At 42.6% G+C, this 72,089-nt stretch overlaps 1 protein-coding gene and 1 long non-coding RNA gene across 2 annotated transcripts; both read left to right on the top strand.

The window, feature by feature from the left end:
- The first annotated feature begins 28,209 nt into the window (after nt 1-28,209).
- Nucleotides 28,210-46,932, top strand: MSL3 (MSL complex subunit 3). The gene is made up of 13 exons (XM_081222764.1): nt 28,210-28,349; nt 29,656-29,738; nt 30,137-30,232; nt 30,567-30,667; nt 31,761-31,846; nt 32,392-32,514; nt 33,091-33,251; nt 34,030-34,188; nt 35,885-36,147; nt 36,814-36,923; nt 40,720-40,819; nt 41,178-41,262; nt 44,320-46,932. The coding sequence occupies exons 1-13, from the start codon at nt 28,248-28,250 to the stop codon at nt 44,417-44,419; spliced, it is 1,569 nt and encodes a 522-aa protein (XP_081078890.1). The 5' UTR covers nt 28,210-28,247; the 3' UTR covers nt 44,420-46,932.
- A 122-nt stretch (nt 46,933-47,054) lies between these two features.
- Nucleotides 47,055-50,023, top strand: LOC308609063. Its single transcript, XR_014014267.1, has 3 exons — nt 47,055-48,280; nt 49,127-49,186; nt 49,892-50,023. It is a non-coding gene; the product is annotated as an uncharacterized lncRNA (long non-coding RNA).
- The last annotated feature ends 22,066 nt before the right edge of the window (nt 50,024-72,089 follow it).

The raw sequence follows: 72,089 nt of genomic DNA, 5'->3' as shown, positions 1-72,089 counted from the left end.
AGGGAAGTATACCTGGCCCTACTTGATATCAAATACAGACCTTTAAATTCACCAATACCTTAATAAAATGTAAAATAGAATATGAACAAAGGGATGAAAATAATGTTCAAATTCATCTGTTAGGGTATATAGTGTGTGTGTGTGTGTGTGTGTGTGTGTGTGTGTTCGCATGCATACACGCATCTCACAAACCAACTCAAAAACTAAATTGATTAATTTACAGGGTTCTATCTATTAATCTTTGTAGATAATACAACCAAGAAAGATGACAATGATGCTGATTCCATCTGTATGAATATCTGTGCATATTAATGGGCTTAGTTATAGAGTTCTCCTCAAGTTGCTTCAAGTGTCCTTAGCTCTGGCATGACATTACTCAACATAATTCACCCCTTTCCTGATGAATCCTTTTATTTTAGGATACCAGATCGAGTTCCTGGGCTGTATATTATAATCTCCTAAGAAGAATTAGCCAGAGGTCAATAAGCACCATTTTGATAGCCAAGTACCTGACACAGGTATGTTTTGCTTTCCACTGAATTAAATAAGAGGGAATTTTGAATAATTCAGGGCCCTTCCTTCTTACAAATAAGTCTGAATTTTGAGGAAAATGCAAATTAAGGCAGTTTTTTCTGCTATCTATTTTCAGCCAGATTTCTTTTCTCCCACTTCTCTTCAACTCCCGAGCTGCGTTCCATTCTATTCTGGTTCATCTTCCATGTTAACTAATAGAGTTAGCTGAATAAGTTACTTAAGGAGGAACCTTGAATAGAATGTTTGTGTCATAATAGGAGGCAAAACTTCTGAAGAAGGTGGCCATTATGGTGAAATGACAAGAGTTAGGGTGGACAACAGGGCCTGGAGTCCCCCCAGGACCCCTGAAACCACACCATGTACACCACCTGGTAGTTGCCTCTTCCACTGGTCCTAGAATATGGTTATCGAAAGCTGGACTGTTTTTATTTTTAGTGTACCTCTAGGAACATCCAGTTAGAAGAATTACTTTCTTCTCTGACTTACATTTTTAAAAATAAAGGAAAATGGGCAGTTTTATACATTTTTAAAAACTTTCAGAATTCTTTCTTTGTGCCAACTACCTTCCTCATTCCCTCATTGGACCTACATTTTTCTCTAAAAGAGAATGATGTCTGTAAGACAGACTGGTTGCCATATATAGACTCAAACATCTGGATGCCAGAATGGAACAGACTTTTCTTATGGATCCTGTTCTGTAGCAAACTCCAGACCAATTCATTTGAAGTAAATTGAGCAGAAGACCCAAGAGGAACACCAGTTGAGGGGCACATGAAAGTTCACAGCAGAGGTTAAATGTCTTCGTTTGCTGTTCTCGCCTATTCTCTCCTTCTCCTTATATTTCTGTTGTTCTTCTGTCTCTCCTCCTTCTCCTGTTCTAGTTTTAGATCACCTTTATTATAGTGATAATGAAATACTTTATTCTACAAATGATTTTTTCAGACAAATGCTTTGTACAGAACATTCTTCTCTTATGAATTTTTCCCTCTTGTGCACTTCAGAGTACGATTTAGAACAGGGTTTCTCACCCTGGCACTGTTGACATTTGGGCTGCAAAACTGTGTTAGGAAGCTATGCTGTGAACTGTAGGTTGTTTAGTGGCATCCCTGGCCTTGTCCCATTAGATTCCAGCTGCACCTCCTCCCCAGATGTGACGAACAAGAATGTCCAGATATCTCCAAATGGCCCCTGGGGGTTGGGAAGGAGCAAAATTGCCCCCAGTTGAGAACCACTGATTTTAAGGAATAAGTTTTTATTTCTCCAGGGTTAAAATAATTAAAAATATAAAATTTCTACTAAAGGTCTTGTGCTGTAGCTGGCTATTTTTATTCTTAATCAGAAGGGGTTTCATATCATTTCAAGTGTCCTTAACAGTCTTTCTAGTTTAATATGTAGGCCTTATAATGTTAAGAGATTGTCATATAAAGTTCACGTCACCATCAAGCTTGATGCTCTTGTACAGTGAAGCCATAGTCTTAATCACTGTTTCTCCTGTAGCTCGTACTTGCACACCAATCTATGTCACAGTCACAATGGCAACATCTGGACTTCTTCCCCTGCTCTTTGAATGTAACCCCATCTTCTATCTATTTTCCATTCTGTCTTATTCTAAACTTTTTGTTTTGTTCTCTAGCCAGTTTTTCCTTTTCCCATGGTTCTATCAAGAATCCCTGCTGTCTTGGGTTTAAGCAGCCCATTAGATGGAACGTTATCAAAGGCTTTCTGAAAATTGAGATTATCCATGTTGCATGCATTACCGTTCTCCGATGTGTCTGTAAGCTGCTCCAAAGTATACAAAAGAGCCAGTGAAGTTAGATAGATAACATCTTTCTACATAAAATCCCCTCGCTCTGTCTTCTTGAGGCCAAAACACCCATCTGAAAGGGAGAAAAATGCTTGTCGAATATGTTTTGAATGCAGTCCAAATATTTGGATGCTTGGCGTCATATCGACAGCCATCTGGCAGCCTGATAAAATTTTTCTTCTAGATACTTTGGTGGTGTGTAGCCAGAACTTCTGAGTCTTCTTGGAATACTAGCGATTGTAGCTGGTTCAGAGTTAACTAACATTTATTGAGCCCTTACTATAAATATCACACATAAAAAACTATTTGATCCTCATGAGCATTGCATAAAGTACGTGTTTCTGTTCCTATATGACAAATAAGAAAAATTGGCCTTAAAGACTGAGGTCACAAAATAAGTGGCAGACTCAAACTTGAATTTGGGTGTCCTGATTCCTACTCTAGTCTCTCTCCTCTACAACATAGAGGAAGAGCACAGAGTCCTGTGCCCAACAGACGAGTTTTGATTCTCATTAAGTAACTTTCCATTATCATTGCTCAAAATGCAATCCTTGGATCTGCAATGTCAGCAACATCTATGAGCTTGCTAGAAATGCAGAATCAGGGGGTCTAGTGCAGACCTACAGAATCAGAATCTGCATTTGAACAAGATCTCTAGCTGATTCCTTTGTACATTAAATTTTGAGAAGTGATGCTCTTCGGCTCTGTGAATATGGTAAGGCAATCACCTAGTTGGATACTATGCTGTGTCCCTTTGCAATACCAGGATGACCAGCTACTCAGCCTCTTCCTGTTGCCCCTGCCTACGTTCCTTGGATATGGTACCCTTACATCCTCCTGGACATGGCAGGCGGCTTCAAGTCCTTTGTCAACACCAATGAATATGCAGTGGTTTCCTAGAACTTTGCGTTGAGAAGGATTCTGAGGCTCTATCAGGCTTAAACTGGTAAGAGTCTGATGTTGGCCATAGGTGTGGGAAGTGAAAGAGGAGAACACACATGACTTAGATTTGTCATTCTTATTCTACACATTCCTTTCCTTGTTCTCACTATCGATACTTATGCATTTATTACCTCATTGTTGCAACACAATTCTAAGTAACTGCATAGAAAATCTGATGAGACAATTACAGCTAAAAGTTGATCAGTGATAATGAATTATTTATAATTCTCAAGTAACTGTGCATTTTCATAGGGCCCTTTAATTATTTGAAACAAAAGCATAATGAATGGCAGGGTTAGGACTCATTAGGCCTTTGATCATTTTTCAGTTCAATAAACTTAGGATCACAATATGCTGGTGGGCACCTCAGCTTCCCCATCTTCTTGTAAATTGGCAGCATTGATGAGGAAGGACACATTGTAAGAGACTATAAAGGACCAGTTCACGTCCATCTACACCACCAAGGAGAAAGAAGTAGGACCTGCTTAAGGGGAACAGAATGAAAGGCTGTGTGGGACAACTGACCCAGCTTCAGAAACTGGACCCACCACGAGCAGTTCAGGACCTCACACTCAGCCACGAAGTACACTAGCAAGTCACATGAGACTGAATACCATAATTACAGATCACATTTGCACAAAGGGCTACCGTGTCCAAAATACTTTCCCATTTTCTCTACTGATTGATCCTCTCAGTTCTTTTTTTAAACCTTACTTTGTAATCGATATTTTTTTTCATAAGTGTGTTATTAGGGTTAGAGTCGGTATAACTGAATGTGATTCTTTTAAGGTGTGTTTTTATGAAATAAATAAAAGGATTCATTGAGAACCTGATTCAATTCTAAGAAGTGAATGAATAAATGGTATGGGAATAGTTAATAGACACACAGGGGACACAACAACTATAAAAGCACAAGTACTATTTATACATCCCTTCTGTATTGGTCAGGGTTTTCCTGAGAAACAGAACCAATAGGGGAAATGGATATGGAGATATATATGTAAAATTTATAATAAATCTCATTTGAGAGAGAGAAACAGCGATCTAGAATGAGATTTATTATAAGGCTCACGTGATTATGGAGACTGAGAAGTCCCATGATTTGCTGTTTGCAAGCTGGAGACCCAGAAATCTAATGGTGTAAATTCCAATCTGAGTCCGAAAACCTGGGAAACAAGAGTACCTATGGTGTAAGTCCCAGTCCATGGGCAGGAGAAGACTGATGTCTCAGCTCAAGCAGTTGGGCAGAGAGAGAGAATTCAACCTTCCTGTACCTTTTTGTTCTCTTCAGACTCTCAACTGGTTGGATGATGCCCACCCACATCAGAGAGGGCAATCTGCTTTACTCAGTCCACCAATTCAAATACTAATCTCTTCCAGAAACACTCTGACATACACACTCAGAAATAATGTTTAACCAGATATCTAGGTATCCTGTGTCCCGGTCAAGTTGACGTATGAGATTGCCCATCACAAGTCCATGTCTTGTCAGCTTGACACTGATATGCATCTCCTTAAACCACATTTAATCTCCAAATACAATAACAAAGTCATAATTCCACCTAACATGATACATCTATCCTGTGTACAACCAAAAACATACTAACTCCTTCCCCAGAAGAGGAGGTAAGCCCTTAAGTGATGTTTACTCTTTCCCTTGAGATCCCATAGCTTAAATACTATGATGCAGAGTCACTATATCATAGGTTACATGATAACAGAATAAGAGAGAAAACAGATCTACTGTGTGTGTGTACATGAGGGCATGCACAATTACAAGGAACTGTTCTAGGACCAGAGCCCTGACTCTGCTCCAGATTCTTCTTCTTTCATCATCTTAATGTCTAATGTTTCTCTTCCCCTTGATAATCCGTATCCAGGCTGATATGCAGGTCCATGTAAAGACATTTGCTTCCTTTTATCTGGGTTGATTTGAGCGCTCAGTTTTGTTGTTGTTGTTATTGAGTTGTTTTGGTCTTTAGTTCCTCAAAATTCAGCTTCTCAAGTACAGACATTTTCTTTACAATTTTATTTTTAATTATGTGATGACTACATGAACACATTTTCACTTGTAAGGTGATCAACCATACAGCTCCAATCAAAGTCACCTTTGGTATTCTCAAATATGCTTTCCTTGACTACAGTTAGAGAATGATACAACTCTCTGGCTTAAAGGACCAAGGGACTGGGGGTAAGGGGAGATATCTTCAGAAGCAAGTGTTGCCTGAAGGTTCTCCTTTCCTATAGCCTTTGGAGGAGATGGGGCTAAGCTATACCAGGTGCCCAGTCTCAAGAGCTGGGAGGTATCTTAATCTGTTCAGGCTATTATAACAAAATACCACAGACCAGGCATCTTATAAACAACAGAAATTTACTTCTCACTGTTCTGGGGGACTGCGAGCTCAAGATCAGGGTGCCAGCATGGTCAGGTTCTGGAGAGAGCCCTCTCCTGGACTGCAGACTACCAACTTCTCCCTGTGTCCTTACATGGTGGAAGGTATGATGGAGCTCTCTGGAGCCTCTTTTATAATGGCACTAACCCCACTCATGTGGGCTCTGCCTTCATTACCTAGTCACCTCCCAAAGTCCTCACCTCCTAATAACATCACTTTGGGCATTAGGCTTGTAAAACATGAATTTTGAGGGGGCACAAACATTCAGACCATAGCACATGCTAGATTCAAACCTGCCTTGGCCAATGTTTCTCCCCCTTTTTTCCTCCAGCCCCAAGTTAAACTCAGTTCCAGTTCCCTAATGCCCAATGTTTCCTTACCTTTGGGCATGCCTCGCTGCCATTTTCCCTTTTGCCTGAGAACCTTTGCTTACATTTTTTCCCTATTTGAGAAACAGGACATAACAAGAAATTTCACAGAAGGACGTTTTATACCAAAAGATACTGAGAATCTAAAAGACAAAGAAGGTAAGAGCGCTAGATGGGAACAAAGAGTCAAGGTTGTACTGGCAGGCTTGTTCCTTCCATCTCTTTCAGTAATGCCCCAGTCGTTTTCAATTTTAAGGTAATAGGAGAGGGCTGGTCTGCAAGTACATTGTGTTTTTCTTTCTTTTTACTCTAAAAAACTTTATATAAATGTATCCTATTAAGATGGGCTTGGATATTATATCATTTTTTTCTTTTTTTTCATTTAACTTTATAAAACTTTATATAAATGTATCCTATTAGGTTGGGCTTGGATACTATATCATCTGGGCCCATGATAGCAGCAGTTATGAGACTAGCAAATCTGTTAAATTCCTGGAGCTACTTTATTGCTGCCTTCCCAATGGTATACCATATATTAGCTTCCTATTGCTACTATAACAAATTACCAAAAACTTAGTGGCTTAAAATAAGACAAACAGTTCTGGAGGTCAAAGTCCTACATGAGTCTTAAGGAGCTAAAATCAAAGTTCCTTTCGCAAGGCTGATTCCTTCTGTATGCTCCAGGGGAGAATCCACTTCCTTGCTTTTTCTAGCTTCTAGAGGCCATCTGTATTCCTTGGCTCCTGGCCCCTTCCTCCATCTTCAAAGTGCATCATTCCAACTTCTACTTCTGTCATTCCATCTCGTTCTTCTTTGACCTTCTTGTCTCTCTTATAAGGACCCCAATGATTACACTGGGCCCTATCCACTTTGGTACGCCCATGTCTGTAGGTAAAGAGAAGGATCTGACTAGACACTTGGGAGTAATGAAGATACAGAAAGTAACTGAAACCATATCGGGTGATGGGACATTGCATAGAGCAATGGTTCTTAATCTTTTTTTTAGAATCTAAAGGACCCTACAGATCTTTGTTTCAGAAAAATGAAAAATCATACACAACTCTACATGCAATTTCAGGGCTTTAAGTGCTCTCTACACATGCATGAACGCCAGGTTAAGAACTCTTGATGTATAGTCATCTATACTAAATATCCAGTTGGGTCCTTACTTCATACTTCACACCAAAATACATTCTGATAGATCAAAGATTTGATTCTCACAAAAGAAAACGTGGGGGGGAGGAATAAATTGGGAGATTGGGATTGACATATACACACTACTATATATAAAATAGATAACTAGTGGGCCTCCCTGGTGGCGCAGTGGTTGAGAGTCCGCCTGCCGATGCAGGGGATACGGGTTCGTGCCCCGGTCCGGGAGGATCCCATATGCCGCGGAGCGGCTGGGCCCGTGAGCCATAGCCGCTGAGCCTGCGCATCCGGAGCCTGTGCTCCGCAACGGGAGAGGCCACAACAGTGAGAGGCCCGCATACCGCAAAAAAAAAAAAAAAAAAAAAAAGATAACTAGTAAGAACCCACTGTATAGCACAGGAAACTCTACTCAATATTCTGTAGTGACCTATATGGGAAAAGAATATTAAAAGGAGTGGATATAGGTATATGTATAACTGATCCACTTTGCTGTACACCTGAAACTAACACAACACTGTAAATCAACTATACCCCAATAAAAATTAATTTGAAAAAAGAAAACATGAGTTTTTAAAATAACCTCAAGGTGATAAAAGCTTTTCTAAAAATAAGACAATAATCTCCAACCCATGACACAAAAGATTAACAAAATCAGCCAGATAAAACTACGTGTGTGCGTGTGTATGTGTGTGTGGAAACTAATCCATAAACAAAAAGGCAAATGACAAAATGGCGGAAACATCTGCAAAGATAAAGGGTTAATTTTCTTCATGTTAAAGGCATTCTTAAGTTGTTAAGACCAGTAATTCAATAGATGTATAACGTCAGTTCAAAGAAATTGATATAAAATCATTTTAGTTAATTTGAGAAGATATTCAGTTTCATTCGTAATAAAAGAAATGCTATTTTCAAATGTTAATTTGAAAAATATTAAGAAGACTGAGCACAGTCTTAGTGAAGGTACTGGGAGAATGCCATACATATATTGCCACTGGGAATTCAATACGTACAACCCCTATTCCGGGGCTTATCAAACTGAAAAGTGTACACAAATCACTTGGGAATCTTGTGAAAATGCAGATTCTGGTTCAATGCGTTGGAGGTGAGGCCTGAGATGTTTCATTTCTAACCAGCTCCCAGGTGACGCCATCACTTCTGAACCACAGGCCACACTCTGTGTGACTGGCAATGCTTAATAAAAAATTTCAATGCACGTATCTCTTAAACCAATAATACAGTTCCTAGGAATTTATCCTACTTATATTACTGCACATGTGGGACATGGTGTGTGTGCACAAAATACTCCTTGTAAGACTGGGTGTAATAATGACAGACAGTAAGCCACATAAATGTCTGTCATGATAAGTGTGCTAGCACAGAACTTTCTCATGCCCTTCTTTGTTCCTATATTGTATTCATGGGGGGTTACAGGACTGAAAACTATATTTACCAGACTCTCAGACAGCTAGGATTTGTGACATGATTTAGATGTCATCAGGAAGGTGTATGTGTATGAAATTTAAAATAAAAAGAGATATCTTCCTGATGCTCTGAAGTCTGCAAATTGAGGTGGACATGAGCATTTGCAGTAGCTATACACCCCACACCCAGGGTCTGCTCAGGAGCTCCATGAGTAAGGGGCTCAGTTATGGTGGCAGCAGTGACTGCAGCAGCTTCCTGACTTATTAATCATAGCGATTATGGTGTGACCTTTAAACCATTAGCCCACTAGTTACCCCCTGAATTTAGCTTCTGACTTGCTTCCAATGAGTTTTCAAGCACCTAATTTTCTGTAGCAAATCCCTTTCCACTTGCAACATCTAGAGTGTTTTCTGCATGTAACTCTGACTAAAATAGTATTTCACACCAAGATGGAGAACTGGGATAAGATATCTAACCTGTTTGGTTTTCATGGCCGTGATAACTTCATCACCAAACTGGCTTATATCATCCCACCATATACATAATCCCAACCAGCTGAAATACTATTCAAAGGCAAAAGGAACATGGAATGCTAAATGAAGAAAGACATTTGTAAACGCCAAATATAACCTCATGATTACTTGTCAAATTGAGGAATATAATAGCTACAGATATTTTTTTCCTTGTTATTTTATGTATACACCTTTATAAATTAACCAAATTCCTTTTTCTCTCTCCTCTTCCTACTATTAGTTTTTAAATAAATTTATTTATTTTATTTATTTATTTTTGGCTGCCTTGGGTCTTCGTGCTGCGCACGGGCTTTCTCTAGTTGTGGTGAGCAGGGGCTACTCTTTGTTGCGGTGTGCGGGCTTCTCATTGCGGTGGCTTCTCTTGTTGTGGATCATGGGCTGTAGGCACATGGGCTTCAGTAGTTGTGGCACGTGGGCTCAGTAGTTGTGGCGCACAGGCTTAGTTGCTCTGCAGCATGTGGGATCTTCCCGGACCAGGGCTCGAACCCATGTCCCCTGCAATGGCAGGCGGATTCATAACCACTGTGCCACCAGGGAAGCCCTCTACCACTATATTATACCAAGATGTATTAAATCGTGGTTGTTTTTATCATTTAGTCCTTGGGTTACATGATATAAAAGTTCAATTATGGGCTTCCCTGGTGGCACAGTAGTTAAGAATCCGCCTGCCAAGGCAGGGGACACGAGTTCAAGACCTGGTCCAGGAAGATCCCACCTGCCACGGAGCAACTAGGCCGATGTGCCACAACTACTGAGCCTGCACTCTATAGCCCACGAGCCACAACTACTGAAGCCCACATGCCTGGAGCCCGTGCTCCGCAACAAGAGAAGCCACTGCAACGAGAAGCCCGCGCACCGCAACGAAGACCCAAGGTAGCCAAAAATAAATAAATAAAAATAAATAAATTTATTTTAAAGAAAGTTCAATTGTGACTAATTTTAAAAGACCTTGTACGAGCTGCAAAAAGTTAGACAGACAGGCATGAGTCCGTGTGGCTGCTGGCCTCCGTCTCCTAGGATCTACTCTCCAGCTTCACATGTATGAATCAGCAGTGACACTTGCGGCTATGGCAACCAAAACTTCTGCAACTCCAGATAATGTCTATGGTTGTGTAACTCTCAAATTAGTAGTACAGAGAAACTGCATGACTTTCACTCCTCCATCCTTTTCAATTATTTCAGTTGTCACCTAAATCCCTTTATTGAACCTCTTTAGGCCAGAAATAGGGTCTCTCAAGATTCGAACCATTTTGGAGCCCCATACATACTGCTAATACATATATACTAATAAACTGCTGTGATTAAAATACCTATATACTGCTTGCTAAATGAAATTAAGTCACTTAGGCAGGGCAGTCACATTCAGTGAAATTTAGAACATACCTAACATAGCTTCCTAGGAACTAGCTTGCTTATCCAGTAGGATCCTAAATGTCCATTGACAGATGAATGGATAAAGAAGATGTGACACATATATACAATGGAATATTACTCAGCCATAAAAAGGAACGAAATTGAGTTATTTGTAGTGAGGTGGATGGACCTAGAGTGCGTCATACAGAGTGAAGTAAGTCAGAAAGAGAAAAACAAATACCGTATGCTAACATATATATATGGAATCTAGAAAAATGGTACTTAAGGACCTAGTGGCAGAGCAGGAATAAAGACGCAGACGTAGAAAACAGACTGAAGGACACAGGGCGGGAAGGGGAGGCTGGGACGTTTTGAGAGAGTAGAACTGACGTATATACACTACCAAAGGTTTTTCAGATAGCTAGTGGGAAGCTGTTGCGAAGCACAGGGAGATCGGCTCGGTGCTTTGTGACAACCTAGAGGGGTGGAATAGGGAGGGTGGGAGGGAGGTCCAAGAGAGAGGGGACATATGTATACATATAGCTGATTCACTTTGTTGTACAGCAGAAACTAACACAACATTTTAAAGCAATTATTCTCCAATAAAGTTGTATAAAAAAAAAGTTGCGTGGAAAATGTTATTAAACTAATAAAAGTGAATTAATATTTAGGTCTAGTTGAAATGACACAGTTTAAACAACGAGTAAAGAATGCATGACTTGTCCCAAGTGCTATTTTACAACATCAGTTTATTATAATCCTAAAAACTGTTTTTTAAACATTGCTGGATGAAAATTTTTAAAGATTTCCAAAAAAGGGAAATTTGATAGCACAAATCTGTTTGGTCAGAGACACTGTCTTTACAGGGAATCCAGGAGCTTTCTGTTTATAAAATGAATCCAGTATTATTTGTATTTTTTTCCTTTGGGATATAAACAATGAAAAACTGCTAGAAAAGATTCAATACAGTAAACTATAAAATTGTCATGTTTAATCTATCAATCTCAGTGAGAAGACCCAAAGATGTTCATAAGATAAGTGCCTTAGATCCGCCACAATTCAATATAAGCATTTAGGAAACACGGCAAGCTGATGTGATGTACTTGACCACAGTTTTTCATTGTCAACTGTGGTCAAAAAGGCCATGCTGGGCATCAAGCAACCCCTGAAGTGCTCTCTGATGTCCAGACTTCAAGCAAAGTAGGCTCTGGTCACATCTTCCAAATCTTTGCACGTGCTTTTCCGTTTAGCTCCACAACCAATGTTTCCTCTCCAATTCCTTCTCTTTCAGCACACAGTCTCCTTTAGAAGGCCCTTCTGTGACCTTCAGACATGAAATTGCTCCTCTGGCCCTCTGTATTTCCTTTATTGTTACATTTCTTTCCATTGAGTTTGTAAACTCATCTCTCTGTCCGACTTTTCTGTAGTTTCATGAGGCCAGGAACGTACTTCTGTGCTCTCATCTCCTTAGTCTCTCCTCTAGTATCTGGTGCCTACTCAATTCTTCTTAGATGAATTAGTGATCAACAACTGCGTTGCGTAATCTCCCCTTTCCTACTCTCGTTGTCTCTCCGTGGCTGCGTTTCTCCTAGGATGCACATCTCTTTCAAAATGCAGAATTTACACTACAAATTCACTGTGTAAAAGTACTGGGGGTAGAAAAGGTGAAGGTCTCTTTAGGACTCTCAAGCTCTGAACTGTGTGCCCTCTCCTAAACTTTTATGTGTTCATCTCAGTATTAAATCAGGAAAGTGCACAGGTGCCCTGTTTCACACATCTTTTGTGAGTCTGCCAGCCCATACAGTCTTGCAGAAAAGGAAAGTCTTGAAAATAGGTTCATGTCTATTTGCAGGGGGGATTACATTTGACAAAGCTCATAAGCAGAATACAGGCTCCACCTCTATGTGCCTCTCAGAACAGAACCCAGCGTACTGAGCCTTTCCGAGGCGCTGACCATGCTGTGTTTCTGGATCTCAGTTTTGGTTACCTAAGTGTTCGTTTCACAACAATTTGTTAAGCTGTATGTTTAGGTTTAATGAAGTTTTTGTATAAATGTAATATTTTACAATTTTAAAAGGCTGAAAAAGGAAGGGTAGAAAGATGGAAGAGAGGGGGAGAAAAAAGAACGACGGGGAGGGAGCAGGAAAGGAAGAGCCTGACAAAGTAAGCATTGTGTAACTGTCAGCTATTATTGTCTGAAAACAATTCTCCATGCTTTTGGCTGTATTTTTTTTTTTTTTTTTTTTTTTTTTTTTTTTTTTGCTGTACGCGGGCCTCTCACTGCTGTGGCCTCTCCCGTTGCGGAGCACAGGCTCCGGACACACAGGCTCCGCGGCCATGGCTCGCGGGCCCAGCCGCTCCGCGGCATGTGGGATCTTCCGGGATAGGGGCACGAACCCGTGTCCCCTGCATCGGCAGGCGGACTCTCAACCACTGCGCCACCAGGGAAGCCCTTGGCTGTATTTTTGAATGTAGGCACAAGATATTGACCAATGATATATCAAGTCAAGTGTCATCAGCACAGATGTATAACCAGCTCTTTTTTTTCAGAGGGGCTTACTTTTGTGGAAAACGGCCCAGTGTTTCACCTCTTATTACAGTTAAAACTTCATTATGAAATATCTCAGATACACAGAAAGTTAGAGAAAATAATATAACAAATACCTGCACACTTACCACACAGTTTTATCAATTCTTTATATTGTATCCTATTTGTTTCACTTATTTTAAGTAAAAAAATAATTAGTTATACATTTATGCAACTGGAAACACCCCTCCCTTATATGTGCTCCTTCCCTCATCCTGTTTCTCTCCTTTCTTGGAGAAAGAACCATCATTATGAGTTTATTGTTTCTCTTTCCATGCATTTGTATACAAATATCATATACAATATTGTTTTACATTTTTTTAAACTATATTTCACTATTTATTATGGTTTTGATGCAATGGCTCTATGTTATTTATTTTATTTGTTGTGTAGTATTCTATCATATGAACATATGCTATATATTTTACCCACTCTCCATTTATCATGTATTTAAATAATTTTCATAAGTTTTGCAATAACAAGCAATTCTATTAAGAAAATTCTTATACTTGTCTCTGCTATATAAAGTTAAGAATTTTTCTAGATATCTTCCTAAAAATGGAATTGGTGAATCAAAGATAGTGTATCTTCAACTTTACCATCTATGGTCAAATTGTTCTCCAAAGTGGTTTTTCCCATTTGTACTCCTACCAGCAGCATTTAAGAATTCTCATCTCTTAGTATCTTTACCAGAACTTTGTATTATCTAGACTTTACATTTTTGCCAACTTGACAATGTGAAATTTAAAATTGTTGTTTGAAGATACACTTCCCTAAACACTAATGAGGTTATACATATTTTCAAATGCCAAGACATGGAAACAACCCAAGTGCCCATCAACAGGTGATTGGTTTAAGAAGATGTGGTGTGTATATATACAATGGAATGTTACTCAGCCATAAAAAAGAATAAAATATTGCTATGTGCAGCAACATGGATGAACCTAGAGATTATCATACTAAGTGAAGTAAGTCAGAGAAAGAAAGACAAATATTATACGATATCACTTATATGTGGAATCTAAAGAATACAAATGAATCTATATACAAAACAGAAACAAACTCACAGGCATAGAAAATGAACTTATGGTTACAGAAGGGGAAAGGAAGGGAGGGAAAAATTAGGAGCGTGAGATTAACAGATACAAACTACCATACGTGAAATAGATAAGCAACAAGAATTTACTGTATTCAATATCATGTAATAACCTACAGTGGAAAATAATCTGAAAAAATCTATATATATACATACACATAACTGAATCACTTTGCTGTAGACCTGAAACTAACACAATATTGTAAATCAACTCTACTTCAATTTTTTAAAGTAGAAAAAAAAATCACACCCTTGAGAGATTCATCTATGTTGTTTGTTCTCTGTGATACACTGTATTCTATTGTATTAATATATTACAATTTATGTATCCACTCTACAGTTGAATATTTGTATAGCTGACAGTCTAGGTGCTACCACAAAGAGTGCTACTATGAACATTCTCATACACGTCTTTTGGTAAACTTAGGTATGCATTTCTGCAGAGCATATAACCAGGAATACAATAGCTGGGCCATAGGCTATTACATGTTAAACTTTACTAAAGCCTTCCAAACAACTTGAAAAAGTAGTTGTTTCAATTTATTCTCCCACCAGTTGCTCCACAGCCTTGCCAAAACTTGGTATTATCTGTCTTTTCCATTTAAGGCACTCCAGGACATATAATGAAATCTTGGTAATTTGCATCTCCCTGAATTTACATCTTTGCTGAAGTCAATCACTTTACACATATCCTCTCTCACACTGTGACTTGGTTTTTCACTATTTTTATGCTGCTCTTTGATGAACAGGAGTTCTTAATTTCAATGTAGTACACTTTTTTTCTTCTTTTTTTTGTGGTACGCGGGCCTCTCACTGCTGTGGTCTCTCCCGTTTTGGAGCACAGGCTCCAGACGCGCAGGCCCAGCGGCCATGGCTCACGGGCCCAGCCGCTCCACGGCACGTGGGATCCTCCCCGACCGGGGCACGAACCCGTATCCCCTGCATCGGCAGGCAGACCCCAACCACTGCACCACCAGGGAAGCCCTTCTTCTTTTTAATTAGTGTTTTTTGTGTTAAAAAGTATTTTGCTAACTCCAAGGTCATGAAGAGATTTTCCTAAGATTTCTTCCAAATAGTTTATTGTTTTTACCTTTCACATATATGTCTACAATCCACCTCAGATTGGTTTTGCATACGGTTGAGTTAGGGGGTCAAGATACCTATTTCATACAGACATGCAGTTGACTCAACATCATTTATTACAAGGACTATCCTCACCCCACCACAGTGGAGCAGCCCATTTCACATAATTCAACTGACATGTGTGGGTCTCTTACTGGACTCTCTATTCAAGTCTATTTGTCTACTTGTCTATTCTTACATAAATACCACAGCATCTTAAATACTGTAGCTTTATAATAAGGCGTGATATCCAATATCTTCTAATTAAAAGATGCAAAATAAGATTTATTCTAGGGGCTTCCCTAGTGACACAGTGGTTGAGAGTCCGCCTGCCGATGAAGGGGACGCGAGTTCGAGCCGCGGTCCGGGAAGATCCCATATGCCGTGGAGCGGCTAGGGCCCTGAGCCATGGCCGATGAGCCTGCGCGTCCAGAGCCTGTGCTCCGCAACGGGAGAGGCCACAACAGTGAGAGGCTGGAGTACCGCAAAAAAAAAAAAAAAAAAAAAAAAAGATTTATTCTAAGTATTTGACTTTTTAAATAAATTTATTTATTTATTTATTTAGGTTGCGTTGGGTCTTTGTTGCTGCGCACAAGCTTCCTCTAGTTGCAGCGAGTGGGGGCTACTCTTCGTTGCACTGCACGGGCTTCTCATTGCGGTGGCTTCTCCTGTTGAGGAGCACGGATTCTAGCTGTGCGGGCTTCAGTAGTTGCGGCTCACGGGCTTAGTTGCTCTCCGGCATGTGGGATCTTCCCGGACCAGGGCTCGAACCCGTGTCCCCTGCATTGGCAGGCGGATTCTCAACCACTGCGTCACCAGGGAAGTCCCAATTTGACATTTTTGGTGCTATTGTAAATGGTATTTTAAATTTCATTTTCACTTGCTTATTGCTGGCATATAGAAATAGAACTGACTTTGTATGCAGCAACCTTACTAAATGTATTTATTAATTCTTATAGCTTGACTACAGATAGAGCTTTAGATTTCTTTTTATATAGACAATGGTGTCATTTGAAAATAATGATAGTTTTATTTCTTACTTTTCAAACTTTTGCTTTATTTTCACTTCTTTACTTGCCTTATTGCTCTACCTAGGACCTCAGTATTGAATAGGATTGAGGAATAGTGAACATCCTTGTTTCATTCCCCATCTCAGGGGAAAAGCTTTCCATAATTCACTGCTAAGTGCAATGTTCTACAATTGGTTTTTTTCTGCAATGATTGTTTTTATCCTTATATCTTTAATATTCATTACCTGGGTAGTTTGCTTCATTTAAGACTCGATCTCTCTTATTTTTATAAAAGGTAACCTTGGATTTTTTTTTTCTAAAGAACAGTCACTACTTGATAAATTTCTGGCATGTGATTTCCATTGTGAGTATCAATGTAACTTTTACTAAAATCTGTCTATCTCTGTTTTCTTGCTTGGGCCTTCCCTTTTTTTTTTTTTTTTTTTTTGCGGTACGCGGGCATCTCACTGTTGTGGCCTCTCCCGTTGCGGAGCACAGGCTCTGGACGCGCAGGCTCAGCAGCCATGGCTCACGGGCCCAGCTGCTCCGCGGCATGTGGGATCTTCCTGGACCGGGGCACGAACCCATGTCCCCTGCATCGGCAGGCGGACTCTCAACCACTGCGCCACCAGGGAAGCCCAGGCCTTCCCTTTTTTATTGCATTTTGAGAAATAAAAGGAAAATAAAAACACATAGAGTTGGGTTTGTATCAAAGCTATTCAGGTCACTTGGCCACATTTTAAAAAAATTGTTAAAGTATAGTTGATTTACAACATTGTATTAGTCTCAGGTATACAGCACAGTAATTCAATATTTTTACAGATTATACTCTATTTGAAGTTATTATAAAATATCAGTTATATTCCCTGTGCTGTACTGTATATCCTTGTATCTTACTTATCTTATACATAGTAGCTTATACCTCTTAATCCCCTACCCTTATCTTGTCCCTCTCCCCACTGGTAACCACTACTTTTTTTCCTATATCTATGAGTCTATTTCTGTTTTGTTATATTCATTTGCTTGTTGTATTTTTTAGATTCCACATAGAAGTGATAACTTGTACTTGGCTTTCTCTAACTTACTTCACCAAGCATAATACCCTTTAAGTCCATCCATGTTGTTGCAAAAGGCAAATTTTCATCCTTTTTATGGCTGAGTAGTATTCCATTACACATTTTCAATTTAAACTAAACTGAGATCAAGATGACTTTTGAAGGCTAAAGATCCTTTTTTTCTTTCATTTAACAAGCAATTCTGGAGCAACTGTGCTGTACCAAGAACGATGCTAGGCTCTGAGAACTTTGAAGGCTGAATATTCACTAATTAATTAACTGACTGATTAGTTCACTTTAACAAGCGTTTTTGGAGAAATTATGGTGTACCTGGAACTGTGCAAGGCCCTGGAGATACAGAGGGGTTCTCAAGGAGGTCCCACTGCACAGGAAGAGATGACAGTGGCTCAGACAAGGTGGCAGCAGCTCAGATGGAATAAAAGATAAATGCGTTGGACAGCTACTTAGGTGCTAGGACTTGGTGCAGGATTACTGAGAGGGCTGAGGGAAAGGGGGGTGTCAAGAATGACTCCAAATTTGAAGTTACTTAGGAAGTAGAATTGGCTGAATGATCGGGTGAGAAAGAAAAGTTACTAGGTGGTATTAAGATATATGATTTGAGTAAGAGGGTGGATGATGACTTAGCCACTGGGATTCACTGAGACACAGCAGAAGTTTAGGAAGAAAGGTGATGAGTTCCACTTGAACTTGTTGCATTTGAGACACTTTGGGTACTCCACAGATACGGGGCAAGCAGGCAGTTTAGAGACAGGAGTCTGACACTTGGGAGGAGAGTATCTGGAGTTAGGATTCTGCAGGTCACAGTCGGCCCCATCAGTGGGACTGAGGTGGCCCTCTGGGGATATACCACCATTAAGAACTAGGGTTGCAGGTCTGACCATCTATTGCATTAATTAGAGTCCAACCTCTTTTCAGTCACATGTTTACATAGCCACAAAATAATTCATATCTTGTCTGTGCAACTTCCCCAGGTGTGGTTACAGCCCTTCCTGGGTGGGTGCATAGTGACTAAGAATCAGATTCACTAGTTACTGTTTTTCTGCGATGGAAACCAAGTACTGAGTAAAGAAAAGCAGAAGAATTATTTTCACATTTTAGCTCCTTTTGCATCTTTCTGTTCCTACATGAGAACCTGTCTTTCACCATCCTTTCCAGCCTCCTACTGCAACATACCAACAATTACGTAACAGTACGCAAGTCACAAATGTGTGTTACCACACTCAGAAAACCATTTGCAAACCAAGGATGGATTAGAATACTCATTACAGCTAATATTTATTTTTCATTATTAAAACCTTAATTGGATGCCAATAAAATGAAAAATTAAATTTAGTGCAAGGCTTGTGGAATAAACCCTTTATATTATTTCAAACCCTGTTAAAAAAGTGTCTTAAATAACTTGGCTCACTTTCCCGCCTTTGCCACATACAAAATAGTGGTCACATCAGCAAGTACTCAGTATGTTGACAGTTATATTCATTAGGACCCATGGTTGCAAGTAAAGGAAACCTATCTGAAAACAACTCAAAGAAAAAAGAATTTCTTGCCTTAGATTCAGTGAGCTACACAGCTATCATAGAAAGAAACTGCAGAATCTGAGAGTTCAGGAAACATCACCATAAGGACATTATTATTATTGCATGTTTTAAAATAATATAGATCTTGCTTAAAAAACTAAAAATAGAACTGCCATACGACCCAGCAATCTCACTACTGGGCATATACCCTGAGAAAACCATAATTCAAAAAGAGTCATGCACCATAATGTTCACTGCAGCTCTATTTACAATAGCCAGGACATGGAAGCAACCTAAGTGTCCATCAACAGATGAATGGATAAAGAAGATGTGGCACATATATACAATGGAATATTACTCAGCCATAAAAAGAAACGAAATTGAGATATTTCTAGTGAGGTGGATGGACCTAGAGTCTGTCATACAGAGTGAAGTAAGTCAGAAAGAGAAAATCAAACACCGTATGCTAACACATATATATGGAATCTAAGGGGAAAGAATGGTCATGAAGAACCTAGGGGTAAGATGGGAATAAAGATACAGACCTACTAGAGAATGGACTTGAGGATATGGGGATGGGGAAGGGTGAGCCGTGACAAGGTGAGAGAGTGGCATGGACATATATATATACACTACCAAACGTGAAATGGATAGCTAGTGGGAAGCAGCGGCATGGCACAGGGAGATCAGCTCCGTGGTATGTGACCACCTGGGGGGCTGGGATGGGGAGGGTGGGAGGGAGGGAGGCACGGGAGGGAGGAGATGTGGGGGCGTGCATTATGTGTGTAGCTGATTCACTTTGTTGTAGAGGGGAAACTAACGCACCATTGTAAAGCAATTATACTCCAATAAAAATGTTAAAAAGAAATAATAATAATAATATAGATCTTGGACTACCCTGGTGGCGCAGTGGTTAAGAATCCCCCTGCCAATGCAGGGGACATGGGTTCGAGCCCTGGTCCGGGAAGATCCCACATGCCACAGAGCAACTAAGCCCGTGCGCCACTACTACTGAGCCTGTGCTCTAGAGCCCGCAAGCCACAACTACCGAGCCCACGCACCACAACTACTGAAGCCCACGCGCCTAGAGCCCGTGCTCCACAACAAGAGAAGCCACCGTAATGAGAAGACCGCGCACCGCAGTGAAGAGTGGCCCCCGCGAGGGGGAAGGTAAGCTGGGACAAAGTGACCGCATAGCACAGGGAGATCAGCTCGGTGCTTTGTGACCGGCTAGAGGGGTGGGATAGGGAGGGTGGGAGGAAGGGAGACACAAGAGGGAAGAGATATGGGGATATATGTATAAGTATAGCTGATTCATTTTGTTATAAAGCAGAAACTAGCGCACCATTGTAAAGCAATTATACTCCAGTAAAGATGTTAAAAAAAAAAGCATTGCAACTTTGTAAAAGATTAACTACATGTAAAAGAGTAACTACAACTTTGTATCAGAATATTCCTTAACCACCTTCCTTAACCACAAAACACATTGTTAGAATGTAGGTCTGCATATCACCCAAGACAAAAATAACAAAAAAGTATCTAGTTGCAAGATCAAAATTAGGTCATAGGCTGTTACAATTCATAAATGGGCTGTTCCAGAAATTCATTCAAAGTTTTTTTGTAACATAAAAGAGCGATTCCAGTTGAAACTGTATCATATATGGTCATTAGGTTTACCCTTCATTCACAAAGCCTAATTAACCCTGAATACATGTGAAGAGCTTCTTGAAATTCACCAGCACTTACGCCTTTATGTCCAGGTTAAAAAAGAAAATGCATTCTCAGTGGGAGGGCCATTGCACCGATGACACCAAAATGAGCAGTAAAGATCATGCTACGTGCCAGTAACTTAACTCTCTACAACTGCAGAAGAGGTGTGATCAGGGCAGTTTGGGCGGCACCAGGATTTATTATACCGCATAACAGGAAGCCTGGAGTTCGGCAGCACGGTTCGTTAATTTCAGTGAGCCAGGGACGCACCAACGTATCAAAGACCCAGGCAAGCGTTCCCGCCGTAGCATTTTACACTCATCCTCAGAGCACCGAGGATGGCTGGCTGCAGCACTTAACCGACATTCCCACGCAGACAATAAAGACCGGTAAGAAAGAGGAGCGCTTATATCACATCCACCCCTTTCTGGGCGGAGAGAGGGGAATCTTTCCTTCCAGACGCGCTCGCCCCCGCTCTTTCCCCTCACCATGAAAGCTTCTCTCAGTGGCCGGGACTATATCACATGCCCATGCCTGAAACCAATCACAGCAAGAGGAATGGTTCTCCGGCCTAGCTGCAGATTGGAATCACCCGGGAGCTTTGGAAACAATGTTAACGCTAGGCAACAGTAGCTTTTAAAAGTTCCCCAGCTATTCCACATGTATACTCAGAAGCCACGCCTACGATCTCTTGTGGGAGGTCTACTCTGAGGACTTGGGAAGGCAAACACCTGTACAAAACTGGGGTTCTGCTAGCAGCCACGGACCTGGAACAGCCAAAGCCCACGTGTGAACAACTAATAAGTTTGCCACATGGACATACCTTGCTATAGCCAAGAGAAGGGATCTCTGCAGGTCAGTCACCCACTAGAGGACCTATTACGAGAAATAAAAAAAGATTTCTGTTATAAGAGATTCGATAGCTATCTTAATCTGCTAATCCCCTGCAAAAAAAAAAAAAGTGGAGGAGGAAAATACCTTATAAACTTCAGCTCGAGTGTTGAATTAATTAAACAAGGAGGTCATTAGATGGAGGTGGCTCTAATGCCTTGGAGGCCTATATAAGCAAACCAAAATCAAAATCTAATCCTGTAAATGCCTCAAGGTTACCAAATTGAAACCTAAGGACGACCAATCCCAAACAGCCAACTACGCTTGAAGCTACATCCCATCAATAATTTCCTTACCTTGGTTATGCCTTTTCTCTATAAAACTTCCCCCCCACCCAGTTCCCGTCAGCAGCCCACTCCTAACCACTTCCGGTTTGGTGCTGCCCAATTCTGATTTTTGTTCAAACTCCTAAGAATTTTTAATATGCCTCAGTTTATGTTTTAACAGTTCTGCTGCCAGAACAGGGAACCAAAGGAGCCCTCTGAGAGCCCCCAGGAGCACTGAGCAAACAAGCAGAGGTACCTGTGAAGCCCCTTGACCGGCTGCCTGCTCGCTGCCTCTGGAGGTGGGCGAGTCCCTCTCGGAGTCTGGATTCCAGCTCCGGCTTTTGCGTTATGAGCTTTCAGACTTCGAGCCTTTCTTTCTCCGGACTGGGTCCAGAAACCGGCCAGAATCAGACTTTCTCCGACTTAGAAACCAAACCGAGTCCAGGGACAAACTGTGTCCGACTTAAAAACTACCAGGACAGACCGGGTCCAAATGAGGTCCGATGACGAACTGAGTCCGACTTTGAAACTGGACCCGGTGCAGAACAAAGTGGTTCCGACTTGGAAACCAAAATGGGTCTGTGGACGGACTGGGTTCAACTTAGAAACCAGACCCGGTCCAGGACCTAGAAACCGGACTGGGTCCACTATGAGGCCTCAGGTGAATAAAATTTTGTTTTAAGGTTAACCTTACCAAAGATAATATTGAATTACAGGGGCCACAGTGGAGAACTTTTAACCACCTGAGATAACCTTATCCCCTTACGAGGTGCCCTAGAGAAAAGGGGTCTCAGCCAGGCACTCACTATGAAGGGCAGAGGGAAAGTTATTCTTCCTCCTCTACAGTTTCTAGTGACCAGGATGGGACCCACTGGGACACCCCACTCACTCCGAATCCTGCAGACGGCATCCTGGGAAAACGGGCAGAAGCCTGGCAAAAGGGTAAGAATTCTTACCAAGGTCAGCTCTCCAGGCTCTGTGGAGTCTGGTGGAGAGAGGAAGGGAAAATTTTACGTTGTCCCTTCCTTTGCAAATTTACACTGGCTGGAAAATACATTGGTTATCGATCCTTCCCTCCCAGGGAGAGCTGTGAGATATAAATGTTTTACCTGGTCTTCTCTAGGATGCCCAGAGGCATCTCATGAAATACAGACTCCAGGGAAGTCATTCTTATCAGGAAAAAAAGAAGTGGTGGCAGCAGCTATTTGGAAATTGAGTGAATGAAAAATCTTAACACTTTTTTGCACTAGTATTAGTAAAATCTTTAACCATCTGAGCAGGTAAACTTAACTCATTCTCTCTGCCAGAAACACAATTTGAACCCAACCATTCTTTTATAAACTAGTGAATTTTGCATTATTGTATGTATCTCATGGCTCCAAATTTTAAACAAAAGCTATAAGACCTCTGCATCTGTCTGTATGTTTATGTATGTAGGTGATAAATATGTGATATTCTTCTACCTTTGGATGGTATAGCCAAAATTAATTTGCAAAGAGCTCTATTTAATAGGCTGCAAAAACAAACATTTATATAAATCAAGCATATGCTAAGAAATGTAGAAACCAACCCAAGTGTTTTTCAAGTTCACGTGATCTAGCATAATCTTTGGTGAATGAAACCTAGTTTAAGTCTGTTGGTTTAATTGAAACAGGCATGTCTTTAGAGTGATCAGTATTAAGTAGAATATTTTTATTCTACCAAGGTTAACTAAAGTCAAATATGCTTTTGCAATCTCTGTTACATAATTTGTCAGCAAGAACGGTAACTTCAGATGATGGCTGGCTGTTCAATGTCTCATGAAATTTTCATGAGTAATCTAAACAACTGTTAAGCACAAGTAAATTAAGGAGATGTAAGATAAAAATTTATAAATGTACTTCTCAACAATAATCATGCCTTATGGTATATTTGCTTAAGAATAGTTTCCAAACTCTTTTTGGTAACTTAAAACCTTAAAGTTGGGTGAGATAAGTTAAATGAAGGCTAGTCAGTGAACATCTGGATCATTTCCAAGTAAGATAAAATACTGCAACATTAATTACTGAACATAGATTTATCCACGTTTGGCTTTCTTTGGCAGAGGAACTAAAGATATTTGGTTCTATCAGTAAGCATATTTTGTGCCACACTGAAAAATTACTAAGAGGAAGAATATACTTCTAGAAACTGTGGAAAGTATTTATAAATTTGCCAATCCACAGAATGCTAGTGTAACAGTCCACACTGATTACTTCTTAGTTTTCACTAGGAATAAAGGATTCTGAGAGTTAAGAATTCTAATAAATATATGTAATTAAAGCCAGTTAGAAATAATAAAGGTGAGAGGAAAGAACTGTGTATCTGTAAACTGAACTGGATCCTGAGTTCTAGTTTCCTGAAATACCTGGCTACAACTCTCCAAACTAACGTTTCCAATTTTCTCCCACTCTTCTGATTTCAGATCACTAAGGATATGACTGCCCTTGAATCTCCTTGGAAGGGACGATACCAGGTCCTTCTCACTACCCAGATCACAGGCAAATTTCAGGGAACTGAACCTGGGTACACATCCCCCAATTAAAAAGGGCTTCTCCAGAATCTTTGAACTGCACGCCAGCTGGAGATGTAAAATTGAAAGTAACTGGGTGGGGGGGGCTTCCCTGGTGGCGCAGTGGTTGAGAGTCCGCCTGCCAATGCAGGGGACACAGGCTCGTGCCCGGGTCCGGGAAGATCCCACATGCCGCGGAGCGGCTGGGCCCGTGAGCCATGGCCACTGGGCCTGCGCATCCGGAGCCTGTGCTCCGCAACGGGAGAGGCCACAACAGTGAGAGGCCCGCGTACCGCAAAAAAAAAAAAAAAAAAAAAATTAACTAGGGAGGTTTCTCCCCAGATGCATTTGGCATCTTGAAGTAAACAACTCTGCCAAGATCACAGATCAAGATCTTCATCCCCAATATGAAATCTTTATTCCTTTTGCCTTCTTGCTACTTGTGTTTTCTCTCTGTTAACACATGGAAAGACAATGCTCCTTAACTCTGACCACTATCGCTGCATCTGCTGCTAAGGCCATAGCTACTCACCAGAAGTCCTGAGACTTTCTTGCTAAGGTGGTTTAGATAATACAGTTGCTTTAAAGTACTTGTTGGCTGAACAAGGAGGAGTCTGTGCCACAGCAAATACCTCCTGCTGTACCCAGATCAATATCTCTGGTACTAGAGCAAGTACAAGAAATTAGCAAATAAGCCACTTGGCTAAAACAGGTTGATGTCCCTTCAGGTACATTCTTTGATTTATTTGATACCAATTGGTTTGATTCATGGGGCCCTGGTTAAGGAGTATACTTCAGTCTCTTGGTATTATCTTCCTAATAGTCATCACTGTAGAGCCCCTGGTGTGCTCTGTTCTCTCAAAGGTCTTAAATGCATGGTCACAGCCATCAGCAGTATATCAGATGGTCTCACTGCACTTAGAGAAACAGAAACAAGATGAAAAACGAGATAAACAGCAAAAACAATTCTTCCACGGATCTGACATCAAAACCTATGTGAGTTTCACAATGAGACAAGAACAATTTTACTCTGTTGGTGACCGAGAGTGGCGCTAATACCAAAGTATTGTTCAATCTCTCCCATATGAGAGGATGACCAAAAGGGGAGAATAGTCTAATTAATTAAACAAAGAGGCCATTAGACCGAGGTGGCTCTAATGCCTTGGCAGCCTAGGTAAGCAAACCAAAATCTAAGCCTGTAAGTTCCTCAAGGTTATGAAATCAAAATGCTAAGGACAACCAATCAGAAACAGCCAACTGGTCCTTATGCTGTAGCCAATCAACACTTGCCTTACGTCTGCCTTTTCTCTGTGAAAGCCTCTCCCTGAGCTGCTCACAGTGTGGCACTCCTAAGCACATCTGGTTGGGTGCTGCCGGATTCCAATAGATTTCTGCTCAAATAAACTCTTAAAATGTTTAATATCTTCAGTTTATTGTTTAACAAGAGCACTTCCACTCTGGAGCTTTTTCTGACACTCTCCCTCCTCCTAGGGAGATGTAAGCACTTGTGTCTGTTCTCTTCCGGGCCAGCTTTATCAGAGCACTCATGAGGCTTGCACTTGCTTGCATACTCTGCCCCTCCTGAAATGTGTCCTCTTTGAGGCCAGGGGTAATATCTGTATCCTACTTTATGTGTCTAGCATCCAGCACACAGGAGGCTCAATAAATATTTGTTGAATGAATCGGGGACAAGGAGAAATGGTCAAGAAACGCCTAATGTTAATAGCAAGCCCTTACCCAGCACTTATGCCAAGTACTCCACAAAGGCATATACACTGAATAGACTGATTTATTCCTAAAACAACACTGAGGTAGAAGCCACTATTATCTTCACTTTAAATGTAAGAAAACTGCATCACAGAGAGACTGATCACTTGTCCAAGGTTACACATGAACTAGGAAGTGACAAGTGTGGGACTGGATCCCAGAGCCCACCATGTTCTTTACCTTTACCCGCAAGAGGCAAAGATGCTCCACCCACATTAGACATGGAGACCTCTCTGGTGGGTCCTAATCTGGATGAGGGCTGCAAGGGGTGTTCCCATTGGTGGGATTCGTAGCTTTTAGGATACTGAAGGCTTTTGCATTCTTGGACTTTTTAGGGGGATGGGGAAAAAGACATTGCTCAAGGACATAAGGGGTAGAAATGGAGAAAAACAAAAGAAAGCAGCCAACGTTTTGCTGTGAAAGCCGAGAATCTGGAGGGGAAATCTCCATTCACCAGCAAGAAAAATAAAAACATTAATACTTGAGTTATGGCTTAACCATGAAATGCAATTGCTTGTGCCCCAGAGCTCCCCCTGCCATTTACGGGGAACACCATCGTCAAAATCTCGTCCCTGATAAACCACAACCTGAAGAGGAATCATGACTCCAGTTCTGGCTTCTCCACTGTATTATCCCAGACACAGGTCTTCCCCCAACCTGTCCCTCCTCTGATAGCCCTTATTCTGGCCAATGGACCTAGCACTCACCCAACTCGTTATGCCAGAAAATCTGGAAGTCTTCCAAGATTCCTCCTTCACTTTCCACCTTCACATTCAATTGATCTCTGAGTTTTGTGGATTCTATTTCATAAATCCAATAATCTATCCAATCAATCAATCAATCTTCACTGTGTGCTAAGAGTGTGCAATGATGAACTGGATGAGATTCCCTCCAGCCTTGCCTTCCCAAGCTTCAAGGAGCTGAGCATCTTAAAGAGGGCATTTTGCAAATGAACAGCCCTCCTACTGCAGAGTAGTAAATGCAAGAAATGGATAAATAGAGGGCTGGGGGTGGGGGTGGGGCGCGGAATCCCGGAGGGGTGTATCTTCATCTAGGGAAGCCTGAGGGGTTTTCTCTTGGCTGTGTCCAAAGTGAAGTCTGAAGGATGTATGTGTACCAGGAACCCAGTGAAGGCGGAGGCAAGTGCAAATTTCTGGAGTCAAGAACAGAGCCCAGAGTGTGGAGGACAGGCAACTCACCACCACCCCAGAGCCTCAGAGCTGGTCTCCAGTTGGGTCTTAATTCAGCAACTACACTGCCTAAAGACTTTCCATTCCTCAAAAGAAAACAAACCCAGCACCATCTTTCCTGTCTGTAGAGGTCTGCCCTTCAAGAAGCATCTCCCGGCATTTGTCATTCGTCCTGAGCATCCCCTCAGGTACCTGCTAGTACAACACCTCTCACCTGTAGGGAGTTTTCGGTGTACAGTATTGGAGAAGACAGACCTTGAGGGAGCATCTCTGCGAGTTCTGGGGGTTGGAAAACCATGGAACGACCTGGGAAGGACCCATCAGCCTCCCCGCCCACGGCTCACCCGCTGTCACTGGGAGCCTCCAGGCCCGCCACCTGCTTGTCCTGGCCCCGATATGTCCCAGTGCTTTATTCACTCTTCCACGACCCTTCGCCCCCCGCCCAAGGCCACTGCCCATCTAGACCCGACCCCAGCCCGACGTCCGCCGCGCGTGGCCACCGCGCTCTGCTAAGGTGCAGGATGCGGCGCGGCCAGGGAGCTCCCGGAAGGCAGCCGCCGGCCGGCTTCCCCACAGCCAGTGCCCACCCCAGACGGGCTCTCTCCTAGCGTCTCCCGTCCCCGGACCGGAGATCGGGTGTCCGGCGCGAAGACCCCGTGGGCCCCGCTTCGGCCGCCTTTCCCAGGAGGGCGCGAGGGGCCGCTCTGCGGGTAGATCTCGGCCGCGGGGCCCCCACTCGCAGCCCGGCGGGGAGTCGCAGGGGCGCGCTCGGTCGGGAGCGCGCGCGCCCGGCTGCTCCGAGGTCCAGCAGTGGCGCGAGGCGGGCAGAGGCGGAGCCGAGGGCGGGCCGGTCGCAGCCTCCGCCAGTCCCCGCTCCTTCCCCAGCACCCTAGCAGAGGCGCGCCACCTCCCCGCCCCCACTCCCCTCCCCCACCGCGCGCGCTCCGCCCGCCCCGGAGCCTCGCCCTCCGCCACGATGAGCAAATGAGCGCGAGCGAGGGCATGAAATTTAAATTCCACTCAGGGGAGAAAGTGCTGTGCTTCGAGCCTGACCCCACCAAGGCGCGAGTGCTGTACGATGCCAAGGTGCCGCCGCGGAGGGACAGGGAGGAGGCGCGGGCCGGGGACCCCGGGACGGGAGGCGAATGCGGATGCGGGTGTGGACGGCGCCGCGGAGCTGGGGAAGTGGCGGGGCCCGGGTGCTCCCTGCTCGCGGCTCCTCGGCCCGCGCGGCACCACACGGGCTACAGGGGGCGCTCGCGGGGCACCGCGATGGGGAGTCGGGGCCCGGGCTCTTCCGCTTCCGCCCGGTGCCTGGGGTGCACTGGCGCCCTCGGAGACTGGTGTGCCAAGTCGTTAGGCCGGGGAGCTGGCAGCGGGGGCCGCATATCCAGGAGGCACACAGCTTCGGCCTGACGGTTAAACCGCCCCTCATCCTGTGCGATCTAGTGCCGCGTGGGCTCCCGCGCCTCGCCCTGATCGACCCGGGCCAGATCCTAATCCATAGCGCCGCAGTACTGGCCGTGGACTGGCGATGTCGTTGCCCTGGGGCCCCAGTCGTGTCTAGGCTCGCCCCCTTCCGTAGGCCGCGACCCGCACCCCGAGGGCAAGGTTGCCCGGCTGTCATAGTCCTTCAGGGCCTTGCAACATTTAGATTTTCAATCTCCGTGTCGCGCCCCGTGCCTGTCCGCCTAAGTCTCCGGGGCTCGGGGGACGTTGAGCCACATCTGCAGCAGCTAAGGTCTGAACGGCCAGAGGGAGTTGGCCTCGCACTCCGGGAGTTGGGGGCTAGTCCCGGGCCCCAGGTGTGTCTGGGAGGTGCTGCCCTTTGGGGGATTGCCCAAGCCTTCCGGGCTCTACATTTTACTTTCGGACTTTACCCCCGCTGACCCCGTCTCAGTTTTCTGTTTGCTGTGCTTCCTCCCTCCCCGCCTGAGTCTCCCCAAGGGTGACACGCCCCATCATTTGCCCCAGACGTTTCCCATGGGACACCGCTGGGAGGGATGGCGTAAGCTGCGAGCCGAACTGGACCTGGACGCAGCGGAGCCCAGGAGACTACAACTCCCAAAGGTCTCTCGGCTGCAGCTCGCTTGTCTAGCCTGGACCCTTTTTAGTTAGTGACAGTTCGGCCGGCCAGTGGTTTCGGAAGCTGCACCCGTTCTCACACTCAGAGACCAATCGGGGTGGTTGGAGGGATGCTTCCTATTTTGAGGCATCCACTCAGGAAAAAAAATGGAATTGAAAGGAAAAATGTTTCAGTCCAGCTCTCTGTCTAAAAAAGGAGAGAATGCTTTCTTTTCTTTTACGAAAAGGTCTATGATCTAGTTTTCCTGATCCAGCTTCTAATATTCTCTATGCTCTATCGTTTGTGGACGATATTTCCTGGTTTCAGATTGTCGATGTTATTGTTGGGAAAGACGAAAAAGGCAGAAAGATCCCAGAATATCTGATCCATTTTAATGGTTGGAACAGAAGGTGAGTGTACTTGTTAAACCGGAATGAAAATTGATCACCTCTGCACAGGAACATTGCAAACTTCTTTGTTAAGTTCTAGAAACACTCCCAGGAAAGTTTCATTTCCTGTTTCTGCTTTTTTAAAAAAATCAAACCTTGCCTACTCTGAAGAATGATTATTTCTAAGTCGATTATATTTGGATTCTCTATGGGTAATTTTGGAAACCCCAGTTGCTTCTGTGTCTGAATGAGTTCCGTTTTCAGTTTACATCTTTTTTGTGATTTTAAAATATTTAAATAGTTTTCTAAAATGTAAGTAATTCTGAGACACATCTGTTCCTGTGAGGTGCTTTTAACATTGGTTTCATATCAAGCTAAAATAATGAATTTTACATTCTTTTCCTTTTTTGTTTGATTAGCTGGGATAGATGGGCAGCTGAAGATCATGTCCTTCGTGACACCGATGAAAATCGGAGATTACAGCGTAAATTGGCAAGGAAAGCTGTAGCTCGCCTGTAAGAATACAAAAAGCATATAAATGTTACTCAGTGTGTTTTCTTTTAGTGTTTAGAATTTTTATGGTATGAAAGTTTTAAAATCTGGTAAACATGGTTTCTTAAGTAATTTTACATTTTTAAAGTGTGTTAGCGCATAGTGTTTCTATTGTATTCGAAATAACTGCTGTGCTTTCAGAGAGGTTATTGTGTAGTATTCTGAAGTGGAGATTACCAGTTATGTTTTAAAGTTTAATTACATCTTAGGTACTTAAGAAGTACTGTTATTGTGTTTGGTTTTTTTCCTCAAGACCAATATCAGTCATCGTCAGCATTTCAGTTGTGTTTGTTTCAGGAGAAGCACAGGAAGAAAGAAGAAGCGCTGCAGGTTGCCTGGTGTGGATTCTGTCTTAAAAAGCCTCCCTGCTGAAGAAAAAGATGAAAATGTTGAAAACTGTGAGTGGCTTGACTCATTTTCTCTGGTTAAAAGGAGTTTTACCTAGTTCTTTTTTTTTTTTTTTTTGCGGTACGCGTGCCTCTCACCGTTGTGGCCTCTCCCGTTGCGGAGCACAGGCTCCGGACGCGCAGGCTCAGCGGCTCCGCGGCACGGGGTATCTTCCCGGACCGGGGCACGAACCCGTGTCCCCTGCATCAGCAGGCGGACTCTCAACCACTGCGCCACCAGGGAAGCCCTACCTAGTTCTTTTATACCGCAGGATGGAGGGGGAAGATTCATTCGAATTACAGACAGGGAAACATTTTAAGCTCATTACATAAAACGTTTGCCCCTTTTGTTTTTTTTTTTTTTTTTTAGATGTTGGGGGTAGGAGTTTATTAATTTATTTATTTTAGCTGTGTTGGGTCTTCGTTTCTGTGCGAGGGCTTTCTCTAGCTGTGGCAAGCGGGGGCCACTCTTCATCACAGTGCGCGGGCCTTTCACTATCGCGGCCTCTCTTGTTGCGGAGCACAGGCTCCAGACGCGCAGGCTCAGTAGTTGTGGCTCACGGGCGCAGTTGCTCCGCGGCATGTGGGATCCTCCCAGCCCAGGGCTCGAACCCGTGTCCCCTGCATTAGCAGGCAGACTCTCAACCACTGCGCCACCAGCGAAGCCCCGCCCCTTTTGTTTTTAACAATTAAAGTAGCAGTCAATAAGATTCTAATTAGACCTCATCAGCCTTGCACATGACCACTGCCTTCTCAGCCAGTGTCTTTATATGGACCCCTCAGAGGTGCATTCTCATGTTTTCTTCTTGGTACCTTGCTCCACTTACGAATGCGGCAGGGAACCGTAGGATCCTAGGTGACTAAACACTTGCAGATCATTTACCTGTGTGGTTTTTGCATCCCTTGAGATTGGTGTTACATTTTTTCAAAATAAATTTCTATTCTGAAAGGTACAGTCATTGTGTTCAGCGTTTAAAATTTATGCAGGATAGTAGTTTATTATTACCAGCAGTAGGACATGCATGCCACCTTAAAGAATTGTAAACATAAGCGTTAGGGAAGTGTATAATGCAGGTTTGCCTGGTATTTTGTGTTTTACCTATAGCAATAAGCAGTTCTTCTGATGACAGTAGTGAAGAAAAGGATGAAGAAATAAGTGAAGAAAGTGATATTGAAGAAAAGACTGAAGTGGTATAAAGTTTTTATTGTAAAAACTCTTTGTCTTTGGCATATATTTTAGTGGTAAATTTCTAGTTGTGAAATGTTTTCTTTAACCAAATATTGTAAAATTGTACTTCATATATAAGGGGAAATAACCCTTAACCCTTACTTATAGTTACTGTAAGAACCTGTCCATGGCTCTTCGTACCCATAAAGTGTTTTCACAAATCGTAGTTACCTCTTTCTTTCCAGTGAAAGTGTGAACTTTTTATAATGCTGATTAAGTATCAGAGTTTGGCATCTTCTGTTTGCCTGTCTACAAAGTTAACATGAATCCCACCGGTAAAGTTAAGTTGGGAAGAAGCAAAATAATCATTTGCAATGTGGTTAGTGGCCTAAAACAAGTTAACTTTTGGCTTTTAATATACTTTTCATTAGAACACTTGGCATCATTACTGGTGTAAATGTCGAAGATTAACTGGGTTTGTTTCATTATAGGCTGTCCTTATGTTAGTCCGTCTTTGGATATAGACTCTCTGTCTTAAGTAGCTAAAACTGGAATTGTGATGTTGCAGAAGGAGGAACCAGAGCTGCATGCAAAAAAGGAAATGGAAGAAAGAACAATAACTATAGAAATCCCTGAAGTTCTGAAGAAGAAGCTTGAGGACGATTGTTACTATATCAACAGGAGGAAACGGGTACACAGGGATAACATATAAAACATGCATCTGTAATAGAGCTTTCATTTAGCTGTATTTTGCAATCTTAAAAAGTTGAGAACCTTGGAGGAATGCAATTCATATTTTAAGTTTTGTACTGAGTCGGGTTTTAAACTTCTCTGACAGTACTGTTCTGCTGATGAAAGTGTGCAGTCTTTTCCAGCCCTGGCTGCCCATTAGAATCTTCTAGGGAGCTTCGCAAAGTCCTGATGCCTGGGCTTCAACCAAGAGGTCAAGGTGAAATTGATTCTTGGTGTTAGGGGTGGCAGCTGTGGATATCTTAGAGGCTCCGCAGGTGGTTCTAATGGATCACTAAGCTGAGAATCACTGCTTGCATTTATTTTTTAAATTATTACTGTAATCTACATGGAGATATGGTCAGTAGAAGAAAAAAGTCAAAGAGCTTCAAAGCACATTTGCTTAAAAAATTATCTTCAAACACAGTTGGCTTTATTTTTGCGCTTCAAAAATGATGTAGACAAGACCACTGTTTCTTGGAATATATGGTTTATACAATGGGATGTATACATCAGATGTTTATATTTTTGTTAACAGTTAGTGAAACTTCCGTGCCAGACCAACATCATAACTATTTTGGAATCATACGTGAAGCATTTTGCTATCAATGCAGCCTTTTCAGCCAATGAGAGGCCTCGTCACCATCACGCTATGCCACATGCCAACATGAATGTGCATTATATCCCAGCAGAAAAGAAGTAAGTAGGGGAGGGATGGTTGGCGTTTCATGGTTCGCTTCGGGTATTAGAGAAGTGACTTCCATTTAGAACAAGTAACATGTCTCTGTTTCAGTTATTATGAATTCATTTACTATAGCAGTTGATGATTCACGTAATAACCAGTTTAATTTCAAAATATTGTCCCTTTTTCGGAATGTTCAGTAACTCCTTAGGTATGTGGTGTGGATCCATTGAGTATATGCACTGCCTCAACACCTGGAGTTTTTTTCAATGATGTAATTTAGGGAGATAACTGTTTTTTTTCCTTGAGAAGTACCTGAATGGGGGATGAGAATTTTATCGAGGCTTGTTCACAAACAGGTCTTTTTCCTAGTCTGAGTAATTGTCCTCATAGCTTGCCTTGCGCACATGAGCCAGCAGGAGTAGAATCAGACACGTAGATTGTTCAAGTTTAAACAGGTGTGTTAGTTCGTCAGGACCGCCCCCTTCAGCTCCCGGTGATTGGGGTCTGTCCACCTTCTGCAGCACAGACTGCTTGGGCTCCTTGTGTGGCACTGGGCATATTCATTTGTGTTCAGTGTGGTAAGGTAAAATTACTTATTGCACTTTATATTATAGATCTGTGTTCCCATTTAATTCTTTATTATTAGCATCTACAGGCTAACTTTATTTTTTACACACATAGGTGTAGTATATAGCATTTAAAACTCTTCCTTCTTAAAATGTGCAATTTCATTGTGACATTTTGGAAAGTTCTATTATTTTACTGCATCTCTAATCTCTTTAATCCTTCCAGCGTTGACCTTTGTAAGGAGATGGTGGATGGATTAAGAATAACCTTTGATTACACTCTCCCATTGGTTTTGCTCTATCCATATGAACAAGTTCAGTATAAAAAGGTGACTTCGTCCAAATTTTTTCTTCCGATTAAGGAAAGTACCACAAACACTAATAGGTAAGTTAACTTGCAGTTCAACCATCAGATATCAGCAATGAAATAGCTAAATCTGTTTTTGAAGATTTCTATTGGATGCTATGGGGCCAACGCGTTTGGAGGAGGGAGTAAATTGCAAAGCGCCCATACTGGTCGTTTTCTTTTTTCCTGGGTAAGCTAAGTCATCATTCACTTGCAAGTGTCTCTAAAAGGTTTTACCAAGTGAAGATTTCAGTGTAGAGAAGTTGGCTCTTGTGTAGCCATCCCGTGCTTTCCAAAGACAGCGGGGTGAAGAGAGCACGGCCTGAGAAAGGTAGATGTGGGTTTGAATTTGGCTCCCCCACATATAGGTTGTGAGACTTGGGGAGGTGTCTTTTGAGCCTCTTGCTTTTGCCTCTGTACGATGGAGAGAACATTTGCTTCTGTAGGTAGTTATTAAATGAGGAAGTTCATGAAGGGCTGGCCACCTCTGCCCTTCAGGTAAGGTTAGTTTCCTTCCCGGTCTGCTGTGTCCCCACTTTCTTCCCTCAATGACCAAGCATTTCCAAATATCTATTCTTTGGGGGGGTTGAAAGTCCCCCACCCTGAGTCTATGCCTACATCTGTGTAAGCTACTTCCCTCTCTCCCCGAGGCCCGTCTTCCTGAGAGTGGTCTGTTCTCATGATTTCCACTCATCCATCTCTTCTTGCCTGTTTACCATCTGCCTTTGCACTTGCTGTGCCATGTGTCGGCCACCTTTCCCCCCACCCCGGGTCCTGTCTCCTGGTTGTCTGCCTCATGACCGTCTCTTCTCAGCCTGCCTTCCTTCCCCGTTGGTTCCACCCCATTTGAGAGGCCTGTGTGACTCACTGGGGACCTGTGTTGATGTCCCCATGCCCTCCTCCAAACCTCGAGGTTCCCAGGGTCTGGGGTGGACCGCGTGTTGCCACAAAATTTGGCCGATGTTTGTGGTGTTTCTAGTCTTACCAGTAGTGACACTGTGATGAGATAATGTGGTGTTCTTATTCTCTCCACCAGGGTTTCTCAGCCTTGGCTCTACTGATGTTTTGAAGTGTATCATCTTTTGTGGTGGCACCGTCCTGTGCATTGTAGGGTGTTGGGCAGCCTCCCTGGGCTCCACCCATTAGAGCCCAATGGCCCTTTCCCCGTTGTGACAATCAAAACTGTCTCCAGAAGGTGTCAGTGTCCCCTGGCAGAGTAGAATCACTCCCAGTTGAGAACCACTGACCTAAGACAAGTATAAAAGGGCGTCACAATCTTTAATGCCAGTGTGTCTTGAGGAATTATTTAAAGGGTTAAAATGATTTAATATGTTTAGTTACTTTTTTTTTTTTTTTTTTTTTTTTTTGCGGTACGCGGGCCTCTCACTGTTGTGGCCTCTCCCGTTGCGGAGCACAGGCTCCGGACGCGCAGGCTCAGCGGCCATGGCTCACGGGCGCAGCCGCCCCACGGCATGTGGGATCTTCCCGGACCGGGGCACGAACCCGCGTCCCCTGCATCGGCAGGCGGACTCTCAACCACTGCGCCACCAGGGAAGCCCTGTTTAGTTATTTTTTAAGAAAATATTTGGGCACATCTGGAAGTGAAAGTTTCTAAGCCTCCTGCAGTGGAGTGGAGGGTGTGTTTACTGTGTGAAAGAAGCCATTGAAGAACCCCTCCAGGTTTTACAGAGATTCTGTGGGCCAGACACGTGTGGCGTTGTCCCGTCTTCCGTAGGAACCCAGAGGAGCTCTCTCCAAGCCCACCTTTGTTGAATCCATCCACACCACAGTCCACAGAGAGTCAGCCCACCACAGGCGAGCCAGCCACCCCCAAAAGGCGCAAAGCCGAGCCGGAAGCCTTGCAGTCTCTGCGGCGGTCCACACGCCACTCGGCCAATTGCGACCGGCTGTCGGAGAGCAGCGCCTCGCCCCAGCCCAAGCGCCGGCAGCAGGACGCGTCTGCCAGCATGCCCAAGCTGTTCCTGCACCTGGAAAAGAGTAGGTCCACCCCCCGGGCAGGAAGGCTGCGCCGGGGAGAGCCGATGTGCCACTTCGCGCCCCTGAAACGCGTCCAGCCGGCAGGAGGGGCTGGGGGAGAACAGGACGAGCACAGGCTCACATCCAGATTCGCCTGCTCGGCTCTGGGGATTTGACTCAGGAGTTCGGCCCGCCTGAGGCTCACGAGGCATTGTCTCTAACCTACCATAAGCTATAGCTAAGAGAAGGGAGCCCCCCACGCCTTCAGCTCTGCAGCGTGGATCCTCGGCGCTGACCGGTTAGAGCTGGCCGACAAGTCTGGTAGCAGTCCCTCCCCTCAGCCCTAATCTGCCGTACTGGGCACCCACTAGTCACTTCCCGTCCCTATGGATTTGCCTCTTCTGGGCGTGTGTTCATATCAGTAGAATCATACTATATGTGGCCTTCTGTCTGTGGCTTCTTTCACTTAACAATGTTTTCAAGGTTCATCACGTAGCGTATCTCAGTACTTGATTCCCTTGCTTTGCTTTTTTCCACCAAATAATATTCCAGGTATTGTCTTTAATAGGGAAGTCTTATCGTTAAAAATTAATAACATCTCTGCTGCTTGTAAAGGTCTTCCAGCAATCTTTAATTCCGTAGCTGTGTGATTTACAAGTGAATAATGAACATCTTTTCCTTTTGAAGAGACACCCGTTCATAGCAGATCATCCTCACCCGTTCCTCTGACCCCTAGCAAGGAAGGGAGTGCGGTGTTTGCTGGCTTTGAAGGCAGAAGAACTAATGAAATAAATGAGGTAAAGAGTTACTGCCTGCTGTTCATCCCCAGTGAGTCCTTCCTTTTGTGGTTTCTTAAATCCTGCAGGAGAAAGTTGGGTTTTCTTAGAAGACACATTATGTTACTGTTGCTGCGAATGGTAACAGAATGGTTCATATGATTGTAACGTTGTATTTGTGGTTTCTAAAATGAGACAATGGTTAGGATTCCAGCCCTACACTTAACATTCATCTTTTATTTCAAATAAGTACAAGTATTGAAGTGTGATTATTTTCATTTTATGGAATGGTTATCAGCACATTTTTTCTGCAAAAGGCCAGAGAGTAAATATTTTAAACCTTGCAGGCCACACAGTTGCTGTTGAGACTCCCCAACTCCAAAGCAACCATAGGCACTCTGTAAATGAATGAGTGTGCTGTGGTCCAAGGAAACTTTATTTATGGATGCTGAAATTTGAATATCAGATAATTTTTCTATGTTATGAAATATTCCACTTTTGGCATTTTCTCAATCATATAAAAATATGAAACCCATCCTCGGGACTTCCCTGGTGGCGCAGTGGTTAAGAATCCGCCTGCCAATGCAGGGGACCTGGGTTCGAGCCCTGGCCTGGGAAGATCCCACATGCCGCAGAGCCACTAAGCCCGTGCGCCACAACTACTGAGCCTGCGCTCTAGAGCCCGTGAGCCACAACTACTGAGCCTGCGTGCTGCAACTACTGAAGCCTGCGTGCCTAGAGCCCATGCTCTGCAACAAGAGAAGCCACAATGAGAAGCCCGAGCACCGCAACAGAAGAGCAGCCCCCGCTCGCCGCAACTAGAGAAAGCCCGTGCGCAGCAACGAAGACCCAACACAGCCAAAAATAAATAAATAAATAAATATTTTTAAAAAACCATCCTCAACAGTAGTGCATTGTGCCAGGCACTTGACCTAAATTACCTCAAGTTCTCGAGAACAGCCTCACCACCAGAGTTCCACTTTATGGATGGGAGAACTTCAATTTAAAACTATTTTTAAGGCCAGTTAACTGAGGTAGGTAGTGAGTGTTTCAGGAGTTCAGGAGATGTCTTAGTCCACTGGGATATTCTGTGAATCTCACCTAGGAAGTGGGATTTTTCTTGTTTCTGTGCATAGGGAAGGATGGCTTTACTAGAAAGAATATTTGATGACAGGGGTCAGCAAACTTTTCTTATAAAGGGTCAGATTGTAAATATCTTCAGGGCTGTGCACCAGCGTGAAAGCGGTATGGATAGTTCACAAATGAATGAGTGTGCAGTGTGCCTCCAGAATTCATTCACGCACGCTAGTAATTGAATTTCATATGACTTTCATATGTCGTGAAGTATTATTCATTTGATTTCTAAAAAACCATTAAAAACATAACCGTTCTTAGCACAAGGGGGTTGGATTTGGCCCAAGGGCTGTAAGTTGGCTGACCCCTGCTAGAAAACTCAATTTGTGTTACAGTGATATTGAGGGGAGATTTAGGAAATTCCTAGTGCAAGCAGTCCCTGATTTTCCATTTTTCAGACAAGAGGGCCCTGCAAGTGTTATTATTTAAGGGGAATCATGTTTCTTCTAGAAGACATCTGAATATTGAGGCACGGCCATTCCCAATCTGGTCACTGGTGCAAGGCCACCATCTAGTGGTTTTAGGTAGAGCTGCAAGCTCTAGTGAAAAAGTAGGATTTCTAGTCAGTGGTTGGAGTTGGGCAGACTCTCAGTGATTCGTGAGACCTTAGTGCATTCCCCCTCCATAAGTGCCTATATTGCAGTATGTTTTCCCCAGGGCTCTGCATCCTGACCACCTGAGACTCACTCTCCCCATGACGTTCGCTGCCCCACCACATGGGGAGGGTCTGGACTCACATTCCTGCTTGAGATCACAGGTGGTTCCCGTGCACACCTCAGTTAAGAATCCTCCACTAGAAACCTGTTATTTACCCCCATAATGCCTCTTTGACAAATAGGAGATGAGTCACTGCACTGAGGTGCAAAATTGAGTGAGGTAGACTGGCTTGCTAACTAACCAGATGAGCTGCTTTTGCACACGTGCACTTCGTGCCTTCAGTGGTCTCAGACTCCCCTGTGTTCACTTTTTTTTTTTTTTTTTTTTTTTTTGCGGTACGCGGGCCTCTCACCGCTGCGGCCTCTCCCGCCGCGGAGCACAGGCTCCGGACGCGCAGGCTCAGCGGCCATGGCTCACGGGCCCAGCCGCCCCGCGGCACGTGGAATCCTCCCGGACCGAGGCATGAACCCACGTCCCCTGCATCGGCAGGCGGACTCCCAGCCACTGCGCCACCAGGGAAGCCCCGCCTATGTTCACTTTGAGTATCATTGTTGAAAACAGTTCCCGAGCTTCAGCTGTGTGCACCACTGGGTTAGGTGCTGGGGAGAGTGTAAAAGTGCTGAAACTTAGTCCTACCCTGAGCCTGGTACAGCACAGAAGGGTGGGGTCGGTGAGGCAAGGGCTGAAGCCCAGACATTCTGCATGGAGTTATATGGAACCATGGTGGTACTTGTTAACTTCTACAATTTCATTTGATCAAATTGACTACATCAGCCTTTCTCGGGTCGTTTTGGCATCCTTCTGCTTTGTCTTGTAGAGGGTTTCCTTTGACGCTATTTCCAGATTAAACTTGACAGATCTCAAAAAGCAAAACAGCAACTCAGGAGAAGCGTTCTATGATTTGCTGAAGTATTTCTATGGAAATTCAACTCTTACTTTAACAAAAGCCGCAAATCCACCCACAGTTCTGAAATTCAAAGTGAAGGAAAAGAAATCAGTTACTAGGGTTGAAGTCTATTTTCACTTGATTCAATGGATGAAATTAGGTTCCAAAGTGAATCTAACATAGCAGAAAATTAGAGAACCTTGAAACAATGGTAACATTACTCAAAACATCTTTAGATCACTTTTTATTGCTTCACTGTCTAATACAGCAGAATTTTCAGTAAAGGAAAAGGGGCAAAATGACCAAAACAGTTACAGCTAATTTATAGGTAGTAGCTATTGAAAATTAGAAAATCAAATATTTCCCTAATCTAATTTTAAGTCTTCCTTTCTCATTTTATTTATTTTTATAAGTTTGTGTTATTTGATATAGTGGCATATTTTTTTTAATTTATTTTATTTATTTTTGGCTGCATTGGGTCTTCGTTGCTGCACGCGGGCTTTCTCTAGTTGCAGCGAGTGGGGGCTACTCTTCGTTGCGGTGCATGGGCTTCTCATAGTGGTGGCTTTCTTGTTGCAGAGCATGGACTCTAGGTGCGCGGGCTTCAGTAGTTGTGGCACGTGGGCTCAGTAGTTGTGGCTCGTGGGCTCTAGAGTGCAGGCTCAGTAGTTGTGGCACACGGGCTTAGTTGCTCCATGGCATGTGGGATCTTCCCAGACCAGGGCTCGAACCTGTGTCCCCTGCATTGGCAGGCGGATTCTTCACCACTGCGCCACCAGGGAAGCCCGAGTGGCATATTTTTTTCATCGTCATACAATTTGTCATAATTTTTAGGTGATTAGAAGTGTCTCCATGTTGCCAAGGAAGGTGGGATGGCTTTAGAACCTCCACATTGGTTTCTTGTCTTGTTTTGTTCCACATTTGGTTTCCTCCCATCTTCTGGTCCAGCTGTGAGGCAGCTCCAGAGGTGCCAGAGGGATGGGAAGCTTGGGTGTAGAAATGTGACACTTGATGGGTGATGTCTTTCTGCTGGCCTGAGAATGTCATTGTGTATGTGTTTGCCGGGATTCCAAATGTTCAGATCTGTTGGTAATGGAGTGTTAAGATATAACAACAAAGCATTCAATCTGCTTTTCCCAGGTCCTCTCCTGGAAACTTGTACCCGACAGTTACCCCCCAGGTGACCAGCCACCTCCACCCTCTTACATTTATGGGGCGCAACACTTGCTGCGATTGTTCGGTAAGAAATCCTGGTCCCTGCTTTCTTCTTTCCCTTTTTATTTTCTTTTTTGATTTTAACACTTATAAGCTTATGTACATCTTGTGGTAACTTTGGGGTCTAAGAAAAATCATTAAATGTTGATCTAAAAAAAAAACACCAAATGGATCTTATATTTCATAAAAATTGTGTTTGTAATGTTTGTACTACTACTCTGTTTTTGTGTTCAGTAGGAGTTTTGGTGTTGTTTGGCAACATAGATGTTAATTTCAATTCAAATAAAGACACATGGGGAGCCAGAGGATCCCTGAGTGTGTCCTACTCATTGCCAGATTCTGCCGATTGATTGTAAATGGTTTTGCTTTTATTTTTAATGCAGTGAAACTTCCAGAAATCCTTGGAAAGATGTCCTTTTCTGAGAAGAATCTGAAGGCTTTACTGAAGCACTTTGATCTCTTTCTGAGGTATTGTTATTAGTTTGTCAAAACTTACTCCGCCACCTTATGTATGACTTTTCTGAACTTGTCTTCAGCAGATGTGGAAGCTAGCTCTGTGGGTAGCAGTATTACCCAAGTATGGTTGGTTCTAACAGTAATTGTAACATGGGGTTTTTGGGCTATTTTTTTCATAGTTTATCTGGTTTCTAAGTGAAGGGTATTCATTGTACGGAGGTAAAATTTTTTGGTGTCACTAGAAGAATCCAGTTGGATTCCATGTGAATAGAAAATTAATTTTCCATGTGAATAGAAAATTAATTTTCTAAAGAAGTGAGTGAGATTGATAATAATGTAATTCTATGTATTTTATTCAGGAGTACCCTAAGTATGTGACTTTTCTTTGTTGCATGTATATAAACTAACTTAAATTTACAGGTCTGATTTTGGTGTCTGTTTTGGAGTTAAGATAAATGTGCTGATAGTTTGTGAGTTCGGAGAAAGGTATTGTTTCCTTCACCTGACAGAGCCAGTCATTTTATTAGTGTCAGATCATTTGCCCCGAGGCTCTCTCCCCTCCCCCGCATCTGGGGCTGTGGACCCCAGCCTCCGTTATGCCTGTGGCCCAACTCTCCCACCCAGATGTCTATTGACCAGTTCCTCTTGGCGTTCAAGGCTGGTTGTCACTCTGCCTCACCCAACTTGTCATATCTCCCTGACCTGTTTCTTGATTCTCTTCAAGGGGGTACCTTTTCCTTGTATTTAGTCCCTAACCTGCAAGAGCTAATCAAGTAGGATTTACCAGAGTGGAGACCACTCCAGCCAGAGAAATGGGTCTTGGAGTTTTTGTTGTTTTTTTTTTTTTGCGGTACGCGGGCCTCCTACCGCTGCGGCCTCTACTGTTTTGGAGCACAGGCTCCGGACGCGCAGGCTCAGCGACCATGGCCCACGGGCCCAGCTTCTCCGTGGCACATAGGATCCTCCCGGACCAGGGCACGAACCTGTGTCCCCTGCATCGGCAGGCGGGCTCTCAACCACTGTGCCACCAGGGAAGCCCTGGGTCTTGAACTTTTTAAAAGATATTTGTGTGGGTATTTTGAACAAAGTATCCAATGAGTGGAATTAGACTTTATAACATTTTATTAAATAAGAAACAAGTTTCAAAAACACTCTCTTCCCCTCCAGCCTCCCCCTCAAAAAAACCCCACAACTCTGTTTGGCATCAACATTTCATTAAGCTGAAATCAAATAATGCCAAAATAAGACAGCCGCAAGTTAGCATAGGAGATACTGCTAATTTTGAGGTATGCCCAATACGAAATAGAAATTAGGGTTTTAGGAGGTAACTTAGAAAGATTTACAAATAAATATAGTACGGTTGACCCTTGAACAACACGGGTTTGAACTGCACAGATCGACTTATATGTGGATTTTTTAAAATAGTAAATACTATAGTACTACATGATCCATGTGGTTGGTTGAGTCTAGGAATGTGGAAGAACAGTGGATATGGAGGGCCCAACTGTAAGTTATACAGGCATTTTCAACTGTGTAGAGGGTCGGTGCCCCTAACCCACACATTGTTCAAGGGTCAGCTGTAATGAAAATGTTTCGAAAATGTATCCAAAGACATCAACTAGAGAATCAATGGATCAGTAATTGCTGTAGGAAGCATACACTCAAAGAAGAAAGAGTTATCTCTCAAATGAATTTTGATTTGGTTTTTACTGAAGAAGGTATTGCAGCGGTTTATCCTTATCTTTTTAGGAATTTGGACAGGTGGGAAGAGGCAGGGGAAACAAATAAGAGGCTAATTACTTAGCTTACTAGCTAATGTGGCCCATGTGAGAATGTTTTAGCCATTCATGGGGAAATATTTGATACTTCAGAGTCAACGTAGTATCTCTGTGTTGCAGATTCTTGAGTGGCTACATTTTAACATCCATCCATAGTCAGGCATAAGTCAGTCTTGCTTACCTATTTTGGTGGAACTGCAGCACCTTTGGCATGGCAAATTGGGACACAAAATGCTCTTCACTTATTAAACCATTCAGTTTTGATTTAACTTAGGCCATGTAAGTACTGTGAATTTCTCAGGTGACATTTATTGAGTTTATAATTTTTTTTTTTTTTTTTTTTTTAAATATTTATTTATTTATTTGGCTGCCTCGGGTCTTATTTGCAGCATGCGGGATCTTCGTTGCAGGATGCTGGCTTCTCTAGCTGCGGCACGCAGGCTTAGTTGCCCCACAGCATGTGGAATCTTAGTTCCCTGACCAGGGATCGAACCCGAGTCCCTTGCATTGGAAGGCGGATTCTTAACCACTGGACCACCAGGGAAGTCCTATAATTTATTTTTTATAGTTTTTTTTTTTTTTTTTTTTTGCGGTACGCGGGCCTCTCACTGCTGTGGCCTATCCCATTGCGGAGCACAGGCTCTGGACGCGCAGGCCCAGCGGCCATGGCTCACGGGCCCAGCCGCTCCGCAGCATGTGGGATCTTCCCGGACCGGGGCACGAACCCGTGTCCCCTGCATCGGCAGGCGGACTCTCAACCACTGCGCCACCAGGGAAGCCCCTATAGTTTGTTTTTAAAAGAGGAAAATGTGGGACTTCCGTGGTCAAGTGGCTAAGACTCCATGCTCCCAATGCCGGGGGCCCGGGTTCGATCCCTGGTCAGGGAACCGCATGCCACAACTAAAGATCCTGCGAGCCTCCACTAAGACCTGGTGCAGCCAAATATAAATAAGTAAATAAAGAAATGAGGAAAATGTAGAAATAGTCACGAGGCCTTTTTGCACAGAAGTGATTATATAATCAAGACTGCCACCTAGTGGAGTTTAGGTTCTATTTCTATTTGTACACTTGATAGTGAAAGGATTCCAATGAAATAGTCATTAACGTCGAAGCCGGATATGTGCAATGAAAGTAATCAGTATATAGAAATCAAGATTATATTCATTATTTTTTTTTCTGTCTCATACAGAAAAGAGTGAAATGTTAGAGTGGTTGGAAGTTAAAATTTTGCTTCTTGGTATTTGGCCTTTATTGTAGTGATCATAGGGGCTATTTGTTTTCTTTTTTCCAGGTTTTTAGCAGAATACCATGATGACTTTTTCCCAGAGTCTGCCTATGTTGCTGCCTGTGAGGCGCACTACAGCACGAAGAACCCCAGGGCGATTTATTAAGGTTTTGATGGTTCTGGAAGAACAGCTTCTCTATCTAGCTTTGCACTCTCGGTTCCCGATAAAGAACTAGGGAGTTGGTGGGCCTTCCTTAGAGCGAATGCGACACCCGCCTTGGGGGTGTGTGGCAGAGGCGGGCCCATTTGTTTGAGTTGCTTACCTACCGTAGTTATTTCTGTTAAGGATTACTTCCTAGGTACCTGAACGGCCTCCAACATGTGACCCTTGCCACGGTACATGTCATCTGTGACGGCGGGAAAAGAGCAGCTGTGTTCACAGTGAAATGTTCACGAAAGTGTGCGTAGGTTGGGCTGTTTCAGTAGACGGAGTTACTTTTTAGCAATAACCACATTTTTAAACTATTTGTTAGCATTAAACAAAATTGTTTTGCAAACCGTTTTCATTCTTGTGATGAGGCTGAGCAACAAAACATTAGTTTTGCTTGGAAACCGAAAAGTAGTCCCAGAATATTTTAGAGGGGGTTGATATTGATGGCAAAAAGAAAATTTGCAGCTATACATTTGCTTGTTACAGTTCCTTTTCTATAAAACCTTATTTTTGGTGATCTAAATAAAGCATTGCCTGAATGTTTGAAATTTTATAGCTACACTTGGTTGTGTAATGTTATAGTTCCCTTTCTGTAGGATGTTATTTTGGGTGATCTCAAATAAATCATTGCCCATCTTGTTGGAAAGAACCAAGAGAGAGTTTTCACTCTGGTCTTGTCCTCTTTCTTCATTGTAGAAAAACAGCAAGGTAACTTTGATTCATAACTTTTTTGTGTTTTATTTTGTTTTCCCTTTGTGACTTTTTTATTAAGGACTTTTGTTTTCCTTTCCTTCTTTGATTTTGCCTGACTAGAAGGTGGTTACTGGAAGTTGGGACAGCTCCTTGCTGGTTTGGGGCCGACATATTTAGCCTCTTCCAGCATTACCAGCTGATGGTCTCTGAAGTCATCCTTCTAATCCTCACCTAAGTCTCTCACATGCCTGCCCTTTTCCTCAGGATATTTTAGAAAGTTCCAGCTCTGTTTGAGGGATGCCAGTACCATACAAGCCTTGAACGTAGCATCTGCATTTTCTCGTAGCTCAGTTTAGTTGACCTTAATTTCCAAAGATCACTGGACATGAACCACAAGAGCCACAGGGCGTTTCAAAAGCTCTCTAAATGGTTCCATCAAAGAGACTTCTGTATACACTGACCCGTGAGAATCAGAACCTCGAAGTCGAGTAATGTCCTCTTAGTGCACATAGTTGCTAAGCAAACGTCAGGTTTTGGCTTCTAACCTGGAGTAGCATTTGGGTTCATGCTAGGTTTCATCTCCATTTGGTTTATGCAATGCTTGTTTAAATGTGGTGCACCTGCAGTATGCTCTGAATTGTTAAAAAAGTTAAATCAGTAATTATTCATGGCCTGGAAAAGAAAAAATTTTTCTTTTATAAGAATCTACTTGTTAAATGTCCCCAATGAAATGAACACAGACTGTCTCTTGGAACATTTATATAGTTATATACCTTGAGTTTACAATTAATGCATTTTCTAATAATGAACAATTATTTTCTTCCCCTAAAGGCATTTGTGTGTGTGTGTGTGTGGCCATGTGCATGCGGGATATTAGTTCCCCGACCAGGGATCAAACGTGTGCCCCCTGCAGTGGAAGTGCAAAGTCCTAACCACTGGACTGCCAGGTTCTTAATCACAACTTCCCTTAAGCTGATTATTTGTACCTTAGGTTGATTTAAATAACTGTTCAAAGTTTTATCCCTTTATTGTATATTGCTAATAATTTTTCAAATAATTCATCAATTAAAAAAATGATTTAAATGTCTAGACTGGACTTCCCTGGTGGCACAGTGGTTAAGAATCCACCTGCCAATGCAGGGGACACGGATTCAAGCCCTGTTCCGGGAAGATCCCACATGCCGCGGAGCAACTAGGCCCATGCACCACAACTACTGAGCCCGCATGCCACAACTACTGAAGCCCACTTGCCTAGAGCCCGTGCTCCGCAACAAGAGAAGCCACTGCAACGAGAAGCCCGTGCACCGCAACGAAGAGCAGCCCCCGCTCGCCGCAACTAGAGAAGGCCTGCGCACAGCAACGAAGACCCAACGCAGCCAAAAATGAATAAATTTTTAAAAATTAAAATAAATTTTTAAAAATTAAATGAATTTAAATGTCTAGACCATCCTTATAAAAATTATGCATTATCGTTTTTTGGTCAATTTTTATATTGCTACTTTCCTAAACTGCCAAATCTTGCAGTTAAGTATCACATCATTGGATTAATGTCTTCCTTTTAAGTTGTTTAAAGATGTATTGAAAATATTTCTATAACTTGTGTGTCATATCGGTGTACTAGGACTTTGAAAAAAACATGTGAGAGGGAAAAAAACATTTCCAAACAAGTAGATCGTAAAGCATTTCATAGTACCGTGTATACAAAAAAAGAAAAATTTACCGTTTTACAAAAGTTGACGTCTGTCATTAGATTATTTTATCAATTCTATAAACATTTGAGCAAGTGCAATTACCCTGTTTTGCCATTATTTTCTTAATAACTCAGTGGCCCCTGCCCTTTAACATTTAGCCAAAGGTAAGTTTATCTGAATGTTTATTGACAACCACCTAACTGGTACCAAAAACTGCTAGGTATTGAAAGATGAGGATGAGTAAGGCATTGGTGGGCGGATATAGTTAAGAGAATCTATACAGCCATACCACTGTTATTTTTACTAACCAAGTTAAGTTAGGAAGTGTGTTACTTTAACCAGTTCTTAATTTTAAAAAGTTTAATGTAACCATAAATGGCAACATTTCCCCAAATTAAGCTCATCCAAGAAAGAATGGGTAACTCTTTTAACTGGTGTGTGGATGTCAGTTTAGGTGGGTTTGATTACTTAAAGTTTTCACTAGTTATAAAGTCTGGCAAGATGCTGTTAAGGGACTTGGTATCCATTGAGAAAAGAAGTTTCAACAGATTAAAATTAAAAGCAGGAACGGGGAAATTGTGTTTATACCCCAGTGAGATAAGACTCCCCAGTACACCAGTTAAATCTTTTTTTTTTTTTCTTTTTTAGGAATTGGAGAGACACTTTTTTCTAGCTTCTGCTTGTCTTATGCTTGAGCCAGATTCTTCCAGATGTTCATTTGGGACAAACCCTTAGATAGTGCATTTTTAAGCTGATTGAATTATGTTGGTTTTACCTAGTTTCAGTAAAAACAGGATGCTATTCTCTGTGTCTCTTTCTTGGAATACATCTTATAAACTCAAAGTGAATTTGTAAACAGCCATTTCTTTGCTTCAACTTTCCCTCTGATTGGTGTAAATAGCGGGACCAATAAGCAGAATATAAGTCCCCAGTGAATGTTTTCAAGGCCTGGGATGATGTGCTTACCCAGCTCCACTCCCTCCGTACACTGACTGGTGCATCAAATAGGAAGCCGGCCCAGATCATCTTGCTGACATTATACATGTTGCCAATGTACCTCTGGCATCGAAAGCATACATATTACATCTGTCCTCAGCAAGGAATACAATTACTATAAATGAGTGAATAAGCAAGAGTTCATGTGTTATTGAACAGTCGGGTTGTGGACTCAAGGGGATGGTGGGGATTTCTGGGGACAAAAGGAAAAGCAATGAAGGGTCTGCTTCAGAAAAAGGATTGGGGCATGTTTGCTGGGTGACTTGCGGTGTAAGCCTTCCCTTCATCTCTGTAGGAGACCGCGGCCAAAATATCAACCATTCACTTCATGCCTGAGGAGATGGATTTGTGCTTTTGACCTTCTGTGGAGATGGATTGCCAGGCTGAGACTTGCCTCCAGTCAGGAGGGGAGAGAGCAAGGATATCCCAAGAGCCGGTAACATCAGCTTCCTGTGTTCTTTCACTCACCAAAAGGGGTCCAGGAGGAGACACACACAAATGGCCACATATTGTATGATTCCATTTATGTGAAGTGTCCAGAAGAGGCAAACTATAGGAACAGAGAGTAGATCAGTGGTGTCAGAGGATGGGGAGAGGAGGGAATTGGAACTGACTGCTAATAGGTCTGAGGAAATTTCTGGAATTAGTTGTGATCATTCTCCCACTCTATGAATTTACTAAAAAACACTGAATTTTATACTTTTAAAAGGTGAATGTTATGGCATGTGAATTATATCTCAGTTAAAACAGGGAGATCTAGGGATTGGCTATGCCTAAAACTCAAGAAAAATACACCACGGAAATCCATTTTTGAGAGCTGAGAGGCTGCTTGATCTAATACTCCGGCATGCCTTCTTTCATGCCTCATTGCCCAAGGCAGGCAAGGCTCCTTTTCTCACTCCACTGACTTCACACTTCACCTGAAGGTCAGAAGATCCAGGGCTGTGCCTTCATACAATGTCCTTCTTAGGCAAATAGGGAGTTGGCAGATTTCAAACTTCTTTGACTCCCAAATTCTTCTGCATGCCAGGGCATGAGGAATAACTATATACTGATATTCTGATATAAGCCAAAAAAGGTTAACAAACAGGGAGGTTAGCGACAGCAAAAGTCATGTGAATTAAGAATAATGCAAACCATAGCCAGTTCTTCTTTACAAGTCTTCCTGTTTTGGAGTTTCTTTGCAACATCAATCTTCATCCTTCCAGAAGGTCATAAAAAAATCATAGGAGGTAAAGTGCTCAACTGTGTTTTTCTATTGATTTGTACTTTTCTCATTCAGATTTACAACTTTCAGTGGAACGATTTAATAAGTCATTTAGGAGATCTGCTTTGGCACAAGGTAAATTACACCAGCCTGCAAGTTCTATTTACTGTTCAATCTTCACTGTTGTAAAGGTGACTTTTGAGACAATTTCAGGTCATCAGCCTCTATTAGTTGCCCATTATTATCCAGAAAATAATTCTGGGTGAGATTTGTGAGCTGTATAGAAACACACCTATTACAGTCAGAGGATGAAGGCTGTTTAAATGTGTTTGGGTAGTACATAAAACGTAGTCTGAAAACCAAAACGCACTATTAGAGGGAAAGCCTAGTAAGATTTTCTTTTGATATATGATAATCCATCTTATCTTTTATATTCTTTAGCACATAAAACTTAACCAGTCATAGCATTAAAACCTTTTTTTTAATTTGGTGGTCCATAAGAAGCCATGGTGTGGTAGACAGATTGAAAAATTTCTAAACCTTTACACACACACCATCTCCCTGTCCCTAACCCCTGAAATGTAAATTTGCAGTTTCTCTTATCAAGAGGTAGGATCTAACATATAATATTGTAACTCAACTCTACTTCAATTTTCAAAAAGATTTTCCTTCCCCCTTGAATTTGGTCTGGGGCGTGTGTGTGTGTATAAGACTGACTTTCAGTAGATCTCAGCAAGAGAGCTGCTTTGCTACATACAAAACCCCAACTAGTTTGGCTTTAGGACTTGCTTTGGCCAAGAAAATGTGCCAGGATTGATTCACTTCCCTTCTCTTCCTTAGAACCTTGCTGAGATGTGGACAAGCCCGGGCTAAACTGCTGGATGATAAGAGACATGTTGCCTAGTTATTCTCATCACCCAGCCGACAGCCAGCCAACTGCCCAACATGTCAGTGAAACCATTTTAGACCGATGAACCCCCAGCATACCTACCAGTCCACCACAGATGCATAAACAAGCCAGCCAAAATCTGCCAAGCCTATCCTAGGTTAGCAGAATCATCCAGTTGATCCATATATTATTTATTGAAAATAAATGCTAATTATTTTAAGGCACTGTTTTGGGGTGGTTTGTTATGCAGCAATAGCTAACATCACAATGTGCCTTTGTGGTGTATATGTTTTGCACACTATCTATGGAACAGCTCAAACTTCATTGCCTTGGGTGAAATTGCTGAAACTCAGGTACCAAGGGAGAGAATGGAAAGAGGCAGCAACCCATCTTTGGGATCTTGTAGCTAGCATGACCTGGGTTTTATTTTGTAAGAAATAAAAGTTTGCAGAAAACTAGAAAGGAGAATATAAAATATGTTTTTGCCATAAAATTACTAACTGTTTTTATTTTGTAAGATTTGTTTCCAGCCACTGTTTGAAAACGAAGTAAAACATTTTGGATTTGGCTAAAGTTCTTTTTACCGTTACGTGGATCTCAATCCTTTGCCCTTCTCCCAGTGGCAGTACTATCCTGAGTTTGGGGTAGTGTGGACAAATATTGTGCACATGAAACTTCTTGCTCTTATACTCTTCATCATATTTTAACACATATAGATGCATATTTACATATACTTACATATACATATATACATACATGTATAAATATACATATGTACATAATGTATAAATATACATGTGTACATATACAAAACGACATCAACTTGTGTTTTCACATAGGCACACATTTAGTTCTAACTGCTGTATAAAAGTCTATCACGTGGATATACTACCCTGTATTAATTCCTTTACCATTGTTGGACATACAGATTGTTTCCAAGTCCCCCTTTTACTAACAGTGCTGCAAAGAACTAGCACTTGTACATAGTTCCTTGTATTCAAATGCCAGTCTTTCTCTAGGTCATACACCCAGAATTGTTGGATGGTCAGACATGTGGGGTTTTTTTCCCCACATTTTCTAGAGTCTAAAGTTACCCCATTAGAAATGGCTTTACAAGAGTTCCCAGGTGTTAAGTTTCAGGGCAGTTGTATTGCAAGACAGTTGTAATACAGGGAGCTAAAAGAAGAGAAAAACTGGATGAAAACTTGAAATCGCTTTGAAACTTTCTCCACATTACCTCAACTCACATCGACCCTTCCCTAGCAAGAGTGTTTTTAGGCAGTATTGCAGATTGTTCTTTGATGGGCTCATAGAAATTAGAAATAAAAACAACTTCACAGTGGTAAAAAAGCAGGGTAGGAGGTGATGGTCTGCTACTTTGCTGACTAATTGGTTTCCAGGGCAACTATAAATGACATTATGGAAAGGAGTTGAATGGTCACCCAAGGAATATTTCAAATATTGTATTGAATGGGGCAAACGCACCCCATTAGATAATTTCTGAGGGGTCATGGGTTCATTAGTCCATAAGGCAAACCAGTTCCTTTGGTTTTCTCAACTGAGAGCTCACATTTAAAAACCTGCATTTTGGGATTCCCTGTTGGCGTGGTGGTTGGGAGCCCGCCTGCCGGTGCGGGGGACGCGGGTTCGTGCCCCGGTCCGGGAGGATCCCACATGCTGCGGAGCGGCTGGGCCCGTGAGCCATGGCCGCTGAGCCTGCGCGTCCGGAGCCTGTGCTCCGCGACGGGAGAGGCCACAGCAGTGAGAGGCCCGCGTACCGCAAGGGGAAAAAAAAAAAAACACCTGCATTTTACCATGCCAAGACGTGATATGGTAAACATAGTATGGTACAATCAAGGTTAGGTCAAACAACATTCTCTCTGTAAACAGGAGAAAATCACTCTTGTTGCTTAAGGAGTAAGTAGCTGAATGTTCTTAGATTTTACACATCCTGTGTCAAAAGTGAATGAGCCTATCTTCCCCATAAATGTTCTTCTCAACAAATTGCGTGTACCCTTTGTCCTTTGGGTTTAGTCCAGACTGGTAGATCATGACAGGATGATGTCAACATAACTGTATTGCTTTCAATGTGTAACCATATCTGAGAGCCACCTGAGGTTTTTTGATTTATGTCAGGTTACATTATAGATGCTCCGTAATGCAGCTGCTCTTAGTATAAAATTGCTGATTTGTAGAAGTAATACTCTATCATGCATTTCATACAGAAAAACAAGGAGAAATAAAACTATTGGAAAACTACATCTTTGTCTTCAAAACTTCCAAGCCAGACCGATCACAGAATCATGATTAAAATAATATCGATGAAGTGAACTCCTGCTTGCTCCCAGAAATCACTTTAAAGGGAACACCTGATGCTGGGTTTTTTTGCTCTGCCCTCGCTGTTTGGAATCAAGGCTTTGGTTTTGGAAATATCCAGCATATTTTGTACCCTTAAGGGAAATTTTATAAAGAGGTTTCAGGTGTTGCCACTTTTTCAGTGATTATCTGGCAGTTCCAAATCCACCGGTCTCTGCTCTGCTATGTTTTGCGGGAAATGGGGCTCTGCATACCACCTTTTTTCCTGTGCTGGCTTGCTTCCCGTTTCTGCCAGTAGAGGGCACTGGAGAGGGAAGACGGAGGCAGGGAGGCGGGGTTTCAGCCTGACGGGCTCGCTTTTCCGGTCCCGGAGGCGAGGGCACCTAGCCCTGGCGGTCGCAGCTGGTTGTAGCTTGCTCCTTCTTTCAACACTTCCAGAAGCAGCCTACTGGGAGGCGCCCCCTTCCTCAGGAGCCCCTTCTCTAAACCCCTGGTCCCAGCGGCAGCGGGGTAGCAGCGCTCGCTCCTCCACAGGTATCAACACGTTTTACACATTTGGAAAGTTCTTGATACATTTGCCAAATTGCTTTCCAGACGAATTATTGTGATTTACACTCTCACTAGTTATGTGTGAAAATGCTTCTAGAAGGCCCACTCCCATGCATTGGTTGTTCTTAATTAACTCATTATTGTCTTCTACCCGCAAAGCCTAAAATATGTATTATCTGGTGCTTTATAGATAAAGTTTGCCAAACCTGATCCAGGTTTTCAAATATATTACAGTTGTGGGGCTTCCCTGGTGGCGCAGTGGTTGAGAGTCTGCCTGCCCATGCAGGGGACGCGGGCTCGTGCCCCGGTCCGGGAAGATCCCACATGCCGGGGAGCGGCCGGGCCGTGAGCCATGGCCGCTGAGCCTGCGCGTCCGGAGCCTGTGCTCCGCGGCGGGAGAGGCCGCGGCAGTGAGAGGCCCGCGTACCGCAAAAAAAAAAAAAAAAAAAAAAAAAAAATATATATATATATATATATATATATATATATATATATATATATTACAGTTGTGCCTGCCTATTTTTTATATTTTCAGAGTTATTTTTCAGTAGCTGTTGTTAGGCCCATTTGAACCCTCATTACTGAGGCATTTTCCTCCTTTTTAATTGATTTTATTTGTCAAAGTGAGCACTTTTATGGTTTTTTTCCTCAAGAAATTTGCAGTTGGATTTATCAATAAGGCTATGTTGTTGTTTTCTAATATATTTCTTTTTATGCTTTAATTATTTTCTTCATTCTGCTTAATCTTAAAAAATCATTTTCTGAAAATGTTAAGGTATTATTTTTATTATTATTAAACCAACCAACCCCCATTTCTTTTAAAAAATCACCATACGAACATTTTCAGCCTCCCCAAAGCTTTCCAAGTTAAAACGAAAAGGCACAGACACATCGAAGCACAACTAAAAAGAAGGGGGAAAAAATCATCCATCCTCCCACCACCATAGCAGGTGCCATAATCATTTTGGAGTTTTTTCTTATCTTCTCTTTGAGGCACGTGTGTTTCAAAGGTTAGTTGAAGTCCTTCTGTTCTCTGATATTTAAATTAAATTTGCCTAAGTGCCCTTTTCCACACTCTCTGGGAAATCTAATCCCCTGGTCCACGTTTCTGTGACTCCAATGGGACTTTTCTGACGTCTGTATCAGTTTCTTCTCCATAGCCTTCCTCTCCTCAACCATTTTCTCTCTCTTTTTTTAAAAATTAATTTAGTTTTGGCTGCATTGAGTCTTCGCTGCTGCGCCCCAGCTTTCTCTAGTTGTGGCGAGCGGGGGCTACTCTTCGTGTGGTGTGCGGGCTTCTTATTGTGGTGGCTTCTCTTGTTGCGGAGCACGGGCTCTAGGTGCGCGGGCTTCAGTAGTTGTGGCACGTGGGCTCAGTAGTTGTGGCTCGCGGGCTCTAGAGCGCAGGCTCAGTAGTTGTGGCACACGGGCTTAGTTGCTCCACAGCATGTGGGATCTTCCCGGACCAGGGCTCGAACCCGTGTCCCCCGCATTGGCAGGTGGATTCTTAACCACTGTGCGGCAAAGGAAGTCCCTCTTTTTTTTTCGTTTTCCTGGGAGGAGTTATCAACTTTGATCCTTTTATCACTAGTCAATTACAAGTTGCTTCTCATCAGCAGACTTAAATTCAACAACTGTAGTTTTTGGTTTCCAAGAAGTCTTTGTTTCTCCTGACCTGTTTTCTGTTTAATAAGACAAGTATTGATAGAATTGGGAAAAAATGCTTTCTTCAAAGATGGGATTCTGAAACCCCTGACACTGAAACCGTGGATTAAAAAAAAAAATCTTTCCAGAGGTTAGAATATGATTATATTTTGTGGCTTACTTCCGTTGCCAGATGATTTCACTCTTTCTTAGATGATTCTCCATGTCTTACTTGTAGTTCAGGAGAGGCATTTTTCATCCACCCTGCTCACACTGCCACCTGAACAGAATGAGGTTTTTTGCTTTGAAGCTATAAAAGAAGATGATGGAGTTGGCTTGTTTTAAAATTCTTTTAAAGTATCTTAAAGTTTTGAAATACTAAATGGGACATCAGAACCTTAAGTTGAGTGCATTTATTGCTGCGTAATGACAAAGCTTGGTGGTTTAAAACGACAGTATTCCTTTTCACTGCCCTGTCAGTTACCTAGACTGTCACGTAGTTCCCCACAGTGTTGGCTGTGGCCACTCCTGCGACTGTATTGAGCTGAGAGATCAGCTGGGGCTGAAACGTCCCAGATGGCTTCACTCAAGACTGGCACCGCACCTGGGGTGCCTGCTATGTCTGGGGACTGGTGGGGACTGTCCAGCAGGGGACACAGACTTCCACATGGTGACTCATGGTGCCAAAAGCAAAGCAGAAGCCACCAGGCATCTTCCACCATATTCTGCTGTCAAAGCAAGTCACAGGGCCACTCCAGATTCAGAGGGAGAGAAAATAAACTCCATGCCTTGACGGAGAGAGCAGAATGCACCACAGCCAGGGGAGGACTCCTTGGCAGCCATATTTGCAGACAGTCTATCAAAACTTAATGTAGGGCCTTCCCTGGTTGCACAGTGGTTAAGAATCCGCCTGCCAATGCAGGGGACATGGGTTCTAGCCCTGGTCCGGGGAGATCCCACATGCCACAGAACAACCAAGCCCGTGCACCACAGCTACTGAGCCTGCACTCTAGAGCCCATGAGCCACAACTACTGAAGCCCGTGCACCTAGAGCCCATGCTCTGCAACAAGAGAAGCCACTGCAATGAGAAGCCTGTGCACCGCAACGAAGAGTAGCCCCCGCTCGCCGCAACTAGAGAAAAGCCCGTGCACGGCAACGAAACCCAACGCAGCCAAAAATAAATACAAAAATAAATAATTTTAAAAAAACTTTAATGTAAATCCCATGAATTACATTCAGGAAAATAATCCCCTAGATGCTGAAAATTTACATATCTGGTATTCATTGTGCCATGGGACAGTGTGGATAAATAATTAACTGTCTAGTGCATCGGTCAGTAAAGGGCCAGGTAGTAAATAATTTAGACTTTCTGGGCCATACAGTTTGCACTGCAACCACTCAACCTCTGCCATTAGAGTGCGAAAGCACCACAGAAAATATAGACATAAATAGATAGGGCTGAGTTCCAGTACAACTGTTTTTACTAAAAGCAGGTGGTGGTCAGGATTTGTCCTGCAGACTGTGTTTTGCCACGCCTGGTCTAGAGAAATCCTGTAGTGCTTTTCCTGCTTTCTAAAGGGATTTAAAATTACCTAGGGAGGAGATTTCAGATTCTAATAATACCCACATAAACTGTCTGAAACTAACTAAAGTTAATATAATAATGAACAAGTAGTGAGCTTGTACTTGTTATTTTTGTACCGTTGGCATCACCCCATGCTAATAGCATCAAGCAGCATTTGTAGAGTCTGTTTATGACTTGAGAGTGATGCATGGTGGTACATCCCTTTTCCTTACTTGATTACCATTGCCTTTTAGATTCTATAAAATCACTTAATGTCCTCAGAGAAAGGATATTTGATAATGTGAAATCCTATTTGGTTAGCAGAAGGCAAACAGTGGGATAGTTGCTATTTTCAAAATACATTTACTAGCTTTATGTTCCCGTGACTCCAAATATTTGAGTTCTTGGGCTCTTAATAATGAAGCTAAAGGAAAGTCATGATTTCAAAACCCTCTTGACCACTTTTTTGTAGTAAATGATTTTTTTTGACCTCTGCACTTTTCTGTAAACTCTCAACATCTCATATGTCATTCGTGATACATTAGTACTGATAAATGGAATATTTCCTGCCGCATCAGCAAACAAAGGATGTCACAGTCATCAGTGATTGCAGCCAGGTGAGCTGGTGAGCCCTGAGGCAAGTCAGGAAGGGAAGAATACCTGCCATCTAGCAGCCATCAGGCTGCAGCCACTCCCCGCGGTGAGCCCTGAGGAAACTCAGGATGTGAGAACACAGGATACTGGCCCCAGACTGCTGAGGTGCAGGTCAAAGGAAGCATTTCAGTGAGCCCAGACTCCTGCATCTTCCCATACATAGAAAAGCTCTACATTCCTTAACTTGACATATCTGGTTTTCGTTAATTAACAATAATCTTCTGATGTTCAGACTACCTGCCCTTTGTTACAAAACTTCTATATAACCCGGCTCCCCCCTCACCTCCTCGGAGCAGTTTGTCAGAGCTGTCTGAAACACTGTCTCCTGGGATGTAGTCCTCATTTTGCCCCAAATAAAACTTAACTCACAACTCTCACATTGTGCATTTTTTTAAAAGTCAGCAGTGCTTTATGAGATCGTAGTTGGGTTTTTTTCACATCCACACATGCCCATATGTGGGTGGAAATTGTGGAGAGTTTTTTATTAGTATGCACACCATTTTTTTGTTTGCTTGTTTTGTTTTGCACAGCATTTAAAAGTATAAGATATCCCAGGGAAATTAATTTCCATCCTCAGCACGAAAGGTACTTCTTTTCATCTAGATATTTTTGTGTGTGAGCATTAGATAATTCAGATATGGCATTCTTCTCAGTGCTAAAATATGACTTACATTAAATCCAAAGAGAGTATTTCCTTTTGAAATTAAAATAGGGACACGAAACAATATGTAATCTATGAAAAAGTAAATGTTTTTCAAACTTATAGTCATAGTATTGACCTTTACAACTCTCAGATATTACTCTGCTATTTCATTCCTAGTTACCATAGTTTATTTTCTACCTGCAAGTGAGACACCAGAACAGAAAAGCTCGTGCTGCCCTCTGGGCTTCGTTTTCTAGTCTGTAAGAGCTCAGGTGGAAACATTGCTTTTTGTTGTCCTGTCCTCATGTTTTCCAGCTCGCCACCTGGGCTGTCACACCCCCAGCCCCAGAGGTGTGTGCCTATTGTATGCACGGAGGGGCTTGAGAAAACCCTCACCTCCCTGGAGAGTGGCTTTGACTAAGTGTCTGTTTTGTAAGTGTGAAGGGATTCCTTTTGCTTCTCCCATGGATCCCTTGTCTGTATTGCTCGTGGACCTAGACTCTGTCATACAGAGTGCAGTAAGTCAGAAAGAGAAAGACAAATACCGTATGCTAACACATATATATGGAATCTAAGAAAAAAAAAATGTCATGAAGAACCTAGGGGTAAGATGGGAATAAAGATGCAGATCGGGCTTCCCTGGTGGCACAGTGGTTGAGAGTCTGCCTGCCGATGCAGGGGACACGGGTTCGTGCCCCGGTCCGGGAAGATCCCACATGCCGCGGAGCGGCTGGGCCCGTGAGCCATGGCCGCTGAGCCTGGGCGTCCGGAGCCTGTGCTCCACAACGGGAGAGGCCACAGCGGTGAGAGGCCCGCATACTGCAAAAAAAAAAAAAAAAAAGATGCAGACCTACTAGAGCATGGACTTGAGGATACAGGGAGGGGGAAGGGTAAGCTGTGACAAAGTGAGAGAGTGGCATGGACATATATACACTACCAAATGTAAAATAGACAGCTAGTGGGAAGCAGCCCCATAGCACGGGGAGATCAGCTCGGTGCTTTGTGACCACCTAGAGGGGTGGGATAGGGAGGTTGGGAGGGAGGGAGATGCAAGAGGGAGGAGATATGGGGATATATGTATATGTATAACCGATTCACTTTGTTATAAAGCAGAAACTGACACACCATTGTAAAGCAATTATACTGCAATAAAGATGTTAAAAAAAATAGCATTGGGCATTCGGTGGCTTCATGCAGACAACACATTTTAGGTTGAAATTTTCAACATCACTAGAATAGCAGTTGTTGCCTGAGCTCCTCCTCCTCCTGCCACAGAAAGTTCCTTCTCAGCTCCTGCACCCACCATGAATCTCTCCAGGAACTGTCTCAGAAATGAAATAAAAATAAATAGAATCCGGGCTTCCCTAGTGGCGCAGTGGTTAAGAATCCGCCTGCCAATGCAGGGAACATGGGTTCGAGCCGTGGTCCGGGAAGATCCCACGTGCTGCAGAGCAACTAAGCCTGTGTGCCACAACTACTGAGCCTGCACTCTAGAGCCCACGAGGCACAACTACTGAGCCCGCGTGCCACAACTACTTGAAGCGCACGTGCCTAGAGCCCGTGCTCCGCAACAAGAGAAGCCACCTCAGTGAGAAGCCCACGCACCGCAACGAACAGTAGCCCCTGCTCACTGCAACTAGAGAAAGCCCGCACGCGGCAACGAAGACCCAACGCGGCCAAAAATAAATAAATAAAGTAAATAAATAAATAGAATCCATTCCTCACACCTTTGTTTGGAAGTGGCTTTTGCCTTCTTCTTTGGCCCTTTCAGACTGATGCTTCTTCCTTTGTACTACCTTTTCATTTCATGATTTTTTTTCCTTCAACTCCAGAGCACTCAGCCTGAAGACTGGCTCCACCCCTCCTACTGGATGAGATCAGGCTTCTAGAACCCGGCACAGAGCCTGGATCTCTGGGAGGGGCTCTTTCTCTTTTCTGCTTCCTTGAGGAAAATCAGTGCACGGTGATGCACCAGACCTTATTCTATTTCATCCACCAGCCAGCTGACTGGCACTTTTTTTAGACATATGAAGTTACCGTGCATTGGGTTAGCCTCTCTAAGCTTCCTTTCGAACCCATCTCCTTTGATTCTTGTCCTATTTCCTTTTCAACCATCTGTTGAAGTATCTTCTTTAGAGGTACTGAAATTCAGACATGAAATACGCTTGTGAGGTGATTCAGGGCTTGAGAGGGGAATCAAGGATCCACTATGAAACAGAAAAGCCCTTTTCCTATATTTTCTAAAAGGCACAGAATAGTTTGAAAGTGCCAGTAATGAATTTTTTGAAGACTTAGAAATGACAGTTATTTCATTTCGATTTCCTCGATTACTGTGGAAATTGCCACCTCATAAGGATGTGGGCCTTGGCAGGTGGAAAATGAACACTTTAATTTTCAGCCTAATTGCCTGCATAGAAACATCTGGATGCATTCCGTGGATACCTCACAGTATGTATTGTTGAGAAATTATTCTTCCTATAGACTGTTCAACACTACCAAACTGATTATTTTATCTTTAATGTCTCATTGTAAACAGTAATCTTAAGTAGGATATTCTTTTACCAAGGATAGTATCCTATTTCCCACATTTCCTATATCTAAATGTACCAAATCTAATCTTTTGCAGGAACACACCACAAAATTAGCTCGCTATCAGGATGTGCAAAAAGAGTGATATAATGCAAATTGTTTTCAGTGTTGATGACTGAATTGTGTATTTCGATCAAGTCAGCCAAAGAGCATCTGAGCATATTTTAGTCACCTTAAAATATGGAGTTATTAATTAATTAATTTATTTATTTATTGCGGTACGTGGGCCTCTCACTGTTGTGGCCTCTCCCGTTGCGGAGCACAGGCTCCGGACGTGCAGGCCCAGCGGCCAAGGCTCACGGGCCCAGCCGCTCCGCGGCACGTGGGATCTTCCCGGACCAGGGCACGAACCCGTGTTCCCTGCATCGGCAGGCGGGCTCTCAACCACCGCGCCACCAGGGAAGCCCTGTTTTTTTAAAAATAACTCCATAATGGGCTTCCCTGGTGGCGCAGTGGTTGAGAGCCCGCCTGCCGATGCAGGGAACACGGGTTCGTGCCCTGGTCCGGGAAGATCCCACGTGCCGCGGAGCGGCTGGGCCCGTGAGCCTTGGCCGCTGGGCCTGCACGTCCGGAGCCTGTGCTCCGCAACGGGAGAGGCCACAACAGTGAGAGGCCCACGTACCGCAAAAAAAAAAAAACCAGTTAAAAAGTTAAACAAAGAGTTACCACATGACCCAGCAAATCTACTTCTAAGTATCTACCCAAGAGAATTAAAAACATATGTCCACACAAAAAAACTTTTGCACAAATGTTCATAGCAGCATTATTCATAATAGCCCCAAAGTCGAAACAATGCAAATGTCCATCAAAAAGAGATGAACAGATGTGGTCTATCCAGATAATGGAGTATTATTTGGCCATAAAAAGGAACAAAGTACTGATACATGCTACAACATGATGAACCTTGAAAACATTATACTGTGTGAAAGAAGCCAGTCACAAAAGAACATATAGATTATGTGATTTCATTTATATGAAATATACAGAATAGGTAAAGCCACAGAGACAGAAAATAGATTAATAGTTGCCTAGGGTGAGGACGGGGCCACAGGTAAGAGGGTTGGGCTCTGGCAAGGGAATGCTAATGGGTATGGGATTCTTTATGGGGGTGATGGAATTGTTCTAGAATTAGATAGTGGTCATAGTTGTATAACTTTGAGAATATACTAAAAACTGCAGAATTGTACACTTTAAACAGGTGAATTTTATTATATGTGAATCATATCTCAATCTAAATAATGCTATGGAAATAAGAATATCTAATCACACCAAAAGAAAGTAAATAGATCTACTTTGACACTAAAAGCTTGAGTTAGGGCAGGCATATTAATCATTAAGGTAAAATGGTGATGTGTTTTAACAACATCTGTTATAAAATTAAACAAAGCAAAGAAGATAAGAGAATTTATTTGATGTCTCCAACCCAAGTCAAATTTCAGATTATTCGACTCAGTCATTTTTACAACAATTTTCAGAAATGCTGCTTGCATTTTGCTGCCTTCTCCACCAGGTATCAAGCATAATAATGACTTTTTCTATTCTGGTCCAGGATAATTACTGCCTTGGTCATATTAGGTACTTCATAAGCATTTGTTACCTGATTGGATAAATAAATGTTCTTACTATAATGTTTTCTTTTTTTAATTTAATTTTTATTTTATATTGGGGTATAGTTGATTTACAATGTTGAGTTAGTTTCAGGTGTACAGCAAAGTGGTTCAGTTATATGTATACATATATTCATTCTTTTTCAGATTCTTTTCCCATATAAGTTATTACAGAATACTGAGTAGAGTTCCCTGTGCTATACAGTAGGTCCTTGTTGATTATCTATTTTATATATAGTAGTGTGTATATGTTAATCCCAAACTCCTAATTTATCCCTCCCCCCCACCTTTCCCCTTTGGTAACCATAAGTTTATAATGTTCTTTTTTAAGAAAACACATATTGGGTGTGTAGAATTATCTTTCCCTTTAAAATGAATGATTTAAGGATGTTGTATTCTGTATTCGTCTACTTCAAAGTTTCTCCTTTACTTATATTTATATGCTAAGTCTTCTTTTTCATAATTTACTTGTTCAGATCAGGATTGAGATAATATTCAAACATTGTAATTGTTGATATGTCATTTAGTCTCTTTCTGTAGGTTTTCTCCCTTCCTCCCTATCTTTTTTTTAATCCTCAAAACATTTATTTTTTGAAGATATTAGTTCTTTGACTTGTAAAATTTCTCACAGTCTGGATTTTACTAATTGCATTTACATGGTATTGTTTAACATGTTCCTTTGGCCCCTCTAGTTTCTGTACATTAGGAGATGGGACCAGAGGCTTAATCAGATTCAAGTTCAAATTTTTTTTTTACATCTTTATTGGAGTATAATTGCTTAACAATGGTGTGTTAGTTTCTGCTTTATAACAAAATGAATCAGTTATACATATACATATGTTCCCATATCCCCTCCCTCTTGCGTCTCCCTCCCGCCCTCCCTATCCCACCCCTCCAGGCGGTCACAAAGCACCGAGCTGATCTCCCTGTGCTATGCGGCTGCTTCCCACTAGCTATCTACCTTACGTTTGATAGTGTATATATGTCCATGCCTCTCTTTCGCTTTGTCACACCTTACCTTTCCCCCTCCCCATATCCTCAAGTCCATTCTCTAGTAGGTCTGTGTCTTTATTCCTGTTTTACCCCTGTGTTCTTCAGCACATTTTTTTTCTTAAATTTCATATATATGTGTCAGCATACAGTATTTGTCTTTCTCTTTCTGACTTACTTCACTCTGTATGACAGACTCTAGGTCCATCCACCTCATTACAAATAGCTCAATTTCATCTCTTTTTATGGCTGAGTAATATTCCATTGTATATATGTGCCACATCTGCTTTATCCATTCATCTGTGGATGGACACTTAGGTTGTTTCCATCTCCGGGCTATTGTAAATAGGGCTGCTATGAACATTTTGGTACATGACTCGTTTTGAATTATGGTTTTCTCAGGGTATATGCCCAGTAGTGGGATTGCTGGGTCATATGGTAGTTCTATTTGTAGTTTTTTAAGGAACCTCCATACTGTTCTCCATAGTGGCTGTACCAATTCACATTCCCACCAGCAGTGCAAGAGTGTTCGCTTTTTTCCAATCCCTCTCCAGCATTTATTGTTTCTAGATTTTTTGATGATGGCCATTCTGACTGGTGTGAAATGATATCTCATTGTAGTTTTGATTTGCATTTCTCTAATGAGTAAAGATGTTGAGCATCCTTTCATGTGTTTGTTGGCAGTCTGTATATCTTCTGTGGAGAAATGTCTATTTAGGCCTTCTGACCATTTTTGGATTGGGTTGTTTGTCTTTTTGCTATTGAGCTGCATGAGCTGCTTATAAATTTTGGAGATGAATCCTTTGTCAGTTGCTTCATTGGCAAATATTTTCTCCCATTCTGAGGGCTGTCTTTTGGTCTTGTTTATGGTTTCCTTTGCTGTGCAAAAGCTTTGAAGTTTCATTAGGTCCCATGTGTTTATTTTTGTTTTTATTTCCATTTCTCTAGGAGGTGGGTCCAAAAGGATCTTGCTGTGATTGATGTCATAGAGTGTTCTGCCTATGTTTTCCTCTAAGAGTTTGATAGTGTCTGGCCTTACATTGAGGTCTTTAATCCATTTTGAGCTTATTTTTGTGTGTGGTGTTAGGGAGTGATCTAATCTCATACTTTTACATGTCCCTGTCCAGTTTTCCCAGCACCACTTATTGAAGAGACTGTCCTTTCTCCACTGTACATTTCTGCCTCCTTTATTAAAGATAAGGTGATCATATGTGCGTGGGTTTATCTCTGGGCTTTCTATCCTGTTCCATTGATCTATCTTTCTGTTTTTGGGCCAGTACCATACTGTCTTGATTACTGTAGCTTTGTAGTATAGTCTGAAGTCAGGGAGCCTGATTCCTCCAGCTCCATTTTTCGTTCTCAAGATTGCTTTGGCTATTCGGGGTCTTTTGTGTTTCCATACAAATTGTGAAATTTTTTGTTCTAGTTCTGTGAAAAATGCCAGTGGTAGTTTGATAGGGATTGCATTGAATCGGTAGATTGCTTTGGGTAGTAGAGTCATTTTCACAATGTTGATTCTTCCAATCCAAGAACATGGTATATCTCTCCATCTATTTGTATCGTCTTTAATTTCTTTCATCAGTGTCTTATAATTTTCTGCATACAGGTCTTTTGTCTCCTTAGGTAGGTTTATTCCTAGATATTTTATTCTTTTCGTTGCAATGGTAAATGGCAGTGTTTTCTTGATTTCACTTTCAGATTTTTCATCATTAGTATATAGGAATGCCAGAGATTTCTGTGCATTAATTTTGTATCCTGCTACTTTACCAAATTCATTGATTAGCTCTAGTAGTTTTCTGGTAGCATCTTTAGGATTCTCTATGTATAGTATCATGTCATCTGCAAACAGTGACAGCTTTACTTCTTCTTTTCCGATTTGGATTCCTTTTATTTCCTTTTCTTCTCCGATTGCTGTGGCTAGAACTTCCAAAACTATGTTGAATAAGAGTGGTGAGAGTGGGCAGCCTTGTCTTGTTCCTGATCTTAGTGGAAATGGTTTCAGTTTTTCACCATTGAGGACGATGTTGGCTGTGGGTTTGTCATATATGGCCTTTATTATGTTGAGGAAAGTTCCCTCTATGCCTACTTTCTGCAGGGTTTTTATCATAAATGGGTGTTGAATTTTGTCGAAAGCTTTTTCTGCATCTATTGAGATGATCATATGGTTTTTCTCCTTCAATTTGTTAATATGGTGTATCACGTTGATTGATTTGCATATATTGAAGAATCCTTGCATTCCTGGAATAAACCCCACTTGATCATGGTGTATGATCCTTTTAATGTGCTGTTGGATTCTGTTTGCTAGTATTTTGTTGAGAATTTTTGCATCTATGTTCATCAGTGATATTGGCCTGTAGTTTTCTTTCTTTGTGACATCCTTGTCTGGTTTTGGTATCAAGGTGATGGTGGCCTCGTAGAATGAGTTTGGGAGTGTTCCTCCCTCTGCTATATTTTGGAAGAGTTTGAGAAGGATAGGTGTTAGCTCTTCTCTAAATGTTTGATAGAATTCGCCTGTGAAGCCATCTGGTCCTGGGCTTTTGTTTGTTGGAAGATTTTTAATCACAGACTCAATTTCAGTGCTTGTGATTGGTCTGTTCATATTTTCTATTTCTTCCTGATTCAGTCTTGGCAGGTTGTGCATTTCTAAGAATTGGTCCATTTCTTCCAGGTGGTCCATTTTATTGGCATAGAGTTGCTTGTAGTAATCTCTCATGATCTTTTGTATTTCTGCAGTGTCAGTTGTTACTTCTCCTTTTTCATTTCTAATTCTATTGATTTGAGTCTTCTCCCTTTTTTTCTTTTTTTTTTTTTTTTTTTTTCTTTTTTTTTGCGGTATGCGGGCCTCTCACTGTTGTGGCCTCTCCCGTTGCGGAGCACAGGCTCCGGATGCGCAGGCCCAGCGGCCATGGCTCACGGGCCCAGCCGCTCCGCGGCATATGGGATCCTCCCAGACCGGGGCACGAACCCGTATCCCCTGCATCGGCAGGCGGACTCTCAACCACTGCGCCACCAGGGAGGCCCTCCCTTTTTTTTCTTGATGAGTCTGGCTAATGGTTTATCAATTTTGTTTATCTTCTCAAAGAACCAGCTTTGAGTTTTATTGATCTTTGCTATCGTTTCCTTCATTTCTTTTTCATTTATTTCTGATCTGATCTTTATGATTTCTTTCCTTCTGCTAACTTTGGGGTGTTTTTGTTCTTCTTTCTCTAATTGCTTTAGGTGCAAGGTTAGGTTGTTTATTTGAGATGTTTCCTGTTTCTTAAGGTGGGATTGTATTGCTATAAACTTCCCTCTTAGAACTGCTTTTGCTGTGTCCCATAGGTTTTGGGTCGTCGTGTCTCCATTGTCATTGGTTTCTAGGTATTTTTTAATTTCCTCTTTGATTTCCTCAGTGATCACTTCGTTATTAAGTAGTGTATTGTTTAGCCTCCATGTGTTTGTATTTTTTACAGACCTTTTCCTGTAATTGATATCTAGTCTCATAGCATTGTGGTCGGAAAAGATACTTGATACAATTTCAATTTTCTTAAATTTACCAAGGCTTGATTTGTGACCCAAGATATGATCTATCCTGCAGCATGTTCCATGAGCACTTGAGAAAATATGTATTCTGTTGTTTTTGGATGGAATGTCCTATAAATATCAATTAAGTCCATCTTGTTTAATGTATCATTTAAAGCTTGTGTTTCCTTATTTATTTTCATTTTGGATGATCTGTCCATTGGTGAAAGTGGGGTGTTAAAGTCCCCTACTATGAATGTGTTACTGTCGATTTCCCCTTTTATGGCTGTTAGTATTTGCCTTATGTATTGAGGTGCTCCTATGTTGGGTGCATAAATATTTACAATTGTTATATCTTCTTCTTGGATCGATCCCTTGATCATTATGTAGTGTCCTTCTTTGTCTCTTCTAGTAGTCTTTAAAGTGTATTTTGTCTGATATGAGAATTGCTATTCCAGCTTTCTTTTGGTTTCCATTTGCATGGAATATCTTTTTCCTTCCCCTTACTTTCAGTCTGTATGTGTCTCTAGGTGTGAAGTGGGTCTCTTGTAGACAGCATATATATGGGTCTTGTTTTTGTATCCATTCAGCCAATCTGTGTCTTTTGGTGGGAGCATTTAGTCCATTTACATTTAAGGTAATTATCGATATGTATGTTCCTATTCCCATTTTCTTAATTGTTTTGGGTTCGTTATTGTAGGTCTTTTCCTTCTGTTGTGTTTCTTGCCTAGAGAAGTTCCTTTAGCATTTGTTGTAAAGCTGGTTTGGTGGTGCTGAACTCTCTCAGCTTTTGCTTGTCTGTAAACGTTTTAATTTCTCCATCAAATCTGAATGAGATCCTTGCTGGGTAGAGTAATCTTGGTTGCAGGTTTTTCTCCTTCATCACTTTAAATATGTCCTGCCAGTCCCTTCTGGCTTGCAGAGTTTCTGCTGAAAGATCAGCTGTTAACCTTACGGGGATTCCCTTGTGTGTTATTTGTTGTTTTTCCCTTGCTGATTTTAATATGTTTTCTTTGTATTTAATTTTTGACAGTTTGATTAATATGTGTCTTGGCATATTTCTCCTTGGATTTATTCTGTATGGGACTCTCTGTGCCTCCTGGACTTGACTGACTATTTCCTTTCCCATATTAGGGAAGTTTTCAACTATAATCTCTTCAAATATTTTCTCAGTCCCTTTCTTTTTCTCTTCTTCTTCTGGAACCCCTATAATTCGAATGTTGGTGTGTGTAATGTTGTCCCAGAGGTCTCTGAGACTGTCCTCAGTTCTTTTCATTCTTTTTTCTTTCTTCTGCTCTGCAGTAGTTATTTCCACTATTTTATCTTCCACATCACTTATTCCTTCTTCTGCCTCAGTTATTCTGCTATTGATCCCATCTAGAGTATTTTTCATTTCATTTATTGTGTTTTGAATCATTGCTTGATTCATCTTTAGTTCTTCTAGGTCCTTGTTAACTGTTTCTTGCATTTTGTCTATTCTGTTTCCAAGATTTTGGATCATCTTTACTCTCATTATTCTGAATTCTTTTTCAGGTAGACTGCCTATTTCCTCTTCATTTGTTAGGTCTGGTGGGTTTTTATCTTGCTCCTTCTCCTGCTGTGTGTTTTTCTGTCTTCTCATTTTGCTTATCTTACTGTGTTTGGGGTCTCCTTTTTGCAGGCTGCAGGTTCGTAGTTCCCGTTGTTTTTGGTGTCTGTCCCCAGTGGCTAAGGTTGGTTCAGTGGGTTGTGTAGGCTTCCTGGTGGAGGGGACTAGTGCCTGTGTTCTGGTGGATGAGGCTGGATCTTCTTTCTGGTGGGCAGGTCCACGTCTGGTGGTCTGTTTTGGGGTGTCTGTGGAGTTTTTATGATTTTAGGCAGCCTCTCTGCTAATGGGTGGCGTTGTGTTCCTGTCTTGCTAGTTGTTTGGCATAGGGTGTCCAGCACTGTAGGTTGCTGGTCGTTGAGTGAAGCTGGGTGCTGCTGTTGAGATGGAGATCTCTGGAAGATTTTCGCCGTTTGATATGTGGAGCTGGGAGGTCTTGTGGACCAGTGTCCTGAAGTTGGCTCTCCTACCTCAGAGGCACAGCAGTGACTCCTGGCTCCTGAATTTGGGATGATTCGTTGTCTATTCATGTGTTCCACAGATGCAGGGTACATCAAGTTGATTGTGGAGCTTTAATCCGCTGCTTCTGAAGCTGCTGGGAGAGATTTCCCTTTCTCTTCTTTGTTCTCACCGCTCCCAGGTCTCAGCTTTGGATTTGGCCCCGCCTCTGCGTGTAGGTCGCCGGAGGGCGTCTGTTCTTCGCTCAGACCGGACAGGGTTAAAGGAGCAGCTGCTTCGGGGACTCTGGCTCACTCAGGCCGGGGGGGGGGGGGAGGGAGGGGCACGGAGGCGGGGCGAGCCTGCGGCGTCAGACGCCGGCGTGACGTTGCGCCGGCGTGACGTTGCACCAGCCCGAGGCGCGCCGTGGGCTCTCCCAGGGAAGCTGTCCCTGGATCCCGGGAACCCGGCAGTGACGGGCTGCACAGGCTCCCCGGAAGGGGGGCGTGGACAGTGACCTGTGCTCGCACACAGGCCTCGTGGCGGCAGCAGCAGCCCCAGCGTCCCACGCCCGTGTCTGGGGTCCGCGCTTTCAGCCTCGACTCGCGCCCGTCTCTGGAGCTCCTTTAAGCAGCGCTCTGAATCCCCTCTCCTCGCGCCCCAGGAAACAATGAGGGAAGAAAAAGTCTCTTGCCTCTTCGGCAGGTCCAGACTTTTTCCCGGACTCCCTCCCGGCTAGCTGTGTCGCATTAGCCCCTTCAGGCTGTGTTCACGCCGCCAGCCCCAGTCCTCTCCCTGCGCTCCGACTGAAGCCCGAGCCTCAGCTCCCAGCCCCGCCTGCCTCGGCGGGCGAGCAGACAAGCCTCTCGGGCTGGTGAGTGCCGGTTGGCACCGATCCTCTGTGCGGGAATCTCTCCACTTTGCCCTACCCAGGTACGTGGGGAGTTTCTTGCCTTTTGGGAGGTCTGAGGTCTTCTGCCAGCGTTCAGTAGGTGTTCTGTAGGAGTTGTTCCACGTGTAGCTGTATTTCTGGTGTATCTGTGGGGAGGAAGGTGATCTCCGCGTCTTACTCTTATGCCATCTTCCCCGGAAGTCTCCAAGTTCAAATTTTTTGACCTGACTACTTCATAGCTGCTGTTGTTACTTAAGTAGTCTTTCATATCTGGTTTTGTCTCTCTTGTGATGTCAGCAGCCATTGATGATTATAACATAGATCCATTAATTCATTGGGGTTGAAAAATGGTGTTCATGGTAGGCAGCCTCTAAGACGGCCCCCAGTGCTCCCTGCCTCCTTGTATGCACGCCCTTGTGTGATGTCCTTCTGGACTGTATCACAGTTCGTGGACATGACCCATAGAATATGAGAGAAGTGATGGTATGTTACCTGCAAGTTGAGGTCATAAAAGGCAGTGTAGCTTCTGCTCGTCTTTCTCAGGGCCACTTGCTGTGAGCAAAGCCAACAGTCATGTCAGGAGGACCATGTGGAAATGAACTGATGCCTCCTGACTGTAGCCCCATGAGTGAGCTTGGAAGTCAGGTCTTCAGATGGCATCTTGATGGTGGCTCCTGAAAGATCCTAAGCCAGAACCCCTAGCTCAGCCTGAATCCTTGACCCATAGAAACCGTGTTGTTTTCGGCCTCTATGTCCTGCGGTAATTCGTTACTCAGCAAAGGTAACTAATTCAGTGTTATTCTAATCCTTTCATTCAGTCTTCATTTATTAGCTGGAATACTTCCATAAAGTGAAACTTTCCTTCAACAACTATTTGATTACTCTGTGATACTGTTGGTATAGGAAATAATAGTTATTCTTTTAACTCAGTAGTATAATCATACCATATATATGACTTTGTTCACACACATATATATAAAGGTACACATATGTATACATATATTCATAGATAAATTGATTGATTGATAGATAAATTTAAAGAATTTAGAGCATTTTTTAATATTTTTACAGGTTGTCCTGAACATCCTGCGATAATGTTTCTATAATATTCCACTGAGTTTATTTAGCCATTCCACTTTGTTGGAAATTTGACTTGTTTCCAGTGTTACTGCCAATAGCCTATCCATTAGAAATACTCTTGCATAAGGCTCTTTACGACTTTAAGATTATTTTGTTAGGTCAGATTCCTAAAAATATAATTGCCGAATCCCAAGTTATAGCATTTTTAAGGCCTGGTGCATTTTTCTAAATGACTCGCCAAAGAGAAAATAGAATTTCTACTGGTACCAGCAAAATCTGTGTGGCCATTTCACTGCATTCCTCTCAGGGATCTGTGTTATTTATCCACTCAGTATCCATAGAACAAATGTCTGCCATGTGTCAGGCACTGTTCATAAAACAAAAAAACCTCAGTTTCTTAATTTTGGTTCAATAGCACCTCCCAAATTTTGTATGAAATTTTTTATATCTGCTTTGAAAATATCTTTTGACACCTCTCCTTCTTTACCCTGTGAGTCAGGCAGGCGTTTATGTGTGTCTGCTCACCACCACCAGCCTTACCAACTACACCTCTGACCCTTCTCTCTCCATCCCTTTCCTGTTTCGCTTCTTTTCTTTCCTGTAGGCTGTGAAGCCAGACAACCACCCTTGTTAGGACAATGAATTAAATGAGGTGACTGATTCATCTACTGCCATGTTCCATTCTCATGAATGGAAGTGTAAATCCTTTTTCAGGCCATATTTTATTTAGCTTGATTATTATTTCTCGCAAGAATAGCTTTTCCTGAGTGTCCTGGAGGGAAAGCAACCTTGTAAAGATGCAACAAGACGTTTTCTAAGAAAGAATCTTTTGTAACAGAGACTGTTATCCTCTAAGCTAAAGACTAGTTTCTCTTTCAGCAACATTTAGGGTAAGAAAATGAGAGCAAGTTAAGATTTCCTTGAAAATCAGTATCTGATAGATTACATCATTAAAGGAACCAGTGGTTAATTCCAGACCACATCACCAAGTAACTTTGTTTCTTTTGAGGGGCTGCCATGTGCCTGATTTCATGTTCATTTTAGATAGTAGCTACCCCCTCCTCCATTCTAAGGGTAAGGTGGAAAATTGACAAAGTCAGAAAAGTAGAAAGAAGAGAATGTCCATTTCCTATGGCCCCACCACTCAGACAAGATCAGCACCGATATTTCAGCCTACATCTGTCATGTGGGTGGCTCCTTTGGCTGCCAACGGGTCATTCATCGGGATTTGGGATTAACTGGATGTCACATAGCATGGGATATGGAGTACGTCCTATAGGGAAAGGGCAGATTTATCAAGCCAGGATTGGCAAGAGACAAGAGGCACCGGCACCCCATCCTCCCAACAGAAAAGAGTCAGGCTTTTTGCTGTATATGCATCAAAGGTCTATGTCCTAGTAAAATCACCTTGCCCCTCGTGAGTTTTCATTCTCATAAGAGAGCATGAGAGCAGCCATGTCAGAGGTGGAATAATCCAAAGGTTGGCACTCAGAAGTCTAGATTTGGGTGCCAGTTGTTTGCAAGACTTGTCCATAAATGCCAGCTACCCAAGACCCAAGGCCTTTGGAGTCCATGGGCACTTATGGCCCCTTCTGTCTGAGGAAGGGAGCCAGTGGGCCTAGGGCAAGGTGTGTTCAGGTGAGGTCCCTTTCACTGGGGAAGGGATGGAAGCATCTTTCTGACATGACGCGTGATCCCAGCCCGGTTTCAGGCTAGGTGATCCAGCTGGGGTTTGGAGGTGGGCTCCTGGGTCACTCTAGTACCCCAATTTCCTTTTAACTAGTTGTGTGTGTGTGTGGATGACTATTATCTGTCTCTACACACACACACACACACATACACACACACACAAATCCACACACATACATATTGTGCACAGTTCCCAAAATGAATTCTAGTTCACTTTCAGGCACAGAGTTCTTCATTCTACCTCCATGGCTTTAAAGCATCCCAGCAGTTCCACTTGATTTTTAGTGTGCTCTTAACTTGGAGTGGTTTTGCTAATGTTATATTCTTTTTTTTTTTTTTTTGGCGGTACGCGGGCCTCTCACTGTTGTGGCCTCTCCCGTTGCGGAGCACAGGCTCCGGACGCGCAG

The sequence above is a fragment of the Mesoplodon bidens genome, assembly GCF_964165515.1.
Source record: "Mesoplodon bidens genome assembly, chromosome: X".
NCBI classification, from domain to species: domain Eukaryota; kingdom Metazoa; phylum Chordata; class Mammalia; order Artiodactyla; family Ziphiidae; genus Mesoplodon; species Mesoplodon bidens.
This window is presented reverse-complemented; position numbering and strand designations above follow the sequence as displayed.

Excerpts from the sequence above, each read along its gene's own strand:
- MSL3 (XM_081222764.1), top strand. The coding sequence starts at position 28,248 with ATGAGCGCGAGCGAGGGCATGAAATTTAAATTCCACTCAGGGGAGAAA. Across the intron at positions 30,233-30,566 it reads AGGAAAGCTGTAGCTCGCCT|GAGAAGCACAGGAAGAAAGA; the intron begins GTAAGAATACAA and ends TGTTTGTTTCAG. Across the intron at positions 41,263-44,319 it reads CACTTTGATCTCTTTCTGAG|GTTTTTAGCAGAATACCATG; the intron begins GTATTGTTATTA and ends TCTTTTTTCCAG.